Source organism: Aegilops tauschii, chromosome 4, assembly GCF_002575655.3.
Source record: "Aegilops tauschii subsp. strangulata cultivar AL8/78 chromosome 4, Aet v6.0, whole genome shotgun sequence".
Classification (NCBI taxonomy): Eukaryota; Viridiplantae; Streptophyta; class Magnoliopsida; order Poales; family Poaceae; genus Aegilops; species Aegilops tauschii.
Window position 1 is genome coordinate 297215972 of NC_053038.3, and position 72089 is coordinate 297288060.

Consider the following 72089-nt stretch of genomic DNA (forward strand, 5'->3'; position numbering starts at 1 on the left):
TTGATTGATGGTAGCATTATAAGATGATCTCTCACTAAATTTCAAGGTACAAGTGTTCTCCCTGAGTATGCACCGTTGCCAAAGTTTGTCGTGCCGAGACACAACGTGATGATCGGGTGTGATAAGCTCTACGTTCATATACAACAGGTGCAAGCCAGTTTTGCACACACAGAAGTACTCGGGTTAAACTTGACGAGCCTAGCATATGCACATATGACCTCGGAACACTGAGACCAAAAGGTCGAGCATGAATCATATAGTAGATATGATCAACATAGTGATGTTCACCATTCAAAACTACTCCATCTCACGTGATGATCGGACATGGTTTAGTTGATATGGATCACGTGATCACTTAGATGATTAGAGGGATGTCTATCTAAGTGGGAGTTCTTAAGTAATATGAGTAATTGAAATTTAATTTATCATGAACTTAGTCCTGGTAGTATTAGCATATCTATGTTATAGATCAATAGCTCGCGTTTAGCTCCCCTGTTTTATTTTTGATATGTTCCTAGAGAAAACTAAGTTGAAAGATATTAGTAGAAATGATGCGGATTGGATCCGTGATTTGAGGATTATCCTCATTGCTACACAAAAGAATTATGTCCTTGATGCACCGCTAGGTGACAGACCGATTGCAGGAGCAGATGCAGACGTTATGAACATTTGGCAAGCTCGATATGATGACTACTTGATAGTTTAGTGCACCATGCTTTACGACTTAGAATCGGGGCTTCAAAGACATTTTTGAAATGCCACGGAGCATATGAGATGTTCCAAGAGTTGAAATTAGTATTTCAGACTCATGCCCATGTCGAAAGGTATGAGACCTTGGACAAGCACTTTGCCTACAAGATGGAGGAGAATTGCTCAGCCAGTGAGCATGTGCTCAGAATGTCTGAGTACTACAATCAGTTAAATCAAGTGGGAGTTAATCTTCCAGATAAGATAGTGATTGACAGAGTTCTCTAGTCACTATCACCAAGTTACTAGAACTTCATGATGAACTATAATATGCAAGGGATAACAGAAAGGAATCCCAAGCTCTTCGTGATGCTGAAATCGACGAAGGTAGAAATCAATAAAAGCATCAAGTGTTGATGGTTGACAATACCACTAGTTTCAAAAAAAGGGCAAAGGGAAGAAGGGGAACTTCAAGAAGAACGGCAAGCAAGTTGCTGCTGAAGTGAAGAAGCCCAACTCTGGACCTAAGCCTGAGACTGAGTGCTTCTACTACAAAGGGACTGACCACTAGAAGCAGAACTGCCCCATGTATTTGGCAGATAAGAAGGATGGCAAAGTGAACAAAGGTATATTTGATATACATGTTATTGATATGTACTTTACTAGTGTTTATAGCAACCCCTCGGTATTTGATACTAGTTCAGTTGCTAAGATTAGTAACTCGAAACGAGAGTTGCAGAATGAACAGAGACTAGTTAAGGGTGAAGTGACGATGTGTGTTGGAAGTGGTTCCAAGATGGATATGATCATCACACTACATCACGGTCAAGTATTGGTGACACATCAATCTGTCGGCATATGGTGTCTTTGCCGACACATAATTTGTAGCTAACACATATGCTGACAGAAGACTGAACAGTTGGAGGACTTGCTGTGGGGAAAGGCATTGCTGACAGAAGTTCATTTGCCGACACATTTTGAGTCGGCATACACCCTACCTACTCCGACAGTTTCCCTGTGCACATACACCTACCTACCCCGACACACGATTTGTGGGCATACACCCTAGCTACGGCGACAGACGGGGTGTGAACATAGACCCCACATTTGGCAACACATAAGTTGTCCTGCTAGGTATATACCTTTGCCGACACTTATGTTGTCTAGATAGGTACATACCTTGGACGACACATACTCTGTCTAGCTAGGTACGTACAAATTGCTTACACTTATTCTGTCTAGCTAGGTAGTAACCATGGCTGACAATTACTCTGCAAGAATCTGTTTACCAGCAGATAAATTGTTGGAAATGTAGTGTACAGCCAAACCAATGATTTGATACATATACTATATACAATGTCAAATGCGATCAACAAACAACATCAAGATGAACACATATTGGACAACAATTGTAGCGCCCGGATAATTAGGCTACAGTACAACTCTCCTGATGATGCCATGTCATCTCTGTTACTGTCGCTAATCAACTGTTAGTTCAAAACATTTCAAATTCAAAAAAATGAATTAGTGACAAACACCCAAAGTTTTCAAAAGTCAAAACAAAAATGTTCGGTGGGTGCCAGGTATTGCACTGGTAATTATTGTGGAGAAAACATTTTTTTAGAAAGTGCCTAAGTACTTTAAAGTGAAATAAAACAGAAAAGAAAAATAAAGAAAAGAAAAGAAAAAGATCCCCCTCCCTCACTGGACCAGGCGGCCCTTGCTCGCAGGCCAGACCAGCCCACCTAGCCCAGCTGGCGAACCGCCAGCCCAGCCCCTCCCGGGGTCGCCATCCCCACTGTTCCCCCGACCGGGGTCGCAACAGGGGCACGTCCCCGCCCGACCACCTCGCCGGCGCCGACGCCGGGAGGGGATAAGGCCGCCCCGACGCCTCGGCCTCCACCCATCTCTCCCACTTGCCCCCCTCTCGCTCGCCTCTGCGCCTCTCCCTCTCCCCCCAGATCCACGCCGCTCCCTCCTTCCCCACCGCCCGAGCACGGTCGCCGACGTGCCGCCATCGTTCCCGCGGCCACCAACCATCGTTCGCCACTCCGACAAGTCCGGGAGCTCCGTCGTGGTCCCCCTCTTCTTCCTCGACACTGGATCGGGACCGGGAGCGCCACCGCCGTCGCATTCTTCCTCTTCCTCATCTACGGCCACCGCACGACCTCGCCGTCGACCTGCTCCACCGGTTCTCCCCACGCCCGCTGCCCACACCCTACGCTCTCACAGTGAGCTCCACCTCCCTCTCACCCTTTTTCTCGCTGTCAATTTCGTCCGCTAGTGCCTGATCTCGACTCGCCCGAGCTCGCCACCACGCAACCTCGTCGCTGGCAGCCGTCCGGCGACCAAATGGTCATGCACAGATGCTTATCATGCTCAGCACGCGCGTAGGGCCCCGTAGCGCTAGCTAGCTCGCTCCGCCGTGCCGTGTAATGCCGGATCCGCCCATGCCCGAACTCCGGCGCCGCCTCCGCCGCTCGTCGGCGTCGTTCCGGTCATCCCGGAGACCAACCCGTAGCTCCATGCGACACGCGACGTCGCTAGCTCTCGAATGGGAGTAGCAACACCCGTTTTGGGCCACCGAGGCGATATCCCGAGGCTCGCCGGCGCCCTCCACCGCGTTTTGGCTCACCGGAGCCAACTCCGACGCCAGCGTCCGACGTGGCTGACCTGGGGCCACCCCCTGGGTCGCTGCCAGCGGGCCCCACGGGCCCTGTTGACTGGGTTGACCCAGTCAATGTGCTGACTGGGCAGCCCAATGGCGCTGAGATGCAGGCCCCACCGCATAATTATTTTACCTAAAACATTTTTATAATTAAAATCAATTAGTTAGATAAATGAGGCACTGACAGGATGCTAGTTTTCCATCAGTGGCCCTACATTCTTGTCCGTCTGCTGTGCTATACTATCGGGCCGTGATCACTTGGGCGGTGATCATGGGTATATGCTTATATACTCTATACATGATACCTTTGGTGACTAAAGTCGAGTCGGCTCATAGGAGTACATGCGAGTGGATCTTGTGGCGGAGCGACAGGGCAGGTTGAGACCGCCTAGGTGAGAGGTGGGCCTGGCCCTGGACAGCGTCCGCAGTTACTTCAAAATAACACGCTTAACGAGTTCTTGGTATTTGATCTGAGTCTGGCCATTTGGTCTATACGCACTAACCAACTACGCGGGAACAGTTATGGGCACTCGACGTCGTGGTATCAGCCGAAGGCTTCGTGACGTCAGCGACTGAGCGGCGCGCGCCGGATTGGACTGGAACGCCTACTAGGCTAGGTCTGCTTTCGGCCGCCCTCGCAACGTGCAGGTGTGCAATGGGCGATGGGCCCAGACCCCTACGCCATAGGATTTAGACCGGCGTGCTGACCTCTCTGTTGTGCTTAGGTAGGGCTGCGACGTGTTGATCTTCCGCGGCCGGGTATGACCCAGAAAAGTGCGTCCGGCCAAATGGGATCGAGCGTGTTGGGTTATGTGGTGCACCCCTGCAGGGAAGTTTATCTATTCGAATAGCCGTGTCCCTTGGTAAAAGGACGACCTGGAGTTGTACCTTGACCTTATGACAACTAGAACCGGATACTTAATAAAATACACCCTTCCAAGTGCCAGATACAACCCGGTGATCGCTCTCTAACAGGGCGACGAGGAGGGGATCGCCGGGTAGGATTATGCTATGCGATGCTACTTGGAGGACTTCAATCTACTCTCTTCTACATGCTGCAAGATGGAGGCTGCGAGAAGCGTAGTCTTCGACAGGATTAGCTATCCCCCTCTTATTCTGGCATTCTGCAGTTCAGTCCACTGATATGGCCCTTTACACATATAACCATGCATATGTAGTGTAGCTCCTTGCTTGCGAGTACTTTGGATGAGTACTCACGGTTGCTTTCCTTCCTCTTTTCCCCCTTTCCTTTCTACCTGGTTATCGCAACCAGATGTTGGAGCCCAGGAGCCAGACGCCACCGTCAATGACGACTCCTACTACACTGGAGGTGCCTACTACTACGTGCAGCCCGCTGACGACGACCAGGAGTAGTTAGGAGGATCCCAGGCAGGAGGCATGCGCCTCTTTCGATCTGTATCCCAGTTTGTGCTAGCCTTCTTAAGGCAAACTTGTTTAACTTATGTCTGTACTCAGATATTGTTGCTTCCTGTGACTCGTCTATGATCGAGCACTTGTATTCGAGCCCTCGAGGCCCCTGGCTTGTATTATGATGCTTGTATGACTTATTTATGTTTTAGAGTTGTGTTGTGATATCTTCCCGTGAGTCCCTGATCTTGATCGTACACATTTGCATGCATGATTAGTGTACGATTGAATCGGGGGCGTCACAAGTTGGTATCAGAGCTGACTGCCTGTAGGAATCCCCCTTTCCACACTCCTTGGCCGAAGTCGAGTCTAGACATTACAAAACTTTTACTAACATGGTTGTGTGTCTTACGGGCCCACGTCGCCGTTGGGTGGTACTAGGATCTTTTACTCCTCGACCTTTACTCTGGGACTCTGAACTCTCTTCTACTCGGGTTAAACGAATTTACTAACTCTAACACTAGGATCCCGTGACCGCATTCACCCCAAAGTTGGATAAGCCATAGTTAAATCTTAGAATAGTATTTTGAACAATTCACACACTGTCATTTGACTCCTTTGAAACATTTTTGCTTTCAGATGGAACCCACGAGGCAGGTCGTGCGCCACACGACGGCCATTGGTGCCTCGGGATCACCTGCTGTGCTAGCTGAGATGATGACCTATCTGGGTTATCGCTGGCACCCTGAGTACACCGTCTACAAGGAGTACCAGGACTTTAACCAGGAGCAGTACCGTGCCATCGTCCACCTCTACTCTCGGGGGTATGACTCCACTACTGTGTTGCACACCGCTCATGGTGTTGGAGTGACCATCGATATGGCTGTCGACGATGCTGCTTATGCTGCTCTGACACGTCTTTGTGGAGAGTATCGTGAGTTGGACACCTCCCCTTTCAGGCACATTGCTATCGCATCTGATGTTGGTGCGGAGGGATACTATACTGCTGCCTACTCCACTGTCACCTGAGAGCCCTTCTACCATCAGAACCTGGTTCTGCATGATGATGGGCTGGATCGAGCTAACCGAGCTCTTTGCCACGAGTTGTACACCACCCGTCAGCACCTTTACCGTGCTCTGAAGCTGTTGCACCCCTTTGTCCGATCTAGAGAGCTGCCCCATTCTGCAATCTACCTAGCCAGGACTGTGATGCCCCAGGGTGTCGGCTGGCCAGATGTGGGAAGCTACTCTCCCGCACTTGGTCCTCTTCTGCCACCTGAGCGTCAGGTTCTGCACCAGAGTATTCGCGGACCCCAGGTTGCTGACGTGGAGTTCCTGATGCGACACTACCAGCTTTCAGGCTACACCTACCTCCACAGTACCTCTTGGGACTGATGTAGGCTTGCTTGTTAGTGTTAGATGCATTCGCCGCGAGCCTGTGTGCCACCTATGGTGTTTTAGTCTATGTACTGAACTCTGTGTACTGAACTCTGTGTACTGAACTCTATGCATGACCCCTTTTGTAAGTTATGCCGACTACTATGTAGTAGCTATCGTGCTCCTTTCATTATGCATGTTTCATCATGAATGATTCTTGTCTTTGCAAATTTCTCAATGCTGAACTACCCCTGTTATATATTAGCAGGATGGTTAGACCAGGTGGTCGTGGTAGTGGTGGCAATGCCCCACCACCACCTGAGTACATGGCTGGTATGATCCAACAGTTTGAACTGAACCACCAATTCATGGAAAATATGATGGCACAGTTTCCTCGCCCCAATATGGACCAACAGCCAACCCCAGTAACTCTGCAAGATTTCATGCGCCTCAACCCAACTATGTACCGCAGCTCAACTCAGCCTCTGGATGCTGATGACTGGCTCCGTGACATCACCTATGAGATGGAGTCTGCCGATGTAGCCCCTGCCAGCTATGTCACCTTTGCTTCCTTCTTCCTGAAGGGACCCGCAGCACAATGGTGGGACAGCCACAGGCGTACTCTGCCAACTGGAACAATCATCACCTGGCCAGACTTCCAAGCTGCTTTCCGTGCCCTCTTCATTCCTCAGGGAGTCATGGACTGGAAGAAGCGTGAGTTCCGCAACCTCACCCAAGGCAACAAAACTGTTGAAGCTTATCAACGAGAGTTTCTGGACTTGTCTCGCTATGCTGAAGAGGACATTGCAACTGATGCCCCTAGACAGGAGAAGTTCCGTGACGGCCTTCAAGCTGACATCAAGCTCGCACTTCTAGTGCATGACTTTGCTGATTTTGCCACCTTGGTGAACAAGGCCATCAATGTCGAAACTGGTCTGCAGGAATACCAGAGCTCTCACAGGCGCAACCGTGACACGGGCTCATCTTCGGGCCCGCCCTCGCAGAAGCGTAAGATATGGATCCCGAACAACATGTATCGTCCAAATGCATCTGCCCCAAGGCAGACCTATGCTGCACCTTGTCTGCCTACACCACCATCTAGGCAGCCAAGACTTCCAGCTCCACCACCCCAAGCTCCTGTTCCCACTCCCAATAATGGTATGTGCTTCAGGTGTGGACAACCAGGACACCGTGCTAGAGAATGGAACCAGAACCAGAATCAACTGGCCCTTCCAGCAACTGGCCATGGAAGCAACCAGCCCCGCAGCAACAAGGCCAAGTCTTATGGTCGTGTTCATGCCAACCACGTTGATCTCAATGAAGCTCAAGACCAGCCTGCTACTGTGATGGGTACACTCCTCGTAAATTCAGTACCAGCATCCGTTTTATTTGATACAGGTGCATCACATTCATTCATGTCAGAATATTTTGCATACAAGCACGATGTTAAATGTGAGGAGATGAACACCTCGGTAGTGGTCAAAAACCCCGTGGGACAGTGTCAAACCTCCCTGGTTGGCATCGGCGTCCCCGTGCAAATCGAAGGGCTGGAATTCTATGCCTCTCCCATTATCCTGAAGTCGTCTTACATCGACCTCATTTTGGGGATGGATTGGTTGAAAGCGCATACTGCTTCTATAGTTTGCGCCACTAAGACCGTCCATCTACTTCACCCTTCAGATGAAATAGTTACTTACCAAGCTCATCTGGTGCAAAATGCCGAGGCCAGGCTCTATGCATTGAATGCACTGAACGCTGCACCACTAGAGGGCATTGAAAGCATTCCCGTCGTGCGTGAATTCCTCGACGTCTTTCCTGAAGAACTTCCAGGGATTCCCCCTACTAGAGCTGTCGAATTCATCATTGACTTGAAACCAGGCACCACTCCTATAGCCAAACGACCCTACAAGATGCCGCCGCATGAACTCCTTGAGCTTAAGGAGGAAATTGACAAATCTCTTCGCAAAGGATTCATTCGCCCAAGTTGCTCTCCTTGGGGAGCACCTTCTCTTTGTCAAGAAGAAGGATGGGACAAACCGATTAGTTCAAGACTACCGTCCTATAAACCAAGCTACCATTCAGAATAAATACCCTCTTCCTCGGATCAATGATTTGTATGATCAAATGGCGGGTTCGTCAGTGTTCTCTAAGCTCGACTTGAGGTTGGGTTACCACCAGATCCGTGTTCGTGAAGAGGATATCCCAAAGACCGCTTCGTGACTCGATATGGTTCATATGAGTACACCGTCATGTCTTTCGGTTTAACCAATGCTCCAGCCACCTTCTCTCGTATGATGAACTATATATTCATGGATTACCTCGACAAGTTCGTCGTCGTTTATCTGGATGATATCATGTTATTTTCGAAGAACGAAGAGGAACATGCTGAACATCTTCGTCTTGTGTTGGAAAAGCTATGAGAGCATCAACTATATGCCAAGTTCTCCAAATGTGAATTCTGGCTACCCGAAGTAACCTATCTTGGGCATGTCATCTCTAAGGATGGAATTTCCGTCAACCCTGAACGAGTCCAGGCTATCCTTGATTGGACTCCTCCCAAGAACGTTAAGCAAGTCAGAAGTTTTCTCGGTCTCACCAGCTATTGCCGTCGATTCGTCGAGAACTTCTCCAAGATCGCCAGGCCTCTGACTAACCTATTCATAAGGGCGTCAAGTTCCAATGGACAGACAAATGTCAGGAAAGTTCCCAGGCACTCAAAGACAAGTTGACTTCTGCTCTAGTGCTTGCTCCACCTGATACTAAGAAGGACTTCGTCATTTACTGCGACGCTTCCCGTCAAGGATTAGGCTGTGTCCTAATGCAAGACCGCAAAGTGATTGCTTATGCCTCTCGGCAATTGCGCCCTCACGAAGAGAACTACCCAGTTCATGACCTCGAACTTGTTGTTGTCACTCATGCGCTGAAACAGTGGCGACATTACCTTCTCGGTAATCGTTGCGAGATCTTCACTGACCACCAAAGTCTAAAGTATCTGTTTACTCTGCCAGACCTGAACCTCCGTCAGCAGAGATGGATGGAGATTGTTGCAGACTTTGACTTGGGTATTTCCTATACGCCAGGCAAGGCTAATGTAATGGCTGATGCCTTGAGACGCAAGTCTTATTGCAACCACCTCCAGGTTCACAAAATTCAGCCCTCGCTTGTTGAAGAATTCAAAAAGCTGAACCTCCATATTGTTCCTCCGGGTGCACTCGCTCCCCCTCCTAAGGAGTTTCGCAGGATGAAACTCCGTGTTGTTTCCCAGGGTTCGCTCAATACCCTGGCTGTCGAACCAGATCTCTTGGACTCCATCAAGAGAATACAGGGATATGACTCTGAATCCCACAAGATTAAGCGCTACCTCGCAAAAGGAAAGCCCTCATTCTTCACTATTGCTGATGATGGCACTTTGTACTTCAAGGGCCGCCTAGTGGTGCCATGTCCAGAGAAAAACCTGGATATGACTCAGGAAGTTATGAAAGAAGCTCATGATACGCCTCTATGTATCCATCCTGGTAGTACAAAGATGTACCAAGGCATCCGTCAGAGATTCTGGTGGTCTAATATGAAGCAAGACATTGCTCGTTATGTTGCTGAGTGTGACGTTTGCCGTCGTATCAAAGCAGAACATCAAAGGCCTGCTAGAACTCTGCAACCTATCTCCATTCTTGAATGGAAATGGGACCATGTTGAGATGGACTTCGTCACTGGATTTCCCAAATCACAGAAAGGTAATGATGCTATTCTTGTCGTCATTGACCGGCTTTCCAAAGTTGCACATTTTCTGGCGGTCAAAGAAACGATCACTGCTAGTCAGCTGGCAATGCTCTATATGTCCAGGATTGTTTCACTCCACGGTATTCCATTGGTTATCAGCTCAGACCGTGGCAACTTATTCACTTCAAGATTCTGGGCAAGTTTCCAAGAAGCTATGGGAACTCAGCTGTCATTCAGTACTGCGTTTCATCCTCAGTCGCAAGGGCAAGTTGAACGTGTCAACCAAGTTCTCGAAGACATGCTTCGAGCTTGTGTTATTTCCTTCGGCAAGAAATGGGAGGAATATCGCCCGTATGCTGAGTTCTCTTATAATAATAGCTGTCAAGCTAGTCTGAAGATGGCCCCCTTCGAAGTGTTATATGGACGAAAGTGCCGAAACCCTCTGAACTGGTCAGAAACTGGGGAACGTCCACTCTTTGGTCCGGATATTATCCAACATGCCGAAGAACATGTCCGCATTATTCGTGAGAATCTCAAGACTGCTCAGTCGCGTCAGAAGAGTCAGTATGACCGTCATCATAAAGACATGGTCTATCAACCTAGCGAAAAGGCTTATCTTCGAGTCACACCAATGAAGGGTGCTCACCGCTTCGGGATCAAGGGCAAACTAGCTCCTCGCTATATTGGCCCATTCACTATTCTCGAAAGGCATGGAAAAGTGGCATACCAACTGGAGCTTCCGCTGAACCTTTCTCAGGTTCACGATGTGTTCCATGTGTCACAGCTCCGCCGTTGCTTCAAGGACCCAATCCGAGCAGTGGATCATGAAGTGCTCGAATTGCAGCAGGACCTCTCCTATAAAGAGCATCCGGTCCGCATTCTCGACCAAGCTGAACGCCGCACACGTCAGAAGGCGATCAAGTTCCTCAAAGTCCAGTGGTCGCACCATTTTGAAGATGAAGCCACTTGGGAACGCGAGGATCGCCTGCGTGATGAATACCCCGCACTGTTTCCTTCTACCTCCTAAATCTCGGGACGAGATTTCTTGTAGTGGAGGTGATTTGTAACGGCCGGATAATTAGGCTACAGTAAAACTCTCCTGATGATGCCATGTCATCTCTGTTACGATTGCTAATCAACTGTTAGTTCAAAACATTTCAAATTCAAAAAAATGAATTAGTGACAAACACACAAAGTTTTCAAAAGTCAAAACAAAAATGTTCGGTGGGTGCCAGATATTGCACTGGTAATTATTGTGGAGAAAACATTTTTTTAGAAAGTGCCTAAGTATTTTTAAAGTGAAATAAAACAGAAAAGAAAAATAAAGAAAAGAAAAGAAAAAGATCCCCCTCCCTCACTGGACCAGGCGGCCCTTGCTCGCAGGCCAGCCCGGCCCACCTGGCCCAGCTGGCCAACCGCCGGCCCAGCCCCTCCCCGGGTCGCCTTCCCCCCTGTTCCCCCGACCGGGGTCGCAACAGGGGCATGTCCCCGCCCGACCACCTCGCCCGCACCGACGCCGGGAGGGGATAAGGCCGCCCCGACGCCTCGGCCTCCACCCATCTCTCCCACTTGCCCCCCTCTCGCTCGCCTCTGCGCCTCTCCCTCTCCCCCCAGATCCACGCCGCTCCCTCCTTCCCCACCGTCCGAGCGCGGTCGCCGACGTGCCGCCGTCGTTCCCGCGGCCACCGACCATCGTTCGCCGCTCCAACAAGTCCGGGAGCTCCGTCGTGGTCCGCCTCTTCTTCCTCGACACTGGATCGGACCGGGAGCGCCACCGCCGTCGCATTCTTCCTCTTCCTCATGTACGGCCACCGCGCGACCTCGCCGTCGACCTGCTCCACCGGTTCTCCCCGCGCCCGCTGCCCAGACCCTACGCTCTCACAGTGAGCTCCAGCTCCCTCCCACCCTTTTCCTCGCCGTCGATTTCGACCGCTAGTGCCCGATCTCGACTCGCCTGAGCTCGCCACCACGCAACCTCGTCGCTGGCAGCCGTCCGGTGACCAAATGGTCATGCGCAGATGCTCATCGTGCTCAGCACGCGCGTAGGGCCCCGTAGAGCTAGCTAGCTCGCTCCATCGTGCCGTGTAATGCCGGATCCGCCCATGCCCGAACTCCGGCGCCGCCTCCGCCGCTCATCGGCGTCGTTCCGGTCATCCCCGAAACCAACCCGTAGGTCCATGCGACGCGCGACGTCGCTAGCTCTCGTTTGGGAGTAGCCACACCCGTTTTGGGCCACCGAGGCGAAATCCCGAGGCTCGCCGGCGCCCTCTGCCGTGTTTTGGCTCACCGGAGCCAACTCCGACGCCGGCGTCCGATGAGGCCGACCTGGGGCCACCCCCTGGGTCGCTGCCAGCGGGCCCCACGGGCCCCGTTGACTGGGTTGACCCAGTCAATGTGCTGACTGGGCAGCCCAGTGGCGCTCACATGCGGGCCCCACCGCATAATTATTTTACCTAAAACATTTTTATAATTAAATAAATTAGTTAGATAAATGAGGCACTGACAGGTGGGGTCCAGTAGTTAACTAACCTAAATTTTGTTAGTTTAAACTTCTGTTAGTCCACTGTGTATGACAGATAGGACCCACTGGTCAGTTTGACCTGGTCAGCCGCTCTGTTGACTGCTGAGGTGATCATCACGTCATGCTGATGTCATATTCCTTTTCTGTTAAATTAAGTAATTCCAGAATATGATTACATGTTTAGAGAATCATATAAAATAATCCGTAACTCGGATGAAAATACTTTCTACATGAAAGTTGCTCAGAATGACGAGACGAATCCGGATACGCGGCCCGTTCGTTCACCACACGTCCCTAGCATAGTGAACCTGCAACATTTCACCTCCAGTCCATCTGTCCGAAAACGTGAAACATCGGGAATACTTTCCCGGATGTTCCCCCCTTCGCCGGCATCACCTACTACCGCGTTAGGGCACACCTAGCATCACGCTTTGTCATGTCATGCATCGTCATGCATCTGTTTGCATTGTATTCATTGTTTCTTCCCCCTCTTCTCTCCGGTAGAATACGAGACCGACGCCGCTGCTGGTGCCCCGACCGACTACGCTGTTGACGACTCCTCCTTCTTGCCAGAGCAATCAGGCAAGCCCCACACCCCTTGATCACCAGATATCGCCTATTCTTCTCTATACTGCTTGCATTAGAGGAGTGTAGCATGTTACTGCTTTCCGTTAATCCTATCCTAATGCATAGCCTATCCTTGCTACTACTGTTGTTACCTTTACCTGCAATCCTACATGCTTAGTATAGGATGCTAGTTTTCCATCAGTGGCCCTACATTCTTGTCCGTCTGATGTGCTATACTATCGGGCCGTGATCACTTGGGCGGTGATCACGGGTATATGCTTATATACTCTATACATGATACCTGTGGGGACTAAAGTTGGGTCGGCTCGTAGGAGTACCCACGAGTGGATCTTGTGGCGGAGCGACAGGGCAGGTTGAGACCGCCTAGGTGAGAGGTGGGCCTGGCCCTGGACGGCGTCCGCGGTTACTTCAAAATAACACGCTTAACGAGTTCATGGTATTTGATCTGAGTCTGGCCATTTGGTCTATACGCACTAACCAACTACGCGGGAACAGTTATGGGCACGCGACGTCGTGGTATCAGCCGAAGCCTTCGTGACGTCAGCGACTGAGCGGCGCGCGCCGGATTGGACTGGAACGCCTACTAGGCTAGGTCTGCTTTCGGCCGCCCTCGCAACGTGCAGGTGTGCAATGGGCGATGGGCCCAGACCCCTGCGCCATAGGATTTAGACCGGCGTGCTGACCTCTCTGTTGTGCTTAGGTAGGGTTGCGACGTGTTGATCTTCCGCGGCCGGGCATGACCCAAAAAAGTGTGTCCGGCCAAATGGGATCGAGCGTGTTGGGTTATGTGGTGCACCCCTGCAGGGAAGTTTATCTATTCGAATAGCCGTGTCCCTCGGTAAAAGGACGACCTGGAGTTGTACCTTGACCTTATGACAACTAGAACCGGATACTTAATAAAATACACCCTTCCAAGTGCTAGATACAACCCGGTGATCGCTCTCTAACAGGGCGACGAGGAGGGGATCGCCGGGTAGGATTATGCTATGTGATGCTACTTGGAGGACTTCAATCTACTCTCTTCTACATGCTACAAGATGGAGGCTGCCAGAAGTGTAGTCTTTGACAGGATTAGCTATCCCCCTCTTATTCTGGCATTCTGCAGTTCAGTCCACTGATATGGCCCTTTACACATATAACCATGCATATGTAGTGTAGCTCCTTGCTTGCGAGTACTTTGGATGAGTACTCACGGTTGCTTTCCTTCCTCTTTTCCCCCTTTCCTTTCTACCTGGTTGTCGCAACCAGATGCTGGAGCCCAGGAGCCAGACGCCACCGTCGACGACGACTCCTACTACACTGGAGGTGCCTACTACTACGTGCAGCCCGCTGACGACGACCAGGAGTAGTTAGGAGGATCCCAGGCAGGAGGCACGCGCCTCTTTCGATCTGTATCCCAATTTGTGCTAGCCTTCTTAAGGCAAACTTGTTTAACTTATGTCTGTACTCAGATATTGTTGCTTCCGCTGACTCGTCTATGATCGAGCACTTGTATTCGAGCCATCGAGGCCCCTGGCTTGTATTATGATGCTCGTATGACTTATTTATGTTTTAGAGTTGTGTTGTGATATCTTCCCGTGAGTCCCTGATCTTGATCGTACACATTTGCGTGCATGCTTAGTGTACGATTGAATCAGGGGCGTCACAAGTTGGTATCAGAGCCGACTGCCTGTAGGAATCCCCCTTTCCACACTCCTTGGCCGAAGTGGAGTCTAGACATTATAAAACTTTTACTAACATGGTTGTGTGTCTTACGGGCCCACGTCGCCATTGGGTGGTACTAGGATCTTTTACTCCTCGACCTTTACTCTGGGACTCTGAACTCTCTTCTACTCGGGTTAAACGAATTTACTAACTCTAACACTAGGATCCCGTGACCGCATTCACCCCAAAGTTGGATAAGCCATAGTTATTTCTTAGAATAATATTTTGAACAATTCACACACTGTCATTTGACTCCTTTGAAACATTTTTGCTTTCAGATGGAACCCACGAGGCAGGTCGTGCGCCACACGACGGCCATTGGTGCCTCGGAATACCTGCTGTGCTAGTTGAGATGATGACCTATCTGGGGTTCACAGGCATAGTTTGACCATCCAGAACACACAAGTCAAAGGGCCACTATTTGCTAGTCTGAACTAATTCAAACAATGGTCCAGAACACATAAATCACATACATGAGCACAAAGTTTCTACTCCAAAACACTTGAAGCACCAAATGGTCCACAACACACATAAGATTCAAGAAATGATTGAAGTTGGTTGGTCCAAAATACTACAAACAGCCATATGTGTTCCATGACACTCCAAGTCCTCCTCACATCCAATGCTAGGTGTGGATAAGTAGCTGAAAATATTCCATATGAATTTGTCACGAAAGTGCAATCATTCCAAAAGTTGTTCAAAGCTCATATGAAGATTGTTAGGCTAGAGCAGCACATGCTAGCTTATACTTGGTTGTTCATGTGAGAGTAACATTGTTATATGACCATGAATACACACAAATATATTTGTTCCTATGCGGTGAAGTGTAGTGTTGCGGGCATCCTTCTCCACAGGAATCAATCACCACAGGAAACAATGTTCTGCTATTTTTGTCAACATCATTTGATCAACACACTTGAGTTCCTTTTGGTTCCATGTCCCAGAATTATTAGCAAGAGCATTCCCAGAAAATCTACTTGTGCATATATGCTACAGAAATGCTTATCACGAGTAAAACACATTCTCAAAAATAAGCTTGGTATGGCAACAAACAAACTAAACTAATACAAGGGGAAAGGATGCACAATTAGGATGTGGCTATTTTCAAGTTTGTAACATATTTGACCAAGATCAGGACATGGATTATCAATATGCTTCTGCAGAATCGTTTCTTAATTGAGCCGCACGACACCATCAGAATTACAATATTCTATTCTGGAGCTCAAAAGTTCAGACTGGTGGCAAGTTAATAAGCTAACATGGCAGCTCTGTGAGTCTGCAACAGGTTATAAAGGATAAGATGATGCCTACAAACTTGGCAATAAATACCATAAGATAGGATTCCTGGTCAGCAATATTATTTGTTAACAACTCATAGTAGTAGTTGTAGCTTGTTATATTTAAGAACAGGCAGTAGTAGTTTATAAAGAAATGGGCTTGTCAGATACTAAGAGTTGTAGGTTGTAATAATATTTAAGAACTGGCAGTAGTAGATAGTACTAAACTTTTATATGCTATAGAGGAAACATGGTTGGGCCTTATGTAGTTATGTTGCACTTCTTTGTACATTGTCTTGACACATTCAGTTTACTTGTAATGTATAAATTAGATGAAGAGATACTACAATATCACGAGCCATTGAGGATGAAGCTGAGGTTACCATCTATGATCTATTTAAAGAGGAAATAAAAATCTAAAGCTTCAACAAGTAGAGGCAACTGCTGTTAGTACCTGCACCTCCTGACACATTAGTTGTCTTCTTGGCATCTTTGATCTGCAACAAGACAACAACAATCATTACTCTTTGGTCTGATTCCCAAAACAACTGAAAAATAGGCATTCAAAAATAGGCCTACATGTAATTATTACTCGTACGAATGCCGTGCTACAATCTTCAACTTCAGTATCAAATATACTGTCATCAGAGATGCCCGAGTAGTTCCGCTGCACTGAGAGTGCTCTGCTGATGTTGCACGGCACGGCCTGCTCGTGCTGCTACTCTTGCATGCTTGGGCTGTCGGGCGTCCGGAAAGAAGAAAAATTGTAGAGCTGCGACAGCAGCAGCTTCAGGTGCTGATGTGCTCTTGAGGAATCCTTCCATGTTGGTAAATTCAGTGTCCGGTTTCTCAGCATAGATAAGATAAATAGCAATTTCTTAGTCTGTGTTGCTACTCATTAATTCTTTTAGACCACCGATGTGGTTAGTAAAAAGATCAAAAAGTTCAGCATAACTCAGACCGATGTGGATAGTTCACACGGGTTAATTTGTTGTTTCATGTGCACATATTAATCAAATAAATTCTTCCAATCTAGTTAATTGTGCTGCTGGATTTTGGTGGTCATTCTGAATGTATAAATTTGTTGTGCGGATCTCTAAACTAATATGGATCTGTTTACGAACTATAACTTAGCACTATATCAAGTTCTTGCTATCAGTTTGATTTTGGTGGTCCAAGTGGATATATACACGAGTCATACAGCCACAGTCTGCACTATTTGGTTAATGAGAATGGGAGGAGCACAACACTGACCCCATCGCTTATCTCAGCCAGCTTCGGGTCCACCATGGCCACCTACACCGAGCGCCATATCACGTCCCCGAGCTTCGTTGTCGACTCATCTACACCAACCCAATCACCACAAACAGAGATATCAGAACAGTTCATGACATAATTATACCGCTTATGAGTTGGGGAAAAAGGAAACTTTGATGTACCTAGGCTTAGACAACCACGTTTTTTCCACGATGCACCATTAATATCAAATTTGCCAAGTATCTAAAGTTGGCTAGTGCCACAGTGTTAGTTTTGCATCGGTGAAGCAACAATCATTATTCATTATTCAGGCAAATAGCAGTACAAAACAATCAAGCAACAGAAACACATTCTTGTCCGGTTGTCTACTGTCACAAGCAACGACATATGAATTAAGTGCAGCAGTACAGCAAAGGAAAACTTAGGAGGAGTTGACGCTTACCTCAAGGCACGGGGACGACTGGATTCGGGAGGGGCATAGCTCGAAGGAGATGGAGCCCTGGCAGCAGGTCCGGTAGCAGCGTAATGAGCCTGGAGATGGATCCCTGGCATCAGCATGTCCGGCAGCAGCGGGAGGCCGGCAATGGAGCCCCGATAGCAGCAGATCCGTCAGCAGCGGGAGCACGACGATGGAGCCCCGGAGGTAGCAGGGATGGAGATTCGCGAGGACAACGGCTGGATGTCAGGAGGACACGAGGAAGGCCGTCGGATTGTGGAGTGCGAGGACCGCGGCTCGATCTCGGGGAGAGGGGGCAGAGTGCGAGGATGGGTGGATGTGGGGTGGAGCTTGCGGGAGGGGGGTGCGACCTCCGGGACGACGACTTGACGACGGGGTCGAGCGCGAGGCCGGCGGCGATGGCGGTAGGACTTTGGATCGAGGGCGAGGCCGGCGGCGATGGCGCCCGGACCGTGGATCGAGCGCGAGGTGGGCGGCGATAGGGCATGGGTTAGGGTTGTGGAGTTTTTCGATTTGGGGATTGTTTGCTCGGGGGTGGAGGTTATTTTGCACAAAAACCCGAAAATTTTCCACCCGCACCGAAATCCCGCGCCAAGTTTCCAACGATTGACACGTGTCCACCTACCCCGACACTTTGTTCATGTCCATACACCCTATGTACGCCGACACATGTTAGGTCGCTAAGTACCTACCTACGCCGACTGAAAAAATGTCAAAACCCAGACATCTACCGACACATAACATGTTATTAAGCAATTACTGAAAGATACATTGTCGTTGTGTGGTTGCCGACACTTAGTGTGTCCACAATAATGTACCTATGCCAACATATGATCCGAAGATAAAACTTAAAAGCTACGTCGACAGTTATTTTGTGGAGATTACTGAACCTTTGCCCACAGAAGTGTGTCATGTAAGCTCTACCGTGGTGTAGTGTAATCGCACACTACTTTCGGGATTTGTGCTGAACCTAAATAAATGTTATTTGGTGTTTGCGTTAAGCATGAATATGATTTGATCATGTTTATAGCAATACGGTTATTCATTTAAAGTCAGAGAATAATTGTTGTTCTGTTTACATGAATAAAACCTTCAATGGTCATACACCCAAGGTGAATGGTTTATTGAATCTCGATCGTAGTGATACACATATTCATAATATTTAAGCCAAAAGATGCAAAGTTAATAATGATAGTGCAACTTATTTGTGGCACTGCCGTTTATGTCATATTGGTGTAAATCGCATGAAGAAAATCCATGCTGATGGGCTTTTGGAATCACTTGATTATGAATCTGTTGATGCTTGCGAACCATGCATCATGGGCAAGATGACTAAGACTTCGTTCTCCGGAACAATGGAGCAAGCAACAGACTTGTTGGGAATAATACATATTGATGTATGCAGTCCGATGAGTATTAAGGCTCGCGGCAGGTATCATTATTTTCTTACCTTCACAGATGATTTGAGAAGATATTGGTATATCTACTTGATGAAACATAAATCTGACACATTTAAAAAGTTCAAAGAATTTCAGAGTGAAGTGGAAAATCATCGTAACAAGAAAATAAAGTTTCTATGATCTGATCACGGAGACGAATATTTGAGTTACGAGTTTGATCTTCATTTGAAACAATGTGAAATAGTTTCGCAACTCACGCCATCTGGAACACCACAGTGTAATGGTGTGTCCGAACGTCATAACCGTACTTTATATGGTGCGATCTATGATGTCTCTTACCGATTTACCACTATCATTTTGGGGTTATGCATTAGAGACAACTGCATTCATGTCAAATAGGGCACCATCTAAATCCGTTGAGACGACACCATATGAACTATGGTTTGGCAAGAAACCAAAGTTTTCGTTTCTTAAAGTTTGGGCTTGCGATGCTTATGTGAAAAAGTTTCAACCTGATAAGCTCAAACACAAATCAGAGAAATGTGTCTTCATAGGATACCCAAAGGAGATAGTTGGGTACGCCTTCTATCACAGATCCGAAGGCAAGACATTCGTTGCTAAGAATGGATCCTTTCTAAAGAAGGAGTTTCTCTCGAAAGAGGTGAGTGGGAGGAAAGTAGAACTTGATGAGGTAACTGTACCTGCTCCCTTATTGGAAAGTAGTTCATCACAGAAATCTGTTCCTCTGACTCCTACACCAATTAGTGAGGAAGCTAATGATGATGATCATGTAACTTCAGATCAAGTTACTACCAAACCTCATAGGTCAACCAAAGTAAGATCCGCACCAGAGTGGTACGGTAATCCTGTTCTGGAGGTCATGTTACTTGACCATGACGAACCTACGAACTATGAGGAAGCGATGATGAGCCCAGATTCCGTGAAATGGTTTGAGGCCATGAAATCTGAGATGGGTTCCATGTATGAGAACAAAGTATGGACTTTCGTTGACTTGCCCGATGATCGGCAAGCCATAGAAAATAAATGGATCTTCAAGAGGAAGATGGACGCTGATAGTAGTGTTACTATCTACAAAGCTAGACTTGTCGAAAATGGTTTTTGACAAAGTTCAAGGTGTTGACTACGATGAGATGTTCTCACTCGTATCGATGCTTAAAGTTTGTCCGAATCATGTTAGCAATTGCCGCATTTTATGAAATCTGGAAAATGGATAACAAAACTGCAATCCTTAATGGATTTATTAAAGAATAGTTGTATATGACGCAACCATAAGGTTTTGTCAATCCTAAAGGTGCTAACAAAATGTGCAAGCTCCAGCGATCCATCTGTGGACTTGTGCAAGCATGTCGGAGTTGGAATATATGCTTTGATGAGTTGATTAAAGCATATAGTTTTATACAGACTTGAAGTGAAGCCTGTATTTACAAGAAAGTGAGTGGGAGCACTACTGATAAGTATATGTAAATGACATATTGTTGATCAGAAATGATGTAGAATTTTCTGGAAAGCATAAAGGAGTATTTGAAAGGAGTTCTTCAAAGACAGACCTCGATGAAGCTGCTTACATATTGAGCTTGAAGATCTATAGAGATAGGTCAAGACGCTTGATAAGAATTTCAATGAGTATGTACCTTGATAAGATTTTGAATTAGTTCAAGGTGGAACAGTCAAAGAAGGAGTTCTTGCCTGTGTTGCAAAGGTGTGAAGTTGAGTAAAGACTCAAAATCCGACCACAGCAGAAAATAGAAAGAGAATGAAAAGTCATTCCCTATGCCTCAGTCATAGGTTCTATAAAGTATGCTATGCTTTGTACCAGACCTATTGTGTACCTCACCAAGAGTTTGGCAAGAGGGTACAATAGTGATCTAGGAGTAGATCACTGGACAGTAGTCAAAATTATCCATAGTGGAATAAGGAAATATTTCTTGGTTATGGAGGTGATAAAGAGTTCGTCGTAAAGAGTTACGTCGATGCAAGCTTTGACACCGATCTGGATGACTCTAAGTCTCGATCTAGATACATATTGAAAGTGGGAGCTATTAGCTAGATCTGAATGTGACAGGCCCGTTGACTAAAATTATCTCACAAGCAAAACATGATCACTCCTTAGTACTCTTTGGGTGTTAATCACATAGCGATGTGAACTAGATTACTGACTCTAGTAAACCCTTTGGGTGTTGGTCACATGTCGATGTGAACTATGGGTGTTAACCACATAAAGATGTGAACTATTGATGTTAAATCACATGGCGATGTGAACTAGATTATTGTCTCTAGTGCAAGTGGGAGACTGAAGGAAATATGCCCTAGAGGCAATAATAAAAGTTATTATTTATTTCCTTATTTCATGATAAATGTTTATTATTCATGCTAGAATTGTATTAACCAGAAACTTGATACATGTGTCAATACATAGATAAAACAATGTGTCCCTAGTATGCCTCTACTTGACTAGCTTGTTCATCAAAGATGGTTATGCTTCCTAGCCATAGACATGTGTTGTCATTTGATGAACAGGATCACATCATTAGGGGAATGATGTGATGGACAAGACCCATTCATTAGCTTAGCGTTGTGATCGTCACAGTTTTATTGCTACTGTTTTCTTCATGACGTATACATGTTCCTCGGACTATGAGATTGTGCAACTCCCGAATAACCGGAGGAACACTTTGTGTGCAATCAAACGTCAAAACATAAATGGGTGATTATAAAGATGCTCTACAGGTGTTTCTGAAGGTGTTTGTTGGGTTGGCATGAATCAAGATCAGGATTTGTCACTCCGTGTATCGGAGATGTATCTCTGGGCCCTCTCGGTAATGCACATCACTATAATCCATGCAAGAAATGTGACTAATGATTTAGTTGCGGGATGATGCATTACGGAATGAGTAAAGAGACTTGCCGGTAACGAGATTGAACTAGGTATTGAGATACCGACGATCGAATCTCGGGCAAGTAACATACCGATGACAAAGGGAACAATGTATGTTGTTATGCTTACCGTTCCGTGACGATTTGTATTATGAGTTATGTGATTTTCTGACCGAAGTTTGTTCGGAGTTCCGGATGAGATCGGGGACATGATAAGGAGTCTCGAAATGGTCGAGACGTAAAGATCGATATATTGGACGACTATATTCGGACATCGGAAAGGTTCCGAGTGATTCGGGTATTTTTCGGAGTATCAGAGAGTTACGGGAATTCGTATTGGGCCTTAATGGGCCATACGGGAAAGGAGAGAAAGGCCTCAAAGGGTGGCCGCACCCCTCCCCATGGACTGGTCCTAATTGGACTAGGGAGGGGAGGCGCCCCCTTCCTTCCTTCTCATTTTCCCTTCCCTTTTTCCTATTCCATGTGGGAGGTGGAATCCTACTAGGACTAGGGAGTCCTAATAGGACTCCACACTTTGGGCTGCCCTATGAGGGCCGGCCTCCTCCTCCCTCCATCCTTTATATATGTGGCCAGGGGGCACCCCATAGACACACAAGTTGATCATTGATCTTTTAGCCGTGTGCGGTGCCCCCTCCACCATAATCCACCTCGTTCATATCGTAGCGGTGCTTAGGCTAAGCCCTGCGTCGGTAGCATCATCATCACCATCATCACGCCGTCGTGCTGGCGGAACTCTCCCTCGAAGCTCTGCTGGATCGTGAGTTCGTGGGACGTCATCGAGCTGAACGTGTGCTGAACTCGGAGGTGCCGTGCGTTCGGTACTTGGATCGGTCGGATCATGAAGACGTACGACTACATCAACCGCGTTGTCATAACGCTTCCGCTTACGGTCTACGAGGGTACGTGGACGACACTCTCCCCTCTCGTTGCTATGCATCACCATGATCTTGCGTGTGCATAGTAAAATTTTGAAATTACTACGTTCCCCAACAAGACTAGGTGGCGGAAATTTTAGAAGGAGGCGGGAGATTTTGCCGCCCGCAAGATCGTTCGCATCCAGTTTAAACTAATTTTGGACCGTGCTAGCGGGAAGGTCATGCGAGACTGTGTACACAGGGCACGCGTCAGCAGTTAATAACTAGTGTGAAGTCCACCCCAGAAAAAAGACAATAACTCGGGATGATGCACCGATAACTTGGACGTTCACACGGGCGCGGCCAATCGTACGGGTGTGGAGGCGCGTTCACAAAAAAAGGGCTCAAACGCTCATCCTATGTATTTCTGGTGTAAATAGATAATTTAGTGCCATTGGTCATTTACTTTAAACATAATGCATTGACGTGTTAGTGTATAGGCGCACAAAAAGAAATGGATATTGTAGTCCTACAAAAGAAATGGATATTGTAGTCCGCTACTTAAAAGTGTTACCTCATATGATTACATAGCCTCCATTTCATAAATTGCGTACCTGTTGAATTCATATATGAATATTACATATATTAGTTTATAATAGAACCTTAAATCATCCAAGACTAATGAATTTTAATGCAAGAGTAACAATGGTGCATGTACATGATAGCTACATTGGTTGTTTGTAGAAACATCATTGTAACTTTGGCATGCACAATTGAAAAGGTTTATTTAGATAGAAAAAAATGTGATATGTGAGTGTCCAATCTTTATAGCGTCGAATCGATATTGTACCTTTGGCCACGATACGAAGTAGATATTGATTTATGTTCAAGCGATGCACGTCCACGATCGCTAGATAGTGATACGTGAATGAATTGTGCAATCTCTCTCACACGCATACATATCTCATTTCCCCGTGGGCATCGGAATCACGCACGCGCACTTCGTGTATTTCTCTCCCTCCGTCAAGGTTAGAATTCATCTTTCTACCCTGTCCTACTAGTCTCTCACACAGAAACACACACGCTCTCCCTGTCGAACATGCCCACCCCTTTAGTTCCGCCCACCCACAGCCACTAATGTGTCGAAGGATAATTATGTCTCTCACACATATGCCTAAGGTTAACTCGAGTTCCGGAACCATATGAATACATACAATGGGATTCCAGCAGAGCACCTTTTGTTTTGAGATCTCGCTCTCTCTATCTCTCTCTCTCTCTCACACACACGCACACACACGAGCGCGCGCGTAGACATTGTTTCTTGCTTCATTTTTTCTGGCACTTGCATGCACACCGTTTGTTTATCTCCGTGATGCTTTAAGTATGCCTCGCACACATCCTATCTACCTATCCCTTAATATAGATATGGGTCACACAAACTCCTTCTCCCTACTAGCAAGATGCCCATGCGTTGCATGGAACATCAAGATGCATTTGTATGATTAGCTTATCTTGTGGGAGAAACAGATGAACGAGGGAATGCCTTATTTGCAAATGTGGAGAGGGGTGTGGGTATCCTTTTGCAAAATTGCCATAGTTTCCTTCCTATCCGTCAGATATAAATCGGATGGCCTATATTGCAGGATGGCAGGAACACCATCATCACCAACTCTGTTTTTTTTATAATAGTAGAGATATGTAAGTGTCACTACCCCCCACCCCCCACCCACCCACCCACACACACACACTTCCTGACACCGAAGGAGTAGGGTGACACCTCAATCTTGATACTAATCTATCGACTGGCTTCTCTCTCAAACACACACACACACACACACACACACACACACACACACACACTACCCGACACCGAAGGAGTAGGGTGGCACCTCAATCTTGATAGTAATCTATCTACTCCTCTTTCAAACACACACAGATACACACACACACACACACTCGCTAGTTGTGCCTCTGTGCCTACCACCCACACTCTCGATACGTCTTTCTCTCCCTCCCCTTCCCCACCCCCCAACCCCAACAATGACAGTAGAAGGGTGACAACTCGATCTGATCTTAATTTGTCAATTGGATTCTCTCTCAAACATCGTGTCTCTGTGCCTCGCTCAAACACACGAGATACGTCTTTTTCTCCGTAGCCCCCTCAATATGTAGACTTCTCGCACGCGCACAGCTGTACTGACGATGACGCTGAACCCAATGTGCCTTGTTTTCACCGGCCTCATGTGATAGTTTTCACCCTGTTTTCTGTTAATTAACAAGACAACCTTTTCTTTGTTACTACTAGTGAATCTGAAATCATTCGGGACAGACATATAATATATCACTTCAACCCAATTATCGCAGTAACTATTTTAAAATAAACTAGGTAGATGCCCGTGCGTTGCGCGGAACATTAAGATGCATTTGTATGAGTAGTTTTTCTTGTGAGAGACTAGCAAGATGCCCATGTGTTGCACAGAACATCAAGATGCATTTATATGAGTAGTTTATCTTGTGAGAGAAAAGGATGAACGAGGGAAGGCCTTATTAGCAAATGTGGAGTGGGGTGTGGGTATCTTTTTGCAAAATTGCCATAGTTTCCTTCCTATTCGTCAAATATAAATCAGACGACCTATATTGCAGGATGGCAGGCACACCATCATCACCAACTCTGTTTTTTTATCTCTAATAACTCCTATAAAAGACTTAGTTGGTGATGATGGTGTGTCTGCCATCCATCATTTCTGACCATCACATCTGCATCTAACGACTATGATGTAAGTCGTGGCATTTCTGCAACAAGACCCCACTTCTCTGCTCCAATTTGCAGAAGCCCCTTAGTATCTTGAAACCAACCACATCCCTCCGCCACCTCATCAAAACAGCCACAAGGAATATATTTTGAGTGAAACCTAATACGAGTATATTTTTAGTGATATATACACCAAACTAGAGTGTTTTTCTTTCAAGTTTGTGAACATGTATTATTCTATTTTGGATCCGTTGCAACGCAAGGGCACATTGCTAGTAAGAGTAGATAAAAGGATCAATGAGGGAAGGCCTTATTTGCAAACATGGAGAGGGGTGTGGGTATCTTTTTGCAAAATTGCGATAGTTTCCTTCCTATCCGTTAGATATAAATCTGACGGCCTATATTGCAGGATGGCACACACACCATCATCACCAACTCTGTTTTCTACTCCCTCTGTTCCTAAATATTTGTCTTTTTAGAGATTTCAACAAGTGACTACATACGGTGCAAAATGAGTGAATCTACACTCTAAAATATGTCTACATACACATCCGTATGTGGTACTCCATTTGAAATCTGAAAAAGACAAATATTAAGGAACGGATGGAGTATAAGAGTAGACATGGAGATATATCTCCAGCATGGTCTACAACAAAAATGTGCTGGACTGGTTAGCGCCGGATGCTCGCAACGCAATGACCTAAGTTTGAATTATGTCTTTAACTTTAGATTTTTATATTATATATTACTTATTTAATATATACTTCTTTCGCTACTGTACTGACAGTGGAACCCGCAGAGTACTTAGAATACAAGACTAAGGATGGACTTGTTTCTTTTTACCTTTTCTGTACGAAGCTGTAGCCACCCTGCATGTCACGTGTACACTGTACATGCAATTAACTTTTTATAGAGGGAGAATCATACACGCAATTAACTCAAATGGATTGGATGTGACTCTATTATTTCTAGCATAAGAGCATCTGCAACGGCAGCCGGCAAATTTCCTCCCACTTCCTTCCGCAGAGGACGACATCAAACGCCAGCGGCATACATTTTCACAACTATAACCAACCAGATGAAATTCGTGCAAACATGGACTATTCTCATATAAGCATGCAGGATTTCGTATAAAAAAGCCGGATCTTCATATAAACATGATGGATTTCATTAGATTTACATGAACTAAGCGGTGCTAATCCGTCTCTCTTGGTATAATTAATACTCCCTCCGTCCGGAAATACTTGTCCTAGAAATGGATGTATCTAGACTTATTTTAGTTATAGACACATCCAATTTATCCATTCTTAGAACAAATATTTCCCGCCACAAGGAGAGGGAGTACCTAATCTAAATGGCCGCCCGCAGATCCCATTGTCTTCCTCATGTCCGGCAGACACTTGCGGGGTCGACGAAGGTCCTCGAAAGAGATGAAGCAGCAAAGAAACCACCTAAATGCGCAGTCGTCGCCTCGGCGGTTGCCGTCATGGGACCGAAGTGGCGGCGGCCTCCCGTGTTCTACTTCTCCTCGATGATGGCGGCGGACACGGAGAAGCTGGCCACCGACTCGTCGCTCCCCACACACCGGGCTTTTGTCTTTGCCTGCATGGCATTGCCGCAGGCACGGGAGGCACGGCCGCAGACACGGGAGGCGCGCCCACATACATGGGAGGCGTGGCCACCGCAGACACTGGTGACGCAGTACGACGCGACAGCGACGACGCCCATACCAGCGTGCTCGCCACCGTGATGACATGGAGCAACTCGCCACTCCTCATCGAGCTGAACTGGAGTGGCAAGTTGCTGAACCACGTGCTGGATTGGGGCGGCAACTGGCTCCGTCGGGCCAAGCAAGGTTGATGAAGCGCTGAGCATCCTCGCCCGTATCCGGAGGGCTCGGCGGGCCACCCAGCCGGGTAGTATGCCGGAGACTGGCTCTTGGGAAGCCATCGAAAGAGTGGAGAAAATGGTGGAGGTGGAGATGGGGGAGCGGCGGAGGGGTGCGATTCTTGCCTGCTGTCTGTCTGGCCTCGTTTAAATAGAGGGCGGACGGTAGGAGCTTGGCCGGCGTCTGGCCTTGTTTAAACTAAGAGCGGACGGGAGGAGCTCGGCCGGTGTTGCGTTTAATTCCGGCCTGCTCATGAACGGACGTGTGGCCGGAGTAGGTTTCTCGGTTTGCATGCGGGTTTAACGGAGGGGTTTGATGGAGGCGAGGAGGCGTGTTCAGCCGGGCGTGCAGCGGGTGGCGCAGTACTATTCGATTTGAAAGTGGGCGGCGCAGTTCCCGATACGTCTTTAATGCAGATAAGGGAGCAGTAGCGGTTCCCGAAATGTTGAATGACCAATGATGCATCCTCCTTCAATTAGCATCGTGCATGCATGAGGGAAGTAATGGGAGGAGGACCGGGAAAAGAGGCTGCACGATGTGAATGCAACACAGTTTGCACTCATATAAAGGCACCCCTCCATTCCAATGCATCTACCACATCATACGCACCTAAGCATTTGCCTAAGCACCTACACTAAGAGCAAAAGTGCTCACTCCAGACCCATGGCGGCGATGCGCATGAGCGGCAAGCGGCTGTGCCAGATGGTCCACGACACTGGCCTGTGGCATGGCGCCGAGGATAGTCTCCACATGGTGTTCGCGGCCGGCTGGTGGATGGCCGCCGTCGACGCCAACTAAGACTCTCAGTTGGACCAGATGATCGTTGCCACCACCAACAAGTTCAGTGTCCTCAAGAAGCTTGGGGACGACATCGCCATACTCCTCCAGCCCATGCGCCCGGGCTCCTCATTGCCTGCCACCCTAATCGGCCTCCATGGCCGGAACCTCTTTCAAGCACTGGTGGCCCCTGTGACTGCCCGCCGATGCCACGAAGAATGTCCACCTGGAGGTCGCACTCGCCGCGAGGCGCCTCGCCCTGCAAGAATTCGTCGACCTACACATCCACATGTATGAGCAAATCGTGTACATAGGTATCTACAAGGCCATTGAGGATACTACGACATTGGCCTTCCTCAACCGGCTGGAAGCCTTGGATGCCTTTGCTGAGAAGCACCTTGACCTCGCCACAAAAGCCGCCGCTCCTTAGCCGTCGGTCGATGTCCGGGCGCACTAAGTTGAGGAGGAGGAGGTCGTACGTTGATGGATGCATCTTTCTTCTTGGCTCTTGTAACCACCACTGCGATCGCATCATCGTGGCCTTAATTCTTATTGTGCTATTGCATTCTCGTTCCAGTCAATTCCGACATGTGCGATCCCTTTGCTTAATTATATGCATCACTGTAACTAGTACTCCATCCGTCAATTTATAAGTTGTGCTTACCTTTTCCATCAACTTCATGCAATGCACGGGCATCTTGCTAGAAACACTAGAACATGTCGGACTGCATGTGACTAAATGGACGATGCGCGAACCTAGCTACTGCGTACCCTGCTTATCTGGCGGAAATAGCCCCGCCCTAGCGTTTCCAATCGTTATTTCTATCTATTGATCATGCCAAGGAGCAGAACCAAATGTTACAATTTATACATTTTCTCTACTCCTACTCCTATAAAAGACTCAGTTGGTGATGGTGGTGTGTCTGCCATCCATCGTTTCTGACCATTAGATCTGCATCTCACGGCTGTGAGGTAAGTTGTGGCATTTTTGCAACAATAGCCCACTTCTCTGCTCCAATTTGCAGAAAACCCCTTATTATCTTGAAAGCAACCACATCCCTCCCTCACCTCATCAAAACAGCCTGAGAAATATATTTTGAGTAAAAAGTAATATATTAGGAGTATATCAAAACAAGAGTGATTTCTCTCAAGTTTGTGTACAAGTACTACTATTCTACTGCTTTGGATCCGTCGGAACGCATGGGCACGTTGCCAGTAAAAGGAAAAGGCATGCAGCGTTTGCGTCGCACCCCCACACGCCATGGAAACGGGAGTACTCCACGGCCCGTCCGGCACACCACATAGCTAGGGAAGGCGTGTTGCCTAGCATTTTCACTTTCATGTGGGACCGCTGTTGAGAAAACCGACCATTGGCAAACCGCACCCCGCCCGCCGCTGGGTTGGAACACAGAAATGAGGGGAAGATCTAGCTGTAGCACGAAAGCCAAGAAATTTGGTGTCTGATGGGGCTCGTTGATTGAGTGTTATTTATTCATAACTAGCAAGATGCCCATGCGTTGCACGGAAAATCAAGATGCATTTGTATGAGTAGTTAATGTTGTGGGAGAAAAGGATGAACAAGAGAAGGCCTTATTTGCAATTGTGGAGAGGGGTGTGGGCATCTTTTTGCAAAATTGTCATAGTTTCCTTCATATGCGCCAGATATAAATCGGACGGCCTATATTGCAGGATGGCAGCCACACCATCATCACCAACTCTGTTTTTTATGAGTATAGATATAGATATAGATAGATATAGATATAGATATAGATATAGATATAGATATAGGATACAGATATAGATATAGATATAGATATAGATATAGATATAGACATAGATATAGGATACGAATATAGATATAGATATAGAGAGTAGAACCAAATCTCATGCGTGCAATGCACGTGTAGCTTACTGGTTGGTTACCAAATCTCATCCGGGTTTGGCACGAGCTCGTACTGCGGGAGCACCACAAGGCCTTCCTATCTGTCGCAACACGCGGGCACATTTCCCTCTCGGGGACCACGGGACGGAGCTTCAGTGGCTTAGTGCACCGACCTATGAGTCAATGACATGCGGACCTTAAATGCGGCTGGCCCACATGTCATTCTCATGGTGGTGGCATAGTTCGTGACTCACTCGTCCGAGATGAATCGGCCGGTGGTGGCATGGCCGTGGTGAGGGTGCCACAGCTGGGCGTTGAGGCGTTACGAGGCGTAGATGGCCACACCGGCGGGTACTACCTATAGTACAGAAGTACTCCAGCTGAGGATTGATGCCCGGGACAAAATGTGTCACAGCCGCTGGATGAAAATTCGATGGTGCGGGAGTACGGATCGGAGCAGGCAAACCGCGTCCAATCGGGTGTGGCTGTGGTAGAAAGTTGATGATCACCGCAGTTCAGCTGGCCCGCATGTCATGCACACAAAGGGAGAGGAGCGGTGGGGCCGAGAGGGATGAGGCGCATATCGGGGGACGTCGTGCCGTGGGTTGGAGCGGCGTCGTGGGAATCGCGTGTGCCTGTGGCAGTGGTAGAAACAAGAAACGTGATGGTCGGCGTTGTTCAACTTCCATGGACAAGCTGTCATGTTTGCTGACACATGCATTGCATACCGCTCACTGCAAGGAGCAGTACTAGAGAAAACTTGTTCCAAAGATACCATTTTTCCGATAAAATTCTCGAGATATCATTAGATTTTACACATGGGATTACTCCTGCAAGGGTCAATCACAATAGGTGTTTTGTAAAAAAATGCATCTTGATGTTCCCTACAATGCACGGGCATCTTGCTAGTTCTAGAAGAAGGCCACACGGGCATCTTGTCGCAGGGTGTGCCCGACCCAAACTTCAATTTTCTTTTCAGACGATTAGGTGCACCGGATGTCGTGCCATGCTACAAAATGTTAATAAAAATAGCTCCAAATTTTTTAAAACCTGTTATCTTCAAACCATCAAAACAGCCTGAGGAATATATTTTGAGTGAAGCATGATTTAGTTTTACTGATATATCTATATCAAAACTAGAGTGTTTATACTTCAAGCCCGTGAACAAGTATTATTCTACTACTTTGAATCCATTGCAACGCACTATCTCTATCTCTACTCTACTTCTTATAAAAAATAGAGTTGTTGATGATGGTGTGCCTGCCATCCTGTAGTATAGGCCGTCCGATTTATATCTGACGGATAGGAAGGAAACTATGGCAATTTTGCAAAAAAATACCCACACCCCTCGTGTACTAACAAGATGGCCGTGTGTTGCACGGAACATCAAGATCTTGTGGGAGAAAAGGCTGAACGAAGGAAGGCCTTATCTGCAAATGTGGAGTGGAGTGCGTGTAAATTGTCATAGTTTCCTTCCTATCCATTAGATATAGATTGGACGGCCCATATTGCAAGATGGCAGGCACACCATCATCACCAACTCTGCTTTATTATAGGTCATCCGATTTATATATGATGTATAGGAAGAAAACTGTGGCAATTTTGCAAAAAGAAACCTACACCCCTCTCCACATTTGCAAATAAGGCCTTCCCTCTCTCATCCTTTTCTCTCACAAGATAAACTACTCATACAAATGCATCTTGATGTTCTGTGCAACGCACGAGGATGTTTCCTTGGGGGTCTCTCCAGTGCGGCGTGGCCATAGTTGCAACTTGACGCCCCTTGAGATGCCGACGTTGAGGGGCACTCGGATATTGTCTGATGAGCAGGTAAGATGAGTTTGATCACGTAGTAAATGCATTCTAAAGACTACTTCCGTGTCCATTTCCTAATTCTCCCCCTGCCCACTGTTTCACAGGTTAGGCTCGGTGCGAGTGCAGATTGGCTTGCATATGTACGGGAGGGTACCAACATCAATTTGCACAACATTTACAACGGTGACACCGTTCCCGTAGAACCTTTGTCCAACATTGGGATCAGCCATGCAATGGGCCACCGCCTGAATTGGTACGATGGAACCACGGTGAGATTGAAGAAGATAGCACGAACCATGCAAATGGCGGTCAAAGGTGGACGATGCTGTCTACGGCCGATTTGTTGCCGTACGAGTACGAAGACGCTATGCTCCTTTCTAACCGCATCTTCGCGGTGACAAACCACGGGACTTGTTTCGTATGGGACACATCCAACGGTATACTCCCTCACTCCCAGTTTAGTTGTTTTGAATTTTTTCATTTTATAAGTTTCAAATTCAAATTTAGAGCTCCCCATCACATGTTGAGATTACAATGTCTAGTAAATCGTTGCGTGCATGTAAAGTAAAGAAACAAATATCGAGTTTGCCACGAGTTCGTGCAGCGGTAGCACCACAAGGCCTGGCGCAGCAGTTACATTTACCTCTCGGGGCCCTCGGGTCTGAGCTTCAGTGCCTTACGACACCTGCCTTTGAATAAAAAACATGTGGACCCGATAGGTGGCTGGTCCACATGTAATGCTCCCGAAGGCAAAGGGGTAGTTGGGCCGAGAGGGGTGACCCGCAGGTCGGGGGACGTGTGGTGTCATGGGTTCGAGCGGCGTCGTGGGAATCGCGTGTGGCTGTGGTAGAAACTTGATGCTCGCCTCATTTCAGTTGGCCCACATGTCATGCACACAAAGGCAGAGGGGCGGTGCAGCCGAGAGGGGTGAGGCGCACATCGGGGGACGTGGTGTCGTGTGTTGGAGCGGCGTCATGGGAATCGCGAGTGGCAGTGGATGAAACGTGATGGTCGCCGTAGTTGAACTTCCATGGACAAGCTGTCATGTCTACGGACACATGCATTGCATACCGATCACTGGAAGGAGTAGTAGAGAAAGCTAGGTGGATAAATAGTTCCTTATAGTCAAGCGGACCCACGCTACTACTTGTTCCAAAGACATGCACACCATCGAAATAGTCCATCTATATCAATATACATAGAGAGGGAATATATTTTTACAAGAGAGGAAATAGTTCATCCGTCCATAATGCCCTACTGCTAGTGGAGCATCTTCTTCTTCTTGTTCTTCTTGTTCTTCTTGTTCTTCTTCTTGTTCTCATTTTCTGTGGGAGACGGCTTCACAACAAGCTCTCTGGTCCTTGCAGCTATCTCGAAACTCACACGGGCATCGAGGGCAGCATATTTTATCCGCTCGTACGTCAAGGGATAATTTTCCCATCCAGACGACCTTAATGCCAGCGTCTCGTCACCCTTCTGAAGATTTGTTCCGAGCACAATACGTCGGATAGGGATGGTGTTGGTTTATCACAATCTTCTACAGGAATTTTTATTTTGGTTTGTAGGTCAGCGATGGTTTTCAAATCAAGGTTGTACGGCTCCAACTTCTGTTTGTCCCCTGCGATGGCTACCCCACAGAAGTATATGTCCTCCCGAGACAAGAAATCGTGAAGCTCACCTGGTATGGAGCGCGCGTGTATGATGTGGTACACCAAAACATCATCTTCGAGGCACAGCTAAAGGACAGTGGCGCGTTGGATCTTCCCAATGGAACGCTCCGTGTACTCTGCGTCGAGACCGATGACATTCATCTCCACCTTTTGGAGGGAGTTGGATACATTGTTGATCCACTTCCGAAAAACCCTTGGGTGGTGGGTGACTGTGGCAACTATGCTCAACGAGCCTTCGACGAGGACATGTTGGACGCTAAAAACCTGCATCTCGATCTCTTTCGCCATTTGTAACCGCTAGACCGGAGGGATATGGTTTGGAGAATTAGGATTAGATGGCTAGTCTAACTGAAGAAGATGATTATTTATAGGGGCTTCGGAATTACTCCAGGAGGATGTGAAGAGGTTAAAACAATGTGAATGCAGTGTGGTTTGGATGCAAATGAAGATCAAGGAGTAGTGAAGAAAACGAGGAAATCAGTTCCCGATGGAGAAGTAAACGGGAGAAGTTATGTGCATGCATGAGGAGAGCTGCGGTGGTTTGAGTGCTGCATGCAATGGATTGGATGGGCTCTTCGGTTGCCTTTTCTCTCTCGCACGCACACAGAATGGCCCACTTGCATGCAACAGTTTATTGGCTGGAGTCTGACTGCAGCTGCTCATGCGTACGCTAATTAATGCTGTGAATGAGGGGCATGGAGGGAAATGGGCGCATGCAAAAGGGTATATACACACACTAATTAGAGAAATACTGAAAAAAGTTATGCACACACAAAAGAGGACCGGAGGGAGTACTACTCATGTTCCTACTATGGTTATGGGATATGCAGTTATCCTCAAAAAAGAAAAGTCCTTCGCGCTTCCGCATGCACGATAATTTGGTTCTGCTCGCAATATGGATGATACCTGGAGGATGAAGTGAACCCGGAGGCATGCTAGCAAGGGAGTACTACTCATGTTCCTACTACTCCTACTACTAGTAGTAGTACAACTGTGGTACACTTGATGGTCAAATTACTATTATTCATCCGGTCCTCACAGTGAAGTGACAAGACCCTGCGCCTGAGGTGACACCAGTCCAGGCGGCGTGTCCGGGTTACCAAAGTCAGCCTTATCTTGTGCAATGTGTAGTCACTGTCACCGCCGCTGTATAGCATGCCTCGCCTCATCTCCCTCTCCCCTAGCACCACTCCATCTCCATCTCCATCTCCGTCTCGCCGGAGATCCTAAGGTCACTCTTCATCATCTCACTATGCCCCCGCGTACCCTCGCCTCGCTCGCCTCCCCCAGTACTACTATTCCCTCGCTAGCTGCTCCAGTACCGAGAGCCTTCTCCCCAGTAAGTCAAGCCCCCCAAAACCCCACCTTCCAAACTCCACCATGGCCGAACGCGAACCGCGCAACATCCATATGAGCCGCGATTGGAGCAATCTCCCCAATGACGTCCTCGACCTCTGTTGTTCGTGTATGGATATGTTGAAAGCCCTGCGGCTGGCTGCATGCTTGAGGGGCATGCACACGGCTATCGTCGAAGCGAGGCCTAAGCTTTTCAAGACACCCTGCTTGCTGCTATCTGGTCTTGCGAGATTTGCTCACCATGATACGGAGGCGTACATGATGCCCCTCAACTTCAATCCGACCTCCATTAGCCGAAACTTCTTTGCAAGTATGTAGTGGGTCACCGTACATCATTTCCCTCGACTTCGATCCGATCACCATCACCCGAAACTTTTGTAGGTATGTACTGGGTCAGCATGAACTCCCACCGGACGGCTGCCGTCAGAGAAGACGGGGAAAAGTTGGTTCTTGTGAACTTCCAGACCTCCCATGAGATTATCCTTCCTTCGTTGGATGATATAGAGTTTTACCTTCGCGGTCCAAGTCATCTAGATTACGTCGTCAGTTGGACGCACCTTGTTTTGCAGAAGATTGTAATCTGCCAAGTGCCCACACGACATGCGGATTACACAGACTTCAAGCTAAATGCGTTGTTCGACAAGGGACTCACCTATCTTTCCGCCGGTGCCTTCTTTAGCTGGAGACAGCTCAGCTCACAGTGGATCATCGTCAAAGCTGATACACACTTCTGTGATGCTATTAAACACAATGGCATCACCTACGTGATCGACAAAGCAGATGGCACCACGTATTGCTGGGACGGCGCGTGTAAGTTGTTTCCATCTAATATTAATGATGACGCCATGACACTGTTTGAACTTTTTGTGATGATTGACATGTCCCTGTTTGAGCAGAATTTGAGTAGAACTATGGCAATGTATTAGAGACGACATAAATCAGCTATATTTGGAATGAGTTAATTCATGCGATTGTGACCATGTCATTACAGCCAATTTGTACCCCTCAATAATCAAACTGTTAGGAAGATATTGATATTCTCCTTATTTTATTGTAATCTATATAGTACTAAATATGAGTGTGTATCAATGGCCATGTTAGTTTCCTCATTTTCATGATGTAGAAACATGCATCACACTGTTCATTTCATGTAACCATACATTAGGGAAGGAAATGTGCATATGGAGAACTCTATATTTTGAAGTGGTGAAATCATGTAATGCTTACCATGTGTACATACCTATGTTCGCCCTTCAGCAATCAATAGCTAGAATAATATGCTCACAAAAATTTTGCCCACAGAACATGAGTATATAACAATGCATGGTCTGCTAGTTTCCTTGAAGAATTTTTTTGTGAGGACAGAACATGATTACATAACATGCATGACATGGTAGTTTCCTGTGAAGAATCGATTGTGAGATAACATGAGTATAACCATGCATGGCACTTCTATATTTTCGAACCCAGTATACATTTCCCTGTATTTTCCTCCCAGTTCCAACAGGGACATATCAATGTTGTTTCTTGCATTATCCTACTCATACACTGAACAATGCTGATCTTACATTAACAATGCATGTCCTTTTTATATGATGCAGTGTCCCTACAGTTACTGCCCTTTGTAATCACACCACCTTTGCCAAAAACAGGGAAGCACAACTGATTCCTCGCTCGATTAGAGGACGGCAAAAGACTAATGATCATTCGGACACATGAGCCGGAAAAGATATATTGCAAAAACCCCACTGTATGCAAGCACCATGAAATACGTGAGTATCTGGACAGTGGCTATTACGTCTATGAGCATGATACTTGCTTGTTGGGGCCTGCATGATTTTTGAGTTGGAGGCGGGTAAACAGCCTTGGTTCATACTCTTTGTTTCTCGGACTCAATTATCCGATTAACCAGGAGATCACCGTTGGCAAGGACCTTGATGGCAGAGAGGCTCTGTTTGCTATGGAAAACTGTGTCAACGATACAGCCTGTAGCCAGAAGAAGGTGAGAATGACAAAGGCATCTGGATTAACTTTGATCCTTGGATGTGTCAAGTCCGACAGGCAGTGATGTGGTTCAAGCCTTCAGGTTGATAGGTAATTGGGCCGTTGCATCGAAAGGGTGGAGTACTGGTGTCTCCGGATCACTGGTGGCTGAACCGGGGCTGCAAATTATTATGGTGTTGGATCATCCCTCTTCGAATGACTTGTTGTCTTTGCTGCTTGTTCTGGATGGGTAGTTCTCTCTTTTGTTATGCATATTCCTTGTCATTTGGTCATCCTCGTCTATGCCACTCTTACTATGTAATAGTTGCCTCTATTTAGAATGTCATTCTCGTGTGGATCATGAGAGTCTGAGTGCTGCAGATGGGTGCGTTTTGGTGGTGTAGCAAGACTTCTTATGAACTATCATGTCTTGCTGTTTATGTCAGTAGTAGTCACTAGTTAGTGTTTGAATGTTGTATATATCGTTGTTTCGAACTATTTATTGTCTCGAACTACTGGTGGGCTAAATGAGGGCATCACCATTGTCCATTGTTCAGAGTATATCTCCTTTTTTCAAGTTATAATTTGAGCTGAGTGTCTTTTCGATGATGTACACTTGTTTGGGCCAGTGAGGTGTTGTTGAATATGGGCTGAGTAATAACGCAATGCCAAATATGTCAATTATGACTCTCAGACCGGGCTCTCAAAAGATTCTGAAAAAAGGCCGTGCTCTCAAAAAAAGAAAGAATAGGGACTCTTAGGCCGACATGTGGGCGCCACCGGTGCTTTCGTGCGCTTGCGCGCCGAGAGTATATTGGCGCGTGTTCGAAATTCATGCTACCTTTTCATCCCCAATCAACTACCCCTCCCCCACCTGTGGAATCTCGATTCCTACTCTAGTTCCCCCAAATCCCCCTCTTGTACTCCTTGTACTCAAGTGCACTATCATGTCACCGATCAACGCGGATCTTCGAGCCAGAGATCCTGAGGTCTGTCCTGCCTACGGGCGCTCCGTGCTGTCGCTCAACAGTGGCATGGTGGCGCTTGACGACTAGTTTGTCGGCAAAGTGCTGATGGTAACCATCAACGGTGACCGGCCTCCCGTCTCACCGGACGACCTTGTCAAAGCTCTTGGCATTGCACACGGCTTCCAAATAAGTGACTTGCTCATCAAAGTCTGTCCGCCACCGGCTGATTTCTTCGTCAGGTTCCGGACATATTTTGACTGTAGTCGTGTGTTTGAATCTTTCGGCATTTGTTCTGCGATGGCTCGCTGGTGAGCTTTGATCGGTGGCACCGAGGATGGGGCTCGGTGCCCTCTGAGCTTATGTTTTTAACAAAGATTACTTTCCACGGCATGCCTCGACGTGCTTGGAACAACGAGTCCATGAATGAGCTTATCAACGACCTTGGAGGTGAGCTCGTAAGTATGTTTGTTCATCCAGACAGCTGGGCTCTGACGGTTATGGCATGGATGAAGAAGACGTCCACCATAGCAAAGGTGATTGGTGTTGAGATACCGGTGCAGGAACCGGGGTTGTACTATTCTTTGCCACCAAGGCCGCCGCGGACCACGTTAGGGATGTACCTGTATCGAGTGTTCGTGCATGTCGAAGAAGTGGTCAATCGTTCAATCGAAGTCCTGCCACCGCCGCTGGTGCCCGAGTCCGTCGACGACGTCCATTACAGGAGTCAACGTCAGACTTTCCCCGTGTTGCTCGGAATGATGGATGGCACAGGGCCTACTCCATCGCGTGGCGGAGGCCACTGCTTCTTTGGGAGAAGAGGCAGGGCTAGCTGCCTGGATGTGCTCTAATTTGAGGTAACAACTGAATCTTGTCAGATGACCTGTTCTATTTTTCTACCTAAACTTTTTTTAGAAAGGGTTGTACGTCAACTTAATGTTCTAGCAGAACTTATATATTGTGTTGTCTGTGTGTTTTCTTTGCACAACATTCAAGATATTTCCCCGTCATTGATAAAGACAATGTACGAGTTCGTTGGTTTCAACATAGCCCTACCCGTAGCGATCCACTGCTTCCACCCTGATTGTGCCGCCTGCGTGAAATTTCTGTATGCAAGTTTAGTGTGCTATGATGTTCTATATGATTGTGTCAACTATATAAGTTTTTACCGAGCATCATCAATGCATATGGCTGAAAGATGTATTTACGAGCATCGACCGATGGGTCTCTCTCTCTCTCTCTCTCACACACACACACACACGCACACACACGCACAAGTGGGACCGGTTGAATTGTTTCTTCGCTCGTGAGAGCTTTTAATTAGGTTCCACTGTACTCTAACTTTTTTCTTAAGTTATTAATTGAGCTCAGTGGCTTCAAAAAGTTGTACAGAAGCCTTCTTTGTGCCTTTCCGGTGTCGCTAAATGTGGGCTGAGTAGCCATGTAAGGTTGTACTGTACTACACAGGTCTTTTTTTCAACATCAGCAATGCAACTGGGCCGGCAGTTGTACACAATCCGGGTCAACTTGTTATTCTCCGCCCCGCTGGGCTGCAAATCTTTCCTAGGAGGGATGCATTAGGCTTAACAAGAAAATGGGCTTTAAGAAATAATAAATGGGATGTAATTATAAAAAAATGCACCAAACACGTAATTACTTTATAAAATATTACTTTTGGATTTTGAAAATTTTAATTTCATTAATCCGGGTCAATTTTAATTTTAATTTTCATTAATTGTTAATACAAATTTATATTGAAATTGTATTTAATCTTACTAGAAATTTCAGTACAAAAATATTTTGGATCCTATCAAAATGTGGGAAATTTTATTGAATTCTGTTTTGAATGGTTGATTGAAATTATTAATCGTTGTCCTAGCTAGAAGATGGGTTGTACTTTTAACAAACTATAAATGGGCTATAGTAAATTCCTTTAGAACTCAAAAATGGGTTGTGCATTCTTACAATTCGCAAATGGGCTACAAGTTCTCTGCCACACACTTGTGGGCCTACTAAGTTGATGCGTATGCAAGGCTTTGTCAACTTATAGTCAACACACAGTTCTAGCAGCAGTGTCCGTTGGATGTCTATCCAACGGATGTCGTGCTTCTTCTTCAATGTCGGATATTCTAGCTTCAGCCGCCCAAAAATGAATACTCCCCCTGCTAGCTGGGACCCACCATATGGGAGGCTGAGTTGTGGGCCTACTAAGTTGACGCGGATGAAGGGCTTTGTCAACTTAGTCAATATGAACGATTCTAGCTGCACTGACCGTACGATGTCCATCCAACGCCCGTTGTGATTCTTCAACCTCTGGTCTTCTTGCTCCAGCTGCCCAAAGCAGCGCCGGTCGTGCCGCCTGCTCCTACCTTCCGTGGCCGGCTGTGCTGTCGCAGAGGCCTCACCTCCCCCTACCACTCCCACCGCTGGCCAGGCTCTGCGGCGACGACATCCTCACACCGCAGCCGAACCAGTGAACCCTCGTACTCCTCTCCGCGTGGGCATGCACTGCCGCGTCTTCCCCGGCTCCGCGTCGTCCCCTTCCTAGGCATCGCCATCGTCAACCGCCTTGGTGCTCTCGGCGCGGCGTGGTCAATGTGGTCAACGACCGACTTTCATCGGAAGAGTACTGTACGTGGAGAGGCCGACAGCTAGGTCCACGGCAGCAGCAAGGAAGTGCCTCCTTATTATGCGGAAAATAATGATTCCTCCACTTGACAGTAGGGACCCACCAGACGGGCCACCGTATTTCATGAAAAAAACCTTTCCCCCCTGACTGCTGGGACCCACCAGCTACATCTTCGCACGCAAGGAAGTGTGTCCATATTACGGGCAAAAAAAATTATTCGCCCGCTGACTGCTGGGACCCACCAGCTACATCTTCGCACGCAAGGAAGTGCGTCCATATTACGGGCAAAAGAATGATTCGCCCCCTGACTGCTGGGACCCACCAGATACATCTTTGCACGCAAGGAAGTGCCTGACAGTCAAGACCCACCCGGTCGAAGCGTACCTAGAGTTGTCATTCTGGTCATGAACGTGTACGTACATACTGGTCGATCGGTCTGTCTGCAGGCTGCTGTGATGAACCGTGGCCGTGTAAGGAAGGGCACGTGTGGTAGTAGGGGCGCGCAAATGTGGTAGTAGAGGCACCCACATAGCATGCACACGTACGTACAGTGGCCATGTTGCAAGAAAGTAAATACGGGCATGTACTTACATACGGGCGGGGTCTCGAACACCTACTCGCGCATACGTATGGCCAAGGCTCGTGTACATGGCTGTGGCTGGGTCAGAACGGAGAAACCGCGTCGTCATCGTGTTCATGGGGAGGCAACGGAATGCGTCATGTTCATCGGGAGGCAACGGAACGCGTGCAGTTCATCGGGAGCCAACCGGCTTGGACGGAACAGGCGATGGAAACGAGGCCGGGCGAATAGCAGAACGGAGGAAACAGCCTTGTGTTCGACCGGCCACGGTAGAAACAGGATCCTATTCATTAGGAGTGGTCTGGCGTACCGCAAAACGGAGGAAACGGACCTCCTACAGTCGAAACGAGGTCCTGTTGATCGGGAGGGGTGTGGCGTACCGCAAAACGGAGGAAACGGACTTGTGTTGGAGCGCTACAGTCGAAACGGGGCTCTTGTTCATCGGGAGGGGTGTGGCGTACCGCAAAACGGGACTCCACGGGATACTGTTCATCTCCACCGTCGACTGCCTCCATGGGCTACTGTTCATCCACCATCGACCTCCTCCAGCCTCCACCTGCGACTGTTCATCCACGGGCTCCTATTCATCCAGCCTCCACCGCGCGCTCCTTCACTGGCTACCGTTCAACAAGCCCTCTCCACGGGGTCCTGTTCAACCACCCCTCCATGGGCTACTGTTCATCCAGCCCTCCACCGGCTACTGATCGACCAGCCCTCCATGACTACTGTTCAACCAGCCCTCCACGGGGTCCTGTTCATCCAGCCCTCCATGGGGTCCTGTTCATCCACCGGCTCGACCGATCGGGGTACTGTTCATCCAGCGGCAACGGCCTCTACTACCAGGGTTTCTTGTTCATCCAACCCCCCACCGGGAACTGTTCATCCAAACCCCCTCAACAAATGCTCACTGTTCATCCAGGGAAGGAGGCAGCAGTGTTTGATCGCCTTCAGTTAGCAGCAGTACCGAAGGAATCACTCGGTTTCAGTTAACAGCAAGGGATCGATCGATCGCTCGGGTTCAGTAACGCGTAGCCTACAGTGCAATCGCTCGGGTTTAGTTAGAGCCAACGCCTCGCTCAGGTTCAGTTTGAGCCCAACGCCTCGCACACATGCGCGTATGTACGAGAGAAACGCGCATCGCTCGGCCCCCGACCGCCCACCATAACTGGGAACTCCCCTATATTTTCCTCGCCCTCGCTTCTACCACGGGTTTTCCGTCATGGACGGCCCAAAGAATGTCATGCAGTTGCGTCTCCGGCCCGCCCAGGACGAAAAGCCCATTTTCTGTCATGATTTTTTGTCATAGAAGTAGGACCCCACCACATCTATGATGATACCGGGTTTTGTCACAATTATTGTCATAAAAGTGTCATAAGTATGACAGAAAAAAAATTCGTTCGGCCCAAAATGTCACGGATGTGTCTTTTTTTGTAGTGTTTCCTAGTCCAAGTAGGAGAAGAAGGAAGGAGAGGAAGAAGAGAAGGAAAGGGGGGCCGGCCCCCCTAGCCCTAGTCCAATTCGGACGAGCCCATGGGGGGCCTCCCCTTGTGGCCCTTCTCTCCTTTCCACTAAGGCCCATGAAGGCCCAATACTTCCCCCGGCGAATTCCCGTAACTCTCCAGTACTCCGAAAAATACCCGAACCACTTAGAACCTTTCCGATATCCGAATATAGCCTTCCAATATATCGATCTTTACGTGTCGACCATTTCGAGACTCCTCGTCATGTCCGTGAACTCATCCGGGATTCCGAACAAACCTCGTTCATCAAATCACATAACTCATAATACAAATCGTCATCGAACATTAAGCGTGCGGACCCTACGGGTTCGAGAACTATGTAGACATGACCGAGACACATCTCCAGTCAATAACCAATAGCGGAACCTGGATGCTCATATTGGCTCCTACATATTCTACGAAGATCTTTATCGGTCAAACCGCATAACAACATACATTGTTCCCTTTGTCATCGGTATGTTAGTTGCCTGAGATTCGATCGTCGGTATCACCATACCTAGTTCAATCTCGTTACCGGCAAGTCTCTTTACTCGTTCCGTAATGCAACATCCTGCAACTAACTCATTAGTCACATTGCTTGCAAGGCTTATAGTGATGTGCATTACCGAGAGGGCCCAGAGATACCTCTCCGATACACGGAGTGACAAATCCTAATCTTGATTTATGCCAACTCAACAAACACCATCGGAGACACCAATAGAGCATCTTTATAATCACCCAGTTACGTTGTGACGTTTGATAGCACACAAGGTGTTCCTCCGGTTTTCGGGAGTTGCATAATCTCATAGTTTGAGGAACATGTATAAGTCATGAAGAAAGCAATAGCAATAAACTAAACGATCATAGTGCTAAGCTAACGGATGGGTCTTGTCCATCACATCATTCTCTAATGATGTGATCCTGTTCATCGAATGACAACACATGTCTATGGCTAGGAAACTTAACCATCTTTGATTAACAAGCTAGTCTAATAGAGGCATACTAGGGACACTTTGTTTGTCTACGTATTCACACATGTACTAAGTTTCTGGTTAATACAATTCTAGCATGAATAATAAACATTTATCATGATATGAGGAAATATAAATAACAACTTTATTATTGCCTCTAGGGCATATTTCCTTCAGTCCCCTCTTCGGGACTGCCGCCAGGTGCAACCAGGGGCCAACTTCTTTCTTTTGGTCCCAAAAAATCATCGTCAAGTTTCGTTGCATTTGGACTCCGTCTGATATTGATTTCCTTCAATGTAAAAAACATGGAAAAAATAGCTACTGGCACTTGGCACTATGTCAATAGGTTAGTACCAAAAAATGATATAAAAAGACTACAAAATGATTATAAAACATCCAAGATTGATAATAAAACAGCATGGAACAATAAAAAATTATAGATATGTTGGAGACGTATCAGCATCCCCAAGCTTAACTCCTACTGGTCCTCGAGTAGGTGAGTGATAAAAACAGAATTTTTGATGTGGAGGGATGTTCATCATGTCATATCATATTCTTTCCTTTATAGCATGGAAATTTGGACTTTTATGTGATTCAAAGCAATAGTCTAGTCTTGACATAATAATTTAGATACTCAAACATATCAACAAGCAACCATGTCATTCAAAATATCAACGCTAAAATAAGTTATCCCTAGCCCATCATGCTCAAACATTGATCCATTCATGAAACACACTTGAATATTAGCTACACCCAATACTTAAGTACGATCATATTACCTCTTAGTTTGTGCTTTTGTAAGAGAAGATGGAGACTCAAATTCAAAATAAAAAATTGCATAAAGTAAAAGAAAGGCCCTTCGCAAAGGGAAGTAGGGATTTGTAGAGGTGCCAGAGCTCAAAGCGAAAAATTAGAGATAAAAACATTTTGGGAGGTGTATCCATCCCACCAATGAAAATGACATAGAGTTCCCAACACTTTCCATGCTAGATATGCCATAAACGGTTCCCAAACAGAAAATAAAGTTTATTCATTTTTCCACCATACTTTCACTTTCCATGACTAACCATATCCACGGGTTCCCTCCATACCAACACTTTCCAAGTAATTTATTATTTGTCAACATAAAGTAAATTCATTTTTGCATTTCAGGACCGGGCATCCCTAAAACCTTTGCCTTACTCTCGTGCAATGACAAGTGAATAAACACTCGTCGTGAGAAAAACACATCTAGCACGGAAAATATTTTCCACCCGTTACCGTTCCGCGAGCGAAACAAACACACAAAAGAGAAGTTTATTTTGAAAATTAGAGATGGCACATACAAATTTGCTTAGAATGGCAAAAGAATACCGCATATAGGTAGATATAGTGGACTCAAGTGGCAAAACTGGTTTAAAGGATTTTGGATGCACAAGTAGAGATCATACTTAGTGCAAAATGAAGGCTAGCAAAAGATTGGGAAGCGCCCAACCAAGAAACGAATAATCGTATAAGCAAGCATTAAGCATGATTAACACCGAATAATGCACCACAAGTAGGATATAATTTTCATTTCATGATTATTGACTTTCGTGCATGCATAGGGAATCACAAACCTTAACACCAATATTCTTACTAGAGCACAATTACTCATCCACATAACTCACATATCACATCATCATATCTCAAAACTATTACTAAGTATAAAGTTTATTTTGTCCAATGATCTTCATGACATCTTTTTTTACTTTATCCTTCTTGGATATCTATGACTTTCGGACTAATTTTCATGTGTTGCTTTTCATAAGATCAAACAAATATAAGTGAAGATCATGAGCATAACAAATTTTATTTCTCTCAAAATAATTTAAGTGAAGCAAGAGAGAATTTCTTCAAGATTTTACTAACTCTCAAATAAATCTAAGTGAAGCAAGAGAGCATTTCTTCAAAAATAACTAAGCACACCATGCTCAAAAAGATATAAGTGAAGCACTAGAGCAAGTCCTAGCTCATAAAAGATTTAAGTGAAGCATAGAGAGCAATTCTAACAAGTCATGATATAATTTTAGCTCTCTCAAATAGGTGTGTCCAGCAAGGATTGATGGCTTAAAACACAAAATAAAACAAGAAAAGACACATATCATACAAGACGCTCCAAGCAAAACACATATCATGTGACGAAGAAAATATAGCCTCGACTAAAATACCGATAGTTGTTGGAAGAAAGCGGGGATGCCACTCGGGGGCATCCCCAAGCTTAGTTGGTTGCTCATTTTTGGATAATAGCTTGGGATGTCGGGGTATCCCCAAGCTTAGGCTCTTCTATCCTTCTTTCATACATCGTAAGATAACCCAAAACATGAAAACTTCAATCACACAAAACTCAACAAAACCTTCGTGAGATCCGTTAGTGTAAGAAAAATAAATCACTACTATAAGTGATGTATGAAACCAATTCTTATTTTGTTTTTGTATTATATCTAATGTATTCCAACTTTTCTATGGCAAAAACTCATCAAATAAAACCATAGAGCCATCAAAATAAGCACACAACACAAAGAAAACAGAATCTGTCAAAACAGAACATTCTGTAGTAATCTGATATGTTCGAATACTTCTGGAACTCCAAAAGTTCTGAAAAACAAGGACAGTCTGTATAATTTGTATATTGATTTTCGGCAAAAATAATTGACATTTTATTACGTTCTGGTTATTTTTAACAATTATTTTCATGAGCACAAAGTTTCTGTCTTTTTCAGCAAGATCAGACAACCATCACTCAAGAAGATCCTATCGGTTCTACTTGGCACAAACACTAACTAAAACACAAAAAACAATCATAACAGTAGCATATTAGTGCTAACACTCAAGAAAATAAAGAAAAAAGCAAAAATAAATTTTATTCATTGGGTTGCCTCCCAACAAACGCTATAGTTTTACGCCCTTAGCTAGGCATAAAGCAAGGATCTAAGTTTCGTCATCTTTGGTTCGAGATCCATAAGATGCCCTCATGATTGATTCATAAGGTGGCCTGATTTTTGTTCTAGGAAAGTGTTCCATAACCTTCCTCAAAGGAAATTGGAACTTAATATTGCCTTCTTTCATATCAATCACGACACCGATAGTGCGTAAAAACGGTCTACCAAGAATAATTGGACAAGACAGATTGCAATCAATATCAAGAACAATAAAATCTATGGGCACATAATTCATATTTGCAAGAATAAGAACATAATTAGTTCTTCCCATAGGCTTTTTAATAGTAGAATCCGCCAAGTGCAAATTCAAAGAACATTCTTCAAGATCGGTAAGACCAAGCACATCACATAAAGATTTCGGAATTGTGGAAACACTAGCACCCAAGTCACACAAAGCAAAACACTCATAATTTTTAATTTTGACTTTGATAGTAGGTTCCCATTCATCATGCAATTTTCTAGGATTTGATATTTCTAATTCCAATTTTTCTTCTAAAGCTTTCATCATAGCATCAACAATATGTTTAGTAAAAGCTTTGTTTTTTTCATAAGCATGGGGTGAATTTAGCATGGATTGCAACAAAGAAATAGAATCAATCAAAGAGCAACTATCATAACTAAAGTCTTTGTAATCCAAAAGAGTGGGTGCATCACTAACTAAAGTTTTGACCTCTCCAAACCCACTTTTATCAATTTTCTCAACAAGATTTCCACCCTCCGAAATATTGGGACGCCTTCTAGTTAAAGTTGACTCTTATCCAGTCCCTTTTTCATCATTCTTAACTTTACTAAACAAGGAATCAATATAAGAAACACCAATCATTTTAAGATCTTCATCACTTTTGCAAGAGTAATCACTAGAAAACGCTTTTTCTAAGAATTCTCTTTTAGCTCTAAGTATAGCAGTTCTTTTCTTACTTTCATCCATAGAAACATAAAGAGCTTTAATTGATTCATCTACTTTAGGCACAAAAATTATCATCTTGAGATTTTCCACATCATGAGCAATTCGATCAACACTTCAAGACAAATCATCAATCCTATTCAACTTTTCTTCTATGGAAGTGTTGAAAACATTGTGTGTGTTGATAAATTCTTTAATATTATTCTCAAGCTCAGAGGTGTTCCTATTATTATTGTAAGATTGGTTTCCATAGGAATTACCATAATTATTAGAATTACTAGGAAAAGGCCTAGGATTAAAATTACCTCTATAAGCATTGTTGTTGAAATTATTTCGAGAGATAAAATTCACATCTATGGCATCACTATTTTGCTCAATCAAAGTAGACAAAGGCATATCATTAAAATCAATAGGAGCACTTTTACTAGCAACCAATTTCATAAGAGCATCAACTTTATCACTCAAAGAAGAAATTTTTTCAACCGAATTAACTTTTTTACTAGTAGGAGCTCTTTCGGTATGCCATTGTGAATAATTTGCCATGATATTATCAAGAAATTTGGTGGCTTAACCCAAAGTAATTGTCATAAAAGTACCACCCGTGGCGGAATCTAAAAGATTATGAGAAACAAACTTCCATCCCGGATAAAATTTTTGTATGATCATCCAAAGATTTAACCCATGAGTTGGGCAATTCCTTAGCATCATTTTCATCCTTTCGCAAGATTGTGCAACATGCTCATGTTCAAGTTGCTTGAAATTCATGATCTGGGTTCTAAGGTAAATAATTTTTGCGGGAGGAAAATACTTAGTGATAAAAGCATCTTTGCACTTATTCCAAGAATCGTTACTATTGCAAGGCAAAGGAGAGAACGAATTTTTTGCAGAATCACGCAAAGAAAATGGAAATAATTTCATATTGACCACATCATTGTCCACATCTTTTTTATTTTGCATATCGCATAATTCCATGAAGGTATTAAGATGGGACGCGACATCCTCATTAGGAGTACCGGAAAATTGGTCTTTCATAACAAGATTCAGCAAAGCAGTATTAATATCACAAGTCTCCGTACTAGTGGTGGGAGGAACAAGCGGAGTGCCAATGAAATCATTATTGTTGTTATTTCTAAAATCACATAATTTGGTGTTCTCTTGAGTCATGATGACCACACAACAAGATTGTACTCAAAAACAGATCCGGCAAGAAAACCGCGAACGGAAAAAGAGAGGTGAATAAAATGGTAAATTTTTGTTAAGTGGGGGAGAGGAAAACAAGAGGCAAATGGCAAATAATGTAAATTGCAAGGAGATGGGATTTGTGATTAGGAACCTAGTTATGTTGAAGATCCTCCCCGGCAACGGCGCCAGAAATTCCTTTTGATCGCTCTCTCACTATAGCGGCAGAAAAGCTCCTGTCTACTAGGACTACGTTGGTATTTCCCCAAAGAGGAAGGGATGATGCAGCATAGTGACGGTAGGTATTTCCCTCAGTGAAGAAACCAAGGTTATCGAACCAGTAGGAGAACCAAGCAACACAACGTAAACAACACCTGCACATAAATAACAACACCTCGCAACCCGGCGGGTTAAAGGGGTTGTCAATCCCTTTCGGGTAACGATGCCAGAAAATTGTAGTAGATTGAAATAATAGATCCCACATAAATAAAGTGCAGCAAAGTATTTTTTCATTTTTGGTTTAATAGATCTGAATAAAAATGCAAAGGAAAAGTAGATCGCTAGCAAATATATGAGGAAGAAGACCCGGGGGCCGTAGGTTTCACTAGTGGATTCTCTTGAGGAAGATAGCAAACGGTGGGTAAACAAATAACTGTTGGGCAATTGATAGAACCTCAAATAATTATGACGATATCCAGGCAATGATCATTACATAGGCATCACATCCAAGATTAGTAGACCGACTCCTGCCTGCATCTACTACTATTACTCCACACATCGACCGCTATGTAGCATGCATCTAGTGTATTAAGTTCATGAAAAAACGGAGTAACGCAATAAGAGCAATGACATGATGTAGACAAGATCCATTTATCTATGTCGTTAGATATAGATCTAGTCTTTTTTATCCTTAGTAGGAATGATACATACGCGTCGTTTCCCTTTCTGTCACTGGGATCGAGCACCGTAAGATCGAACCCACTATTGGGCACCTCTTCCCATTGCACGATAAATAGATCAAGTAGGCCAAAAAAACCTAAATATCGGAGAATAAATACGAGGCTATAAGAGATCATGCATATAAGAGATCAAAGAAACTCAAATAACTTTCATGGATATAAAAAGATATGACTGATCATAAACTCAAAGTTCATCAGATCCCAACAAACACACAGCAATAGAGTTACCTTATATGGATCTCCAAGAGACCATTTTATTGAGAATTCAGCGAGAGAGAGCAAGCCATCTAGCTACTAACTACGGACCCGAAGGTCTACAAAGAACTACTCACGCATCATCGGAGAGGCACCAATGGAGGTGGTGAACCCCATCTGAGATGGTGTCTAGATTGGATCTAGTGGTTCTGGACTCGGCGGCGGGTGGATGAATATTTCGTCGATGCTTCTAGGGTACTGGGATTTTTGGGGTATTTATAGAGCAAAGAGGTGGTCCGGGGGCACCCGAGGTGGGCACAACCCACCAGGGCGCGCCTGGGCCTCCTAGTGTGCCCTGGTGGGTTGTCCCCTCCTCGGGACTCCCCCGGGTGCAACCAGGGCCCAACTTCTTTCTTTTGGTCCATAAAAAATCACCGTGAAGTTTCGTTGCATTTGGACTCCGTCTGATATTGATTTCCTGCGATGTAAAAACATGGAAAAAACAGCAACTGGCACTTGGCACTATGTCAACAGGTTAGTACCAAAAAATTATATAAAATGACTATAAAATGATTAGAAAACATCCAAGATTAATAATAAAACATCATGGAACAATAAAAAATTATAGATACGTTGGAGACATATCAGGCAGCACCGTCAGATCGAATCAAGAAGAAAATGCGGCGATTATTGTACAACCTCTTTGCTGGCGCCGATTAGGCCTCACCTTCATCCAAGGAAACAGTGATGATGCTACTCTTCCGGTGGCGCAGGTGAAGACGGCGGTGTGGGAATGGAGGTGGCGCGAAAGGCGAGGGGAACGTCGGGGCAGCTCCTTTGAGGTGGAGGACGGGGTGGCTGAATCGGTGGGACGACGAGATCGACGACGGATCATTATCCGGTACGGTGGATGAGGGACATCGAGGTGTTGCTGTGGACGACGTCGTCGGGGGGCTGGGTGGCGGACAGAGGAGGGTGTGGGGCTTCGCGGGTTTTCACGGCATCGGTGTACGAATGGGTGGGCTGATGGGATGGGAGTGGGGAACCATGGCTTAGGGACGCGCTTTTCCGAAATGTGGGGTAAGTTACGAAAGAACCCCCACCGATTTGAGCTAGGCAGTTCTTTCGGTTCAGGGGTATCACGGGCATTTCGCGTGTCGGGATTTCGCAGGAGGTGGGAGTTTTCACGCGTGTTTAATTTTGGGATAGCAAGGAGCACGGGTTGAGATGGAGGGAGTTTTCGGAGCACAGCGAGACAAAGATTTATATCTTATATATTTCGGGGTAACAAGACGCGAGTTGAAGAGGAGGGAGTTTTGCAGCACGATAGACAGAGATGCTAGCTTGAAATTTTGGCATAACAAGGCGCGGCTAGAAATTTCAGGAGAACAAGCTTAACGTGTACCCAAAAAAGACAATTCGCACCTCAGCACTAGAGAGAGCCATGTCCCGTTTTACGATATTACTAGAAATGTATTCAAATACAACAAAAAAGCTAAAAAGGGGGACAGCACACATAACATGTACAGTACCAAAACAATTTGCACTTCCCTCAACAATAAAAAAAAGAATGTGTGTTGTCTAGCATATGGACTAAATTTGAGTACATTTTTCTCTGTTTTAATGGGATTGTACTCGGGTTAGTTATACAACCATCTAAATATTATCTTCACAACACATGACATGAATATAGGAGAAGTAAATTCCTATATAAATATGAACTACATGTACATACGATCTCAAATTCCAATACATGTATCCATTTTATGTTGAATTCAAATCATTGTACATGTATGCTCTAGCTAGATGTTCGGAATCTAAACCATGTATGGTACTACGTACAATGTGTTTAACACGCACAACACACACACAAACACCATTTAGACTAGTAAGGTACACGTGCATTGCACGCATGAGATTTGGCAACCAAATTGTGAATAAATACCACATTATAGCATGTAAGCTTTGAGTCATATATGCATGATGTAGATGTTCATTTAATTCTCATAGTTCATTTAATTCAAAATCATCTAGTTTTTACAAGAACGCTAATCTATTTTAAGATTCATTGAATTGTGCGTTGTAAAGCATACAGTAAAAACAAATAATGGCAAATCATGTAGAAAAACATTTGGGGAATTCTGATACTGAAGATTCTAGAACAAAGAAAAGTGCTTGTGTTTTGAGGTTTGTGCATTATGCTTAAGTTCAACCATGGAGTCTTCTAGATTGTACATGTGGCAAAATCTGGTGGAAGCTAGATGATATCCAACGGCCAGTAGTGCTCAAATTTGCCATATTTGCACCATCGGATTGGCTTAATCCAATGACCATCTTTCAAAGTTAAAGTTATCCGCACACTATATAAAAAATATAATATATAATATATAGGGGTATAGATATAGATATGTGATGCTAAAGCCACCCATAATCTCTAATTAGAATAGTGTGTCCATGCAGGGATGCAATGTGGCCAAACTATGTCTGCCATCGGTATCTCAAATTCAAATTAGTCTGACCTTGTTCAATGTGTATACAATACAACATGCTCGTTTCCAAACCACACCGCGCATATCTCAGTTATATTCATGCATGCATGGGTTTCAAACATCATGATCTCTTATTCAAATATTTGAATTCAACTTTACATTGATTATGACCTCACCTAGTCTTTTACACCCACACAGTCGTCTTCTCTTTATAATTGTACCACTAAGTTTCTATCGTGCATGCATGCACACACACTACCAGTCGGCATTATCCATCACACACATGCAATCTTTTTCTTCAGGTAGGTCCCCCATGCATGTACACACACCTCCCCCCTTAACAATATCAGGCTTTCTTTATCTCTCACGTGCATGTGCAACGATCGATGTTCCTCTATGTGTGTGTATATATAGGTAGGTCTTTCCCAATTTTCCACACAAACCAATCAATCTATATATCTAGTGATGTCTCATCCTCTTTCCCACGTCCACATCAATCAATCTATACCTCTCTGTATAGGATTACATAGCTAATACACCCACATTAATTATATATCCAACGTCCCCCTCTCATCATCCATGCCTTCCGCTTCATCTCTCAGACGCGCGCACAGTGGCGAAGACAGGGGCAGCAAGGGCCCTGCCCCCCTAACATCAATATATATCGAGGCTAATATGAATATGATCATTTGACAATTGCTGGTAAAATGGTTTAAGTTGATGAATTGGCCCTCCTCGTAAATGATTAGCAATGCTTGGCCCCCTAGCTCACTTATTTTTCATGGCTCCGCCACTGCGCGCAACATCGCACGTTCTCGCCCCCTCTCTTTAAATATCGATATCGCACTTGTGCACTCCTTCATAGTCTCCCTCCACTTGGCCCCTCGCACCATCTTATAGCCCCCCACCGGATTTTGCCACATGTACAACCTAGCAGACTCCATGGTTGAACTTAAGCATAATGCACAAACCTCAAAACACAAGTGCTTCTCCTTTCCTCTAGAATCTTCCATATCATAACTGCCCAAACTTTTTTTCTAGTTGAATTGCCATTATTTGTTTTTTACATTATGCTTTACAACGCACAATTCCATGAATCATAAAATAGATTAAGGGCTTCTTTGATTAAAGGATTCTCAAAGTAATTTTGGAGGATTCTAATCCTTACGGATTTTTCATCTCTTGGTTGTTTGATTTGTAGGATTGTAAACCATAGGACTTATTCCATAGGATTCATTTACACTAGATTTCATAGGAAACATCCCATCCACTCAAACCTCTTTGAAAGAATCTTGCGTTTTTTCTATGCACAATCAAACACTCGTACAATCCTGTAGGATTCAAGACGACATTCCACTCTAATCCCATGTTTTTCCTATTCCCGCGTTTTGGAAATCCTACGAATCAAAGAGGCCCTAGCTTTTTTATAAAACTAATTGATTTTGAATGAGATGAACTATAAGAATTAAACGAACATCTACATAAGGCATATATGACTCAAAGCTTACATTTTATAGTGTGGTATTTATTCATAATTTGGTTCCAAATCTGATGCGTGCAATGCACGTGTACCTTACTAGTACTTCGAGTATGTGCAAAACACGTAAATTAGAATTCCAATGACACGCTACACAATGTCTCTCTTACAGTTCATGAAGCCACGTGGCACATGTGGAGGTGTTGTCGCGACCTCCTTGTGTGGATTAATCACAGTGATGTGCTGCTGGTTCCAGAAGAATGTACTCGTTCTCTCTGAGGCACACTGGCGGTACATGCACGAAGCGAAGATGTGCACGCATGCCACGCACGCTCATGCGGGTACACGGGGGGACGCATTTTTGTACGAAGATCCACCCCATGTGATAATTTGACGCGTGTAAAGTCCTTCACTTCATTGATGGTCAATTAATACAACGCATGCAAATTAAGTGGATGTGAGGGTGGAAGAAAGACATTACTACTCCACTACGTGCATGCGAGTAGTTAAATCATGGGTTGCTACTTCCATTGGTCTCCTTCGTATTTTGTGCCAATTTTTGACCATATTTTTAAGTAACATAATATTTATGCATGTCATAAAAAGTGGCACAAAAAAGGGGGCCAATAAACCAGGACGTAGGCAGCATGATCAATTTTTGCCAGGGCTACTATTGGTGGTCTTTGTATTTAAATATGGACGGAGTGGAGTAGTACTATCTTTATCTAAGCCTCGTAGGGCTCTCCTGACGCCTAGGCTCGCCTCCCCGCCTTGCCCACCGGATCCCGCCATGGAGGATCCCGCAGATGCCAAGATCCCACGGGCTGCCCTCTCGCTGCGGCCCGCAGCACTGTCGCCTTTGAGGAAAACCACATGTGTTTTAGAGGGGATCCATTGCTCTGGAATCACAGATCGGTGGCGCCGGAGGACATGCCAGGGCTACATTTCAGGTGGTGTGCAGCAAGGGAAAATCGGATTGAGGAAGTGTCACATCTATTGGAGAGAAGTTCCAAGGAGCTGCGCCTGGTACAACACAAGGCGAAGGCGCAAGTCGATCTCAGGGGAGAGATGCTGAGGGATGTTAGCATCTGGTAGTGTCGCGTTGATTTCGAGCTATGGCTAATGGCAGAGATCATATTCACGGAGTCGACTGCGGAGGAAAGAACGTGCATGCCTGCGCAATGGCATGAGCAGCCGGTGCAACTGTTGAAATGGGCGGTAGGAGAAGCCAAATCCCAGGACCAGTTGCGGCGGTGCTGCTGGGCATGCATTCTAGGCGAGGTGAGCTACCCTCCTTCCCCGCCAGCGATGCAGTGACCTACTCGGTTGCTGCTGCTGTGAACTTGCAACGCCATGTCGGTTTGCAACCTTGACAATCACTCCATCTATATGTATTGTATTCCTGTGAAAATACTAGGTCGTTTGGAAAAATATGGTAATTTATTTATCACTAGTTTAAGAATGCTTGGTCATTACAATCAACCGAAGCCACAACAAGAAGTCTCCATCGCGTAATACTTTACGGTCGGTCGCACCAACGGACGGTCGGTCGGACCCGCGTCTCACCGAAGGGACACACATCGGCTTGGTCTGACATGTACGACCAGTTACATCACTGACTTGTGTGACCGCATTTGAGCAGCGTTGTACTCCCTCTATCTCAGTTTACAAGTCTTGCACGTGTACCTAGATTGTTAATTTGAACAACTTAATAAGAGACATACATTACGAAAAATGTATCATTACAAACTTCAAATATTCTATTTTTAATGATATATTTTTTATGTTAAACAATTTATTTTATATAAGTTACATTGACGACCTAGATACACGTGCAAGCCTTCTAAACTGAGATGGAGGGAGTACTTGAAATTTATGTTCCACTAAACTCATAGGGAGCCGTTTCAGGCCTCGAAACCAAAACCATCAATTAATCTTTACCTTGTTCCCATCACATTCCAAAGTACTAGTGCTACAATTAAGTGCAAGCCTACTTAAACCTACTAGTACGTACCAAATCTGAACGTGTTCCCACTATGCAGGTTTTAGTACTAGTGCTAGTACTTAGGTTATAAAAAGGGGAACTACCTAACCGAAAATTACTCTACCTTCCTCCTCATAAGTCTTTCTTCTCCGTCCGTCCTTGCCATGGCCGGTGTGCGGAGCTCTAGGTCGAGAACTACTCGTAACAAGGGAGCGGCAACCAAGGTTGCGGAAAATAAAAGAGGACTCGCCGCCTCGCAGAGATCTCGAAAGATCTCTCACGGGCAGGCAATGGCTCCCAGGAGCGCCCTAGCCGCAGAGGCAAACATGCCGAGCTACTGGCGCTGGAGTCGTTATCCCTCGACGGCATGCCCGATCAGCTCAATAAGCACCTCAATAAGCAGAAGGAGTTCATCCACGGCTTGGTGGAGCTGCTGAAGGAGAGCCTCGACGACATGCCCGCTGAGCTCAATGAGCAGGTGGAGTTGACCACCGGCTTGGTGATGCTGCTAAAGAAGAGCATTGCCTCGGAGAAGAAGGCGACCGGCAAATCCTCCAACTTCAGGAGGACAAGGCGAAGCTATGCCATGAGCTCGACCTATTGAAGGAGGAGAACGCCGGTTGGAAGAAGCTGCATGAGAAGAGTAGTTCCTCGATGAAGATGCTGCACGCCCTTGTCATGGAACAAAAGGAGGAGTTGGCGAAGCTCCGCATCAAGCACCCGGCTGCTGTCAAGGTACGTAATGCGGCCGTGGAACAGATCATGGAGGCTCGCGTCAAGAAATCCAGCGTCATGGACAGAAATGAAGAAGATGGCAGAGGAGACGAGCAAGGAGATGAAGTTCGTGGAGGCGATGAAGAAGCAGTTACGACTCCGCGGCCAACAACCCTTCATGTAGTAGAGATCAGCGCCCCAGGCTTGTGTGTGCGTCTTCCTTCTTTTTTTGGGGTGATAATCTTCCTTCTTCTTTTGCTCCTGTGTTTCTTCTTTTGCTTCGGGTGTTTCGCCGCACGTGTCACATTCTCTGCGAGGCATGAATAGAACAATGCTAACAACGAGATGGCTAGCAAATTAGATCATTTTTATCGCCATATGGCACTGGGCTGCCGCATTTTGTGCTCCTCCGTCGTACTCCAGTGGAAAACTTGACTATACCACACGGTTCTTTGCTCCTCCTCAGGTCGTCGACACATTTATACGAGCAGTCAAATCACTAGGCCCCGCCTTCCAGCAGTAATGAGCCATCAAATCACAAAGGGCCTCGCCTCTCTTACAAACCGACCAAGCTAGACTGCCCCGCCCTCTAGCCTTTTAAAAAATGTATACTTTTATACAGTAGTAGTATCGATGGATTGTGCCATGGAGCAAAACTAACAAGATGAAATTAAAGAAAAAAGGTGGTACATATAGAGAGCGCTCGTCGCCAAATTATGCATATAGTACTATTAAAAAAGCTAGTACATTCTTAAATGGGGTGCTAAATTCTATTAAAGAAATTATCATACCTATTTAATTCTTGGGTTCTTATTATTGATGCCACTAGTTGTGTATCACTACTTAGTTTTGCCATTAGAAGTTACAACTACTCAAAAATACTATCGATCCGTGAGATGCCTACTCAAAATGCAATTAGATATCTAAAAAAAGCCATCGTTAAGTTAGATGCTTGCTCAAAAATGCCATTAGACATTGTTATTTTCACGTCAAACCTGCTGACCATGTTACATGACAAAAATAAGCTGATTCTCACAATGATAAGTGTGGCCCCGCTTGTCAGGAGTAACCAAGCGAATAATTTTACAGGAAAATAAGAATGCTGTTGGGATCAAGTAGGCCCCACACTTTATTTTACTGTAGTGAGATAGAGGGAGAGCTGGCATGTTGGTCCATCGGTATTTATGTCATTATAACATCGCAAAAGAGATTTGAGTCACAATAATGGTGTCCGGCACAACACACCCCTCAAATAAAACTAAGCACCCTGAAATTCTTTGACAAAACTAAGCACCCTGAAATTCTTTGACAACTAAACTGCTAGCTATATGATGTTGGCCATATATATTGTACGTATATAATGTGAAGAAACGAGTGGTAGTACTATACCAACTAAAAGATGAACCATAAGAAATACTAGTATGTACGTACTGAAGAGTTAAAGTAACGAGAAGGAACATAACATAGTTCTGCTGGGGGCTTAGCACAACACACCCCTCAAATAAAACTAAGCACACTTGAAATTAAACTAAGCAACTAATCCGGTAGACACTGCATTAGAACCACCATGAGCAAGGACACTGCCACCTTACTCGGACTCCTCGTCCACGTGCTCGACTTTGTCCTTGTCCCTCTTCCTCTTGGCCGATAGTTCTTTGCCTGAACCGCACACTTGGCTCTTGCTCTTCATCCAACCCTTGTAGATATTGAAACAAAGGTAGGCATCCATTGCAGCGTAGTGGATGTGGTCTATATCTAGTACATTCCACTGCCATGCACGATGAAACTTGGGCAGAGGTTTCTTCAGTTTACCATACGAAGGATGAACCATGGCTCCTGCCAGGGTCAACATTGAAGGCTGATCACGGGAGGGCACCAGCCCATTCTATTGGAGGTCGAAGGGCTTGCCTACAACAAGGACTATCCGACCCAGGACTGTTCTGTCGTTCGTAAAGTCTACAGTAACGAATTTGACTAGGCCGCCCTTGAGGAGGTTCTTAAATTCCTCGCACTCAACATCGGCATGGCATATGTGGTAGACCAAGCATAAGTCATGCACGCAAACCTGGATCACGGCGGGCTTCATCTTCTCTTCCTCCTTTATATTTTTCTCTTTGTCCAGGGTTGTGGTGTACTCAACATCTAGCCCAGCGACCCACTCATCATTTGAGTTTTCGAACATGGGTCTGAAGCGAGCAAGGCATCCTTTCACCGTCGCCGAAGAACTGTGTAGATGACGTCGAACTCATTTTTGGTGATGGTTCTAACCTTGTACTCACCGCCGATCATGGAGATTTGGGACGCCGTGGATTTGGGAGGAGGGTTAGGATTAGTGGAACTGCCGTAATGTGAAAGGACGGGACGACTAGGAGCGAACTGCCGTAATGTTAAAGGACGTCCGGGGACGAGTAGGAGCGAAGTGCCAGCGGTTTTTTGATTGTAAAAATGCTTAGTGGGGTGTGGGAACGGCAGGTTAGTGGCTTGCATGGTGGATAAATGGATTCATGCACAATACTATGGGGACCCAATTAGATTTCATGTCTACTCGACGCCCAATTAAATGGCTTTCGATGTCATGTCAAGCGTCGGGAAAATTACAGGTGATACGAAGCTTTTCCATTCTCCCATGATACGGGCTTCTGAGAGCCCTTGGATCTGAGATCGAATGGTTGCATGGCGTGATTCTAGATCTATGGGTGAATATCCTATCCTGGAGGGTTATTATGTAAATTTTCAGCAACTTAGCATGCGGCCGTTCGATCTTAGATCCAAGGGCTGCCAGCAGCCTGTATCATGGTCGCACCTACCACGACCGTCGCCTCGCCCACGTGGTCACGCCCTTGGCGATTTAACACGGTGCGTTAGGCTATCTGATGTTGGCATGTCATACATAGTCATCACTTAGTCACTCATACTCCCTCCGGACCTGTTTTGTTTGCGTATAAGAAAAATCTGTTTTTCCCGCAATGCTCTGCGCATGGGCATATTTTGGCCGGTCTTTCCAGTAGTGCCCCTGCATGCATGCACCCACAATTAATCCAATCTCTCCCTCCAATGCCTTTCGCATCTTCCCAAGGCAAGGCAACAGCCTATCTATCTCTCCAACACGCATGCAGAGAGATGGAGCGGGAGAAAAGGATGTACGCGAGAATTTAGGCATGCAGCAAGCTAGTCACTCGTTTGCATGCGCGCATTAACTAACCGACCCTTTCTCTGTGATAAAAAGGGGCAAACTCGTCCAACTTTAAGCAATCCATCCCCTCCTTGGTATCCGGGCTGCACCTAATACGTAGACAAAAAAGACCAGAGGGAGTACAATAAGGTTAGCTATAAGGTTGGCTATAAGAGTATTTTTTTACTTCTCTCTATCTCTTTCTTCGTAGTATTTATTGCATTTGCCAAAGAGTGACCTCTTCCAATGAAATGGTGCTTACATGAGGTGCTAAGGGAATTAAATGGCTTGGCAACTCAAGTCCCCAATGCATAGGTGCTTAGTTTTTTGTTGCTAAGTTTGCTTCATTTAATTAGCTATAGACTCAAATTTGTCTTTTCACCTAGGTACACGCGCTTAGCATCGTTTCTTCCTGGGGTCACCAACTAGTCTCTCTCTTCTAAATTAACTTGCCACATCAGACTTTATGCCTATGTGGCAGGCTTAGCACCTGTACGAGCAAGTACAATAGTGCGCTACAAGCCCGCTTACATGGCATTTTTCATATGTGGAGGAAAGAGGCAAGGAAAAAGTGGAGGAGTGGGCTCTCATGCAAGAGCTAACCTCTACATGGTGGAGCATTGGGAGAGGAACCTGTATACCATGGAGGTGGTCAGGAATCGGGAGACTCACGCCGGTCATAGCGCCGCAGTTATAATGATAATGGCAAGTCAAATCACAGGGCCCCACCTGTCCATCAGTAACTCGCTGTCAAATCACACATCCCCATGTTTGCAGCAGCCTACTCCCTTATCTTCTCGCGTCTCTGTCGAACCGACTAGGTGGAATTGCCCGGCCTACCGCCTGGGAAAAGCCCCGCCCTCGACTTTTAAATAGTACAGTATACTAATTTTGTATCCATGGATTGCGCCATGGAGCAAAACCTCAAGAAAACGGCGGTACACATGTAGGGAGTATACAGCACCCCCGTCGCGTTCGCATCGAACCCCAGACGGTCGGTCGGTCTGGCACGCCGCTCTCCGAATGGAACGCGTGTCATATTTCATTTGCACACACAGGTGGGACCGCAATTGAGAACCGACCATAGGCACACTCCCCGGCCCCGCAAGTCGGGTGATTTAATAGAAGAGAGAGACGAGCGATAGTACTAGAGAAGTGTTGTACATACGTTGGTGCCTCGACGATCCGTGCATGACAAGGAAGATCAGTTCGTCCATGCATGTGACCAGACTCCAACAGACACGCCTGGATTGGCTATCATCTACATATCGTGCAGGCTGTGTTGTACAGGGCTGTAGTTCTAATGAGAAATCTAAAAAAAGGTTTCTTGTCATCTCGCAATATTAGGTGTCATGTGCTTCGGAGAACTGCGAGGGTTAAACAGCGACAACTGAGTTCCTCCATGGCGCTGGTCATTGGGGGCACATGCACGAAGACAACTCGGCTGCCATCTAGGTCAAGCCGGCTATGTTAATTACGACATCTATCGATGGACCCCTTTTCTCTGAGTTTATCTTTAATTTGAGCTTTGATCCTCGTCTAGTTTGTCCGTAGGGATTCATGTTGTCTCCGTTGGGCAGTGAGGTTATGATTTCTTGTCATGTGGCATTTTCGTGTTATATGTTATAATCCGGTGCTTCAGATCAAAATGACGACAACTGCGCCTCCGGGGCACATGCATGAAGACTTCTTGACAGTCATTGATGAGGTCAAGGCGGCTCCGGTAGACAAAAGAAAACTAGTACTCCACTATATAGGCAGGAGCCTCCGCGCTTGCTTGCTAGTGTTGCTGTCTTCACACTGTCTCGTCCTCTCCAGATCTAAACACGACAGCGGTGGCCACACACACTCTCTCTCTACTCACCGCTAGTCACAGATCCAGCCGATCCTCTCCGCCGAGGAAGGTGAGAAGGTGCAACATTCATGCGGTTGTCCTCGGCGACAGCTCTTACCCACTGAGGGAGTCCTGGATTAGGGGGTCCTCGGACGGCCGGACTATATACTCTAGCCGGACTGTTGGACTATGAAGATACAAGATTGAAGACTTCGTCCCGTGTCCGGATGGGACTCTCCTTGGCGTGGAAGGCAAGCTTGGCAATACGGATATGTAGATCTCCTCCCTTGTAATCAACTCTGTGTAACCCTAGCCCCCTCCGGTGTCTATATAAACCGGAGGGTTTAGTCTGTAGGACAACAACAATCATACCATAGGCTAGCTTCTATGGTTTAGCCTCTACGATCTCGTGGTAGATCAACTCTTGTAATACTCATATCATCAAGATCAATCAAGCAGGAAGTAGAGTATTACCTCCATCGAGAGGGCCCGAACCTGGGTAAACATCGTGTCCCCTGCCTCCTGTTACCATCCGCCTTAGACACACAGTTCGGGACCCTCTACTCGAGATCCGCCGGTTTGGGCACCGACACCCACTGCCAGCGCGTCCCGACCAGCGTGCCTTGCCGTTCTCTCCCAAGCACCGTGATAACCCACAAGTATAGGGGATCAATGGTAGCCTCTTTCGATAAGTAAGAGTGTCGAACCCAACGAGGAGCTAAAGGTAGAACAAATATTCCCTCAAGTTCAATCGACCACCGATACAACTCTACACAGGCTTAACGTTCGCTTTACCTAGAACAAGTATGAAACTAGAAGTACTTTCTAGGTGTTGTTGGATAGGTTTGCAAGATAATAAAGTGCACATAAATAAATTCTAGGGGTTGTTTAGATAAAGACACAACTAATTTAGTTTCAGTAGAGAGCTTTTTGTCACGAGAAAGTTATTTGTCCCTAGGCAATCGATAACTAGACCGGTAATCATTATTGCAATTTTATTTGAGGGAGAAGCATAAGCTACATACTTTCTCTTCTTGGATCTTAATGCACATATGATTGGAACTCTAGAAAGCATCCGCAACTACTAAAGATCATTAAGATAAAACCCAACCATAGCATTATAAGGCATCAAGTCCTCTTTACTCCCATACGCAAACAACCTACTTACTCGGGTCTATGCTTCTGTCACTCACGCCACCCACCATAAGCAAATCATGAACATATGGCAAACCCTACAGCGAGGATCCCTCACACTTACGCGACACGGAGGGCACCATAGGACAACATCAATAATAAAACGTGCAACTCAAACCAATCACGATCATCAATTAACCCATAGGACAAAACAGATCTACTCAAACATCATAGGATAGCCATACATCATTGGGAAATAATATATCGCGTTGAGCACCATATTTAAGTAGAGATTACAGTGGGTAAAAGAGGGGTTACAACGCTGCATAGAGGGGGAAAAGAGTTGGTGATGATGGCGGTGAAGTTGTTGGTGTAGATCGTTGTCGCGATGATGGCCCCGGCGGCGTTCCGGCGCCACTGGGAGAGACGGGGAGAGAGCCCCCCTTCTTCTTCTTCCTTGACCTTCCCCCTAGATGGGAGAAGGGTTTCCCCTCTGGTCCATGGCCTCCATGGTGGCGGAGGGGTGAGAGCCCCTCCGAGATTGGATCTCTTAATCTGTTTCCTTCTATTTCTGCGCTCCCTGATTCTTCCCTTTTACCGTTTCTTAAATTCCCGAAGATCCGTAACTCCGATTGGGCTGAAATTTTGACACGATTTTTATCCGGATATTGGCTTTCTTGCAGCGAAAGAAGGGCACCAACCACCTTACGGAGTGGCCACGAGGGCCCAGGGCGCGCCCCTCACCCTCGTGGGCCCCTCGGGCATCGTCTCGCATTGATTCTTTTTGCCAAAATTCACATATATTCCAAAAAAAATCTCCGTAAGTTTTTATCCCGTTTGGACTGGGTTTGATACGGATTTTCTGCAAAACAAAAAAACATGCAACAAACAGGAACTATCACTGGGCACTGCATCAATATGTTAGTCCCAAAAATAGTATAAAAAGCTGCCAAAAGTATGTAAAAGTTGTAGAATATTGCCATGGAAGAATCAAAAATTATAGATACGACGGAGACGTATCAGCATCCCCAAGCTTAATTCCTGCTCATCCTCGAGTAGGTAAATGATAAAAAGATAATTTTTGATGTGGAATGCTACCTAGCATAATCTTGATCATGTAATCTAATCATGGCATGAATATTAAGACACGAGTGATTCAAAGAAATAGTCTATCATTTGACATAAAAAAGATAATACTTCAAGCATACTAATAAAGCAACCATGTATTTTCAAAATAACATGGCTAAAGAGAGTTATCCCTACAACATCATATAGTCTGGCTAGGCTCCATCTTCACCACACAAAAGATTCAAATCATGCACAACCTCGATGACAAGCCAAGCAATTGTTTCGTTCCTTTGGTGTTCTCAAACCTTTTCAACTTTCACGCAATACATGGGCATGAGCCATGGATATAGCACTATAGGAGGAATAGAATATGATGGTGGAGGTTGAGTGGAGAAGAAAAAAGTAAGAAAGTATCACATCGACGCGACTAATCAACGGGCTATGGAGATGCCCATCAATTGATGTCAATGCGAGGAGTAGGGATTGCCATGCAACGGATGCACTAAGAGCTATAAGTGTATGAAAGCTCAAACTGAAAACTAAGTGGGTGTGCATCCAACTTTCTTGCTCATGAAGACCTAGGGCATTTGAGGAAGCCCATCATTGGAATATACAAGCCAAGTTCTATAATGAAAATACCCACTAGTATATGAAAGTGATAACTCAAGAGACACTCTATATGAAGAACATGGTGCTACTCTAAAGCACAAGTGTGGTAAAAGGATAGTAACATTGTCCCTTCTCTCTTTCCTCTCATTTTTTTTCTCTTTTTTTTTTATTTTTTTTGTAGGCTTGTTTGTCCTCTCTCTCACTTTTTTGGGGGCTTCTTTGGCCACTTTTATTTTGATAACCTCACATGGGACAATGTTCTAATAATGATCATCACACTTTTATTTACTTACAACTCAATATTACAACTCGATACAAGAAACAAAGATATGACTCTATATGAATGCCTCCGGTGGTGTACCGGGATGTGCAATCATCTAGCGTAGCAATGAAATCAAAAAACGGACAAGCCCTGAAAACATCATGCTAGCTATCTTACAATCATGCAAAGAAATATGACAATAAATGCTCAAGTCATGTATATGAAGACGATGGAAGTTGCATGGCAATATATCTCGGAATGGCTATGGAAAGGCCATAATAGGTAGGTATGGTGGCTGTTTTGAGGAAGATATAAGGAGGCTTATGTGTGATAGAGCGTATCGTATCACGGGGTTTGGATGCACCGGCAAAGTTTGCACCAACTCTCGAGGTGAGAAAGGGCAATGCACGGTACCGAAGAGGCTAGCAATGATGGAAGGGTGAGAGTGCGCATAATCCATGGACTCAAAATTAGTCATAAAGAACACACATACTTATTGCAAAAGTCTATTAGCTATCGAAACAAAGTACTACATGCATGCTCCTAGGGGGATAGATTGGTAGGAAAAGACCATTGTTCGTCCCCGACCACCACTCATAAGGAAGACAATCAATAAATAAATCATGGTCCGACTTCGTTACATAACGGTTCACCATACGTGCATGCTACGGGAATCACAAACTTCAACACAAGTATTTCTAAAATCCACAATTACCCACTAGCATGACTCTAATATCACCATCTTTATATCGCAAAACTATTGCAAGGAATCAGACATATCATATTCATGATCTACAAGTTTTATGTAGGATTTTATGACTAACCATGTGAATGACCAATTCCTGTCATCTCTCTAAATAGATATAAGTGAAGCAAGAGAGTTGAATTCTTTCTTCAAAAGATATGCCCACGCTCTAACAAATATAAGTGAAGCAAAAGAGCATTCTACAAATGGCAGTGTTCTATGTGTAGGGAAACAGGCAATCCAAACTTCAAAAGATATAAGTGAAGCACATGAAGCATTCTATAAAGCCACACTCAAAAGATACAAGTGAAGTGCAAAGAGCATTCTATAAATCAACCAAGGACTATCTCATACCAGCATGGTGCATCAAAGAAAAGTGAAAACTAAATGCAAAAGATGCTCCAAGATTTGCACATATCACATGAACGAAACGAAACCGAAAACATACTGATACTTGTTGAAGAAAGATGGGATGCCTTCCAGGGCATCCCCAAGCTTAGACCCTTGAGTCTCGTTGAATATTTACTTGGGGTGCCTTGGGCATCCCCAATCTTGAGTTCTTGCCTCTCCTCCTTCTCCTCATATCGAGACCTCCTCGTTCCTTGATGACTTCATCCACACAAAACTCAACAGAAAGTTCGGTAAGATCCATTAGTATAATAAAGAAAATCGCTACTCTAAGTACTGTTGCAAACCAATTCATATTTTGTTGTTTAATTATAGCTATTGTATTATAACTTTTCCATGGCTTAATCCACTGATAGAAATCGATAGTTTCATCAAAACAAGCAAGCAATGCATCAAAAACAGAATCTGTCTTAAACAGGACAGTCTGTAGTAATATGAACATTAACCATACTTCTGGTACTCCAAAAATTCTGAAAAAATAGGAAAAATAAAAAATTTGTATAGAAAGACAGTGCAAAAAGTTTCAGAACCGTTTGACGTTCCAGTAAAAAAATGTAAAATCGCGCACTATAGCCAAAGTTTCTGTTTTGCACCGCACAAACCAACAAGCATTGTAAACATCCTAAAGACAAATCTTGGCACATTATTTTTATAATACAATGGTTTGTACAAGGGGATAATTATTTTTGTTGAAAATTTTCTGTAATCAAGACTCACAAAGTTTCCGTGAGCATGAACAAAGTTCAACGAGCTCCCTCACTTCAACAATGCTTGTCTCTCTCACTTTCACTTTCCTTTTTGAAAAGTTTTGGGTTCCCCTCTATATTTTTTTGTTTTTAAACTCTATAAAAGCACTCAATAGAAATAAATGTCTCTCTAAAACTTCCAGGTTGTCTCCCTAGCAGCGCTTTCTTTAAAGCCATTAAGCTAGGCATAAGGTGCTCAAGTAATGAATCCACCCGGATCCCAAGGTATATCAAAGCCAATTTGAATTAGCAAAGATTTCACATTTAGTAGTGAGCACAAAGCAACATATGTCAAGCAATGACGAAGTCTAACCCTTCCTATGCATCAGCATGTCATACAAGAACAATTCATGCACATCAAGTAAAGGCCAATGCATAGCATAAGAAGTTTCTTGCGATTTTATCGTGTTGGAAACATAGAGAGGTGGAGATGTACTTCCTCTCTCATAATAATTGCAAGTAGGAGCATCAAGCACATGCATATTATATTCATCAAAATTATCATGTGCAACGGTAAAAGGCCACCCATCAATATAATCCTTAATAAGTGCAAACTTCTCTGATATAGTGTAGTTTGGAGAATTCAAAAAGATAATAGGACTATCATGTGTGGGTGCAATAGCAACAACTTCATGTTTAACATAAGGAACAATAGCAAGTTCATCTACATAAGCATAATTCATATTGGCATCTTGGCCACAAGAATAGCAAGCATCAAGTTCATCAAAAGGGGATATTTCAAACGAATCAACGGGATCATAGCAATTATCATGGCATTCATCCTTCGGTAGGAACGAAGGGACATTAAATAATGTATGAGTTGGAGAGTTACTCTCATTAGAAGGTGGGCACGGGTAGCTAATATGATCTTCCTCCTTTTGTTCTTCGCTCTCCTCATCTTCTTTTTCATCCAATGAGGTCACAGTTTCATCAATTTCTTCTTCCATAGACTCCTGCAAAATATTATTCTCTTCTCGGACAGCGGAGACTTTCTCAATAAATTCATCAATATCATAACTGTATTTATAATTCTCATAGCAATATTTAAGGATAGCTAAATTTTCAGGTCTATAAACTGAATCATCAAAATTTTCAAACTCTGTAAACAAAGATTCAATTTCACATGCACCCTTAAAAGCAACAAATTCTTCTATCTGTTCCACATCATAGTAATCATATAGACCATTAGCATAAGAAGCTAAGGTTTCATTATCATTAAATTTGCATGAAAAGGGAAGGTGTGGAGCCTTCATCCTAGAGCAACAAGTATAATCATACAAGCATAGTTGCTGAGCATACCAATGCAACATATGAAGTTGATCCCATAATAGTTTCCCTTTTTGAGTCAAGCGATAATCCCTAAAGTATACACGTTGATCGAATGTGTCTCCCATTATATATTTGAATAGGGTTTTCTCAGGATTATTAAAGTAGTGCATCATATCTTTCACAACTCTACACACGCTTAACGTTCGCTTTTCCTAGAACAAGTATGAAACTAGAAGTACTTTGTAGGTGTTGTTGGATAGGTTTGCAAGATAATAAAGAGCACGTAAATAAATTCTAGGGGTTGTTTAGATAAAGACACACCTAAGTTAGTTTCAGTGCAGAGCTTTTTGTCATGAGAAAGTTATTTGTCCCTAGGCAATCGATAACTAGACCGGTAATCATTATTGCAATTTTATTTGAGGGAGAGGCATAAGCTAACATACTTTCTCTTCTTGGATCATATGCACTTATGATCGGAACTCTAGCAAGCATCTGCAACTACTAAAGATCATTAAGGTAAAACCCAACCATAACATTATAAGGCATCACGTCCTCTTTACTCCCATACGCAAAAACCTACTTACTCGGGTCTGTGCTTCTGTCACTCATGCCACCCCCATAAGCAAATCATGAACATATTGCAAACCCTACAGCAGGGATCCCTCAGACTTGCGTGACACGGAGGGCACCATAGGACAACATCAATAATGAAACATGCAACTCAAACCAATCACGGTCATCAATTAACCCATAGGACAAAACGGATCTACTCAAACATCATAGGATAGCCATACATCATTGGGAAATAATATATAGCGTTGAGCACCATGTTTAAGTAGAGATTACAGCGGGTAAAAGAGGGGTTACACCGCTGCATAGACGAGGAAAGAGTTGGTGATGACGGCGGTGAAGTTGTTGGTGTAGATCGTTGCCGCGATAATGGCCCCGGCAGTGTTCCGGCGCCACCGGGAGAGAGGGGGAGAGAGCCCCCCTTCTTCTTCTTCTTCCTTGACCTTCCCCTTAGATGTGAGAAGGGTTTCCCCTCAGGTACATGGCCTCCATGGCAGTGGAGGGGCGAGAGCCCCTCAGAGATTGGATCTCTCTATCTGTTTCCTTTTGTTTGTGCGCTCCCTGATTCTGCCCTTTCACCGTTTCTTAAATTCCCGAAGATCCATAACTCCGATTGGGCTGAAATTTTGACACGATTTTTATCCGGATATTGGCTTTCTTGCAGCGAAAGAAGGGCAGCAACAGCCTTACGGAGTGGCCTCGAGGGCCCAGGGCGCGGCCTACCCCCTGGGGCGCGCCCCTCGCCCTTGTGGGCTCCTCGGGCATCGTCTCGCGTTGATTCACTTCCAAAAATTCACATATATTCCAAAAAAAATCTCCGTAAGTTTTTATCCCGGTTGGACTCTGTTTGATATGGATTTTCTGCAAAAGAAAAAAACATGCAACAAACAGGAACTGGCACTGGGCACTAGATCAATATGTTAGTCCCAAAAATAGTATAAAAAGTTGCCAAAAGTATGTAAAAGTTGTAGAATATTGGCATGGAACAATCAAAAATTATAGATACGACGGAGACATATCACACCACAGGCTAGGGAGGGCCTCTGACCCCTTCTTCCTCGCTGCTGTAGTGTGGGCAGATCTGGCCTCCCGCCGCCCACCTAGCGACATCCCGGCAACCCTCAGGTATAAGTTCCTTCGAAACCGGCCTTGCTCTACTTCCCGAGTTCCTGACGTTGCTGCATTTGTGTCTTTTACTATTTCTCAGCCCCCCTCGTAGATAGGATCTATCTGCTATTCGAAAGCCACCTAAATTTTTACTGTTAAGAGGTAAAACTAGTTCATGCACTCGAATCTAGTACTACTTGGTTCAAACAAGGAAGAGAGGGGGTGGGGTGGGGGAAGATTTGTTACCTGAATCTAGGACTTGGTCGAAAGAGGAAATAATGGGGGCAAAAAGTAGCAGAGACTAGCTATCCAACTAGTCTCTTGGTCAAATAGGGAAATAAAGGGAAACACAGTACAAATTCAATATAAACCCGATCTATTGGTTGAAAAAGGAATGAAAGTGGGGACTAGGGGACAAGTCAACTGAGTAAGTCCAGCACTAGATTTGCTAGCCTCACACAGTATAAGGCGGCTATACCGAACAAAAATGGGACCAACCCAGATATCCTGTTCTGATGTTTATTACCCCGAGCCACTCTTATGTAATGCCACTGGTAAAATGTAGCAGTCCCACTATTAAAAGTAAGGACACGTTAAACCAATGTTGTTTTCAATGTAATGCCTCCAGTAATATGAATCAATGGCACTTATTCTCATGTCCAGCTAAATTTCCCTTTAAGATAAGTTGCTTCTTTTCATTAGCAATGCAACTGTCCTGGTCCGCCTACTCTCCCGTGCCCATATACCAACTCTGTAGCTGCTGCTAATGTAATTTTGCTGGTAAAATGAAGCAATGACACCATTAAAGTTATGTCGTATTTAACGGTTGCCATAGTTAATCCTAATGCCCACACTAATATCTAGCAATGCTGCTGCTTTAGAAATTGTTGTTCTCCTTGTAGGATTGCCTTTCAGATAAGGAACATGCTTCTTTTCATTTGATGTATGTTTCATCACTTGTTAGTCACCCTCGTTTCCACCTTTTTTGTGCAAATAGAGATATACATTCACGCTTGATCTTAGTTGAACTGTACAAATGATATCCAAATTATAGTTGAACATTCCAGGAGCTTCACAACGAACCTTGATGTTGCTCAATTTTATTGCAACTAATGAAGAAGAGACTCTGTGGGTTTCGTTTTCTGATGGAAATGGAACCGGGGCTGGAGCCCTTTTCTTAAAAAAAATGAAGAAGAAGCTGCTAGCTCATGGGACATTGCTTCATTTTAGGTGAACTGCACCAAAAGATCCCATGAATTGAATCATCCATGTTGGTGACTGGTGTCATCCCTTCTATGATGGCGTTGACTGCAATATGGTTCCCATCACGAGGTAATGTTCCTTTTTGGTCTGACCATTTGCCAAAGATCCTGCATGTTGAGTCTACTCTTGTGCTACTGTTTTGGCACTACCATGATAAAGCAGTAATGTTATTATTTTGCACCTTAATCTAGTGCACTATTAATTTGAGGCAATGTTTTGGCACCGCTAGTGCCACTGTTTTTTTTATATATCAAAGAGGGGGTTTCCTCCAATTTCATTAAAGAAACCCAACCATAGAGAACCATTATCCGACAACATCTCAGTGTAAACGGGCAGTTATGCAACTACTACTAGAACGGACGCAGGAGACAACACATAAGCTAGGCAAGTAGGGGGATGCAGCACCATCTCGACCAAGTTTGGATTACAACCCAAATGCTACCACGAAAACATCAGGGGGAAGATAGGGACTGAAAGATCCAACTTCAGCATCCCAGTCTAAGCACCCCCGGCCTCCATCCTTGCGACGCACGGTACACCTCATTTGCCACCTGCTCGACCCTAGTGCCACTGATAAAATGAAGTAACAATACAGTTAAAATAGAGTGAATGTCCTCTGTATCATTTCATTTCCAATGTAGATAAAGAAAATGATTCTCTTTGTTAGTGTATGTTTCATCAACTAGTCCCATTGTTAATGTTTAAGCGTTTCTGCAAACTACAGTGCTTAATTTTAGTTGATCTACCCAAAAATAGAGATTGGAATGTCTCAAGGCCCCTCCTTGTACTACCGTTGTACACTGATGTTCATCACTGGCAGAAGGTGTACCGGGGAGACTTGGGTCGATTTCCAGTATGAGGCATACCGTATGAGGCGTCGCAGGGACCATCTCGCCCTCGCAGCATGGCATACTATGATACTATCGCAATATTTTCATCTATTTATTAGTGTATTTTCATCAACTAGTGCCACTATAGTGTAATCACGCTTTTTCATTATCTGCGCAAACAGGGTTAGTCAGCTGCATTTTGGTGGAACTGCACAAATGTACGGTTGGAACCGGCATATAGGCAGAGTGCGAAGTGTCCCAAGTAAAAATTACCGACACCAACCATGCTCCATGCACGCATTGGCATCCACCGGCAGCCGTGGGATGTGTGGCGCTCTCTGTGGATAGATCTTTCTCGGTAGCAAATCCTCCAACCAAATACTAGTAGCTTATATTGGCAGCTTTCTAGGGAGTACTCTTTTCTGAAAGAAGCACCAATCTATTTTAGGGTCACAACTTTGACCCAAAGGTCCAGAGCTATTTTAGGGTGATTGGCGTAGTACTCGGAGACTGATTGTAAGCATGATTTTCATTAGCTGTCACACGGATTGTGAGCATAAGCAGATGGAATATTAGGTTAGTGCGAAGCTTACCTTAAACCCTACAACCGCCGTTGAAACGAGGCGAGCGTCGAGGGAACCGTGGATAACAGC

At 45.2% G+C, this 72089-nt stretch overlaps 1 long non-coding RNA gene across 1 annotated transcript; it reads right to left on the reverse strand.

Annotated features, from left to right (window-relative positions):
- Positions 1–15036: 15036 nt before the first annotated feature.
- Positions 15037–18142, reverse strand: LOC109758351 (uncharacterized). Its single transcript, XR_002231783.4, has 5 exons — positions 17607–18142; positions 17347–17417; positions 17162–17250; positions 16362–16404; positions 15037–15273 (listed from the first exon to the last, which is right to left on the reverse strand). It is a non-coding gene; the product is annotated as an uncharacterized lncRNA (long non-coding RNA).
- Positions 18143–72089: the final 53947 nt, after the last annotated feature.